Raw genomic sequence first — 72,089 nt, 5'->3', positions numbered from 1 at the left:
CTAAAAATGAATTGATATCTCTTTGTGATTGCTATGCGGGATATAACCAAATTCCCATTGCTGAAGAAGACATTGCAAAAACGGCATTTCGATGCCCAGGGTCAATTGGCACGTTTGAGTGGGTTGCCATGCCATTCGGTTTAAAAAATGCTGGTGCCACATACCAAAGAGCGATGAATGCCATTTTTCATGATTTACCCGGCACTTCCATGGAAGTATATGTAGACGATATCCTTATTAAGTCCAAACGAGAAACCGAACATGTCGACAATTTGAGGAAAAGATTCGAATGAATGCGAAAATATAACCTGAAGCTCAACCCTCTGAAGTGCGCCTTTGGGGTCAAAGCAAGGAACTTCCTCGGATTCTTAGTCCATAAAAGAGGAATCGAGATCGACGATAATAAGGCAAAAGCAATCAAAGAAGCACAACCTCCAAAGAATAAAAAAGAGTTGAAATGATTCTTGGGCCAAGTAAACTATTTGAGACGATTCATATCGAACTTGGCTGGAAAATCCAGAGCATTCTCAAATCTGTTGAAGCTCAAAGATGAAGAAAGCTTCAAGTGGGACGACAAGCATCAAGCGGCGTTCAAGGAGATCAAAACTTACCTGAGTAATCCACCTGTGTTGATGCCACCAAGGGAGGGCACTCCACTCAAGCTCTATATATCAGCAACTGACGAGTCAATCGGGTGCTTACTTGCCCAAGACAATGCAAACCGACATGAACAAGCCATCTACTATCTAAGCCGAACGTTGCTATCAGCAGAGACGAGATACAGCCCAGTTGAGAAGACGTGCTTAGCCCTCTACTTCGCTTGCACGAAGTTGAGACATTACTTGCTCAAAGCGAGAGTTTATGTGATCGCCAGCACAGACTTGATCAAGTACATGCTAAACCAGCCTATCCTCTCGGGAAGAATAGGGAAATGGTCACTAGCATTGGTCGAGTTCACCTTGACGTATCTCCCACAATCCTCAGTAAAAGGGAAAGCAATTGCAGATTTTGTAGCCGATCACCCAACCAGCTTCCAATATCCCGAAGAGGCGGAACTTCCAATCTATCTGACACACAAAGAATCTTGGCAGTTAAAGTTCGATGGTTCAAGCACAGACAGTTCCAACGGAGCAGGAGTGATCATCACAGCCCCATCCGGGACTAAAACGATATTAGCTGTAAACTTGGATTTCGAATGCACGAACAACCAAGCTGAGTATGAAGCTCTGATCATTGGTTTGGAAATCTTAATCGACCTAGGAGCAAAAGAGGTCAAGATTTTTGGTGATTCATAATTGGTCATCCGGCACCTAACAGGAGAATAGAAATGCTCATGTTTATCTTTGTTACCTTATTTCGCATTTGCAATCCAACTTCTAGAAATGTTTGATGAGGTCAGTTTGGAGCATATTCCAAGAAATGACAATTGGGAAGCTGACGAGTTAGCCCAAATCGCTTCTGGAATCAAAATCTCCAAAGAGACAGCATACAAAGTCGTCATCATCAGAAGACAAGGTCATCCTTCCGTGGCGGATAGAGGCATCCAGTTTGAGTCATTTGACATTGACATTAACTTAGCTCAGGATTGGAGGAAACCATTCATCGATTACCTCAATGACCCATCCAAAAAAAGTAAAATATTCACTAAGCATTCAATCTCGAAATTACATGTTGATGGCAGGTGATTTGTACCGTAAGAGCTACGACGGAATGCTACTTAAATGCCTCGGCTTTCCAAAAGCAATGGAGGTTATGAAGCAAGTCCATGAAGGCACGTGCGGAGCTCACCAGTCCGGAAGGAGAATGCGGTGGCTCATAAATCGTCATGGGTACTTCTGGCCAACGATCCTACGAGATTGCATCACATATGCGAAGGGTTGCAAGAAGTGTCAATTATATGGCCAAATCCAACGAGTGCCCTCAGAATAATTACACTTAGTTTTGAAACCATGGTCTTTTAGAGGGTGGGCTATTGATCTAATTGGGAAAATATTTCCAGCGTCGTCAAAAGGCCATTATTTCATCATAGATGCCACAGATTACTTTTCCAAGTGGGTAGAAGCAGCACCAATGAAGCAAGTCGGCCAAACACAAGTAATCCAGTTCATCAAGGAGAACTTAATTCAGAGATTCGGAATTCCAGAATCCATTACCATGGATCAAGGAACCATGTTCACATGCGAAGATATGAATGAGTTCGTGGAAGAGTACGGGATCAAATTGATTCATTCCACTCCATTTTACACACAAGCAAATGGTCAACCTGAGGCGTCCAACAAGATTCTAATCCAAATCTTAGAGAAAATGCTAGAAGACAATCCTAGAGAGTGGCACAAAGTTCTCTCAGAAACACTTTGGGCTATGCGAACGTCTAAGACACGGGCAACTGGAGTAAGTCCATTTTTCCTGACCTTTGGCCATGATGCAGTAATACCATTAGAAGTCATCGTCGTGCCTTCACTACGAGTGATGCGTCAAAACGATTTAGAACCGGATAATTATGTGCAAGCCATGACCATGGAACTAGAAGACTTGGATTACGAAAGGCAGAAGGCGCTCGATTGCATGATGATTCAGAAAAAGAAAGTGGAAGACGTATACAACAAGAAAGTAAAAAGGAAAAACTTTCAAGAAGGCGAGCTAGTATGGAAGCTAATTCTACCAATCAGGACAAAGGATCGTGAGCTTGGGAAATGGTCGCCCAACTGGGAAGGACCGTTTCAAATCCACAAGGTGCTTCCCAGGAACGGGTATTGGTTGAAAAGCTTGGGCGGAGAACCACATAGGAGGTACATTAACGGTAAATATTTAAAGAAATATTTTCAAAATATGTGGGACGTAATTGACGTAGGAACTAATAATCAGTAAACCATCCCATTTTGGAGCTCAGCAGGCACTGGGGGATTGCTCCCCAACGTCTCATCTCGTCGAGACACAGCCTGTCTCGACGAGACGAGGCGGCAGGGATGGTTCCAAAAAGAACCATCGCGCGGTGTCTCGGCGAGACGCCTAGTGTCTCATCGAGACACCTTCGGTCTCGATGAGACGTAGCGGTAATGATGGTTCCAAGAAGAACCATCACGCGGTGTCTCGGCGAGATGCCTAGTGTCTCGCCAAGACACCATGCTGTCTCGTCGAGACACCTTTGGTCTCGATGAGACGAGCTGGGTTTCCAGCTCGGTGAGCTGGAAACCCCCAGCTCCGCGAGCTGGACCCTAGGGACTAGTTCATACAAAAATCTACATGCTCGATTTCTAAGTCTAGGTGCACTAATAAAACACTTTTGGTGGGGGGGCAATCATGTATAAATTTCCTTTATCTCATATGCCCGAACAATTCATGCACTACAAAAATCCAATAAGGCTACTACTTTATTTATTTATTTATTTATGAAGTACGTAGTCACACACCAAAAAAAAGAGGAAAAGTATAGGTGACCCGTGAATGTACCTCACGGAAATAAACTGTCACGACCCATCTCACGGACCGTGACCGGCGCTAGGGAACGGGTAAGTTCAAGCTACCGGAACCCGTAGCAAGCCTTAATATAATATATGATCAACCTTACTAATAGTCTTAACTTCATTTAAGTTTAAATCCTTCAATAAAGACTCAACATAATCCTCATACTGGTACTGCGGTCTAGAACATAAACTTTAACATAATTCTTAAATGTTCGTACATAAAAAGATAGATGTGCTGCCCGGAGAAAGGTTGTGGGCTGCAACAGACTTCTAGTCACCTGAAAAATTAAAGGAGTCAAACCTCCTGTAGTGAATTAATTATATGCAATGCATGAGTAATTTAACATTTATGTCACACATAATAATAATAATAATAATAATAATAAAATACAATATAAGTGAACACACAATATGTTTTTCATAAAATTGTTTTACAAATAAATAAATAGGTGGTTTAATATGTGTGTTGGACCCTAAACCTTAATACCCAGTCTAATAATCCATAAATAATCACAATTTCACTTATATCCAATAACTGGGGGACCGAGAATAACTCAACCGACCACACGCCTAGTAGCTGGAGGACCGAGAATAACTCAATCGATTCCGTTCCCAGCCTCACTTAAATCCAAATTCACATATCATATAGCCCGAGAATACCTCAACCGAGCTTATCCATATATCATAACATTCACAAAATCAAGATCATCAATATCCAATAACCCGATAGTACCCGTGCGCACAAGGTCCTGATGCCGCTGACCAGGAAGCATGTCCATAACACGTATTTATCCACAAATAATTACGTATAAACTATTATAAATAATAATACACTTTTATAAGTGAAAATAATACTTAACTTGAAATACCATGAAATAATTTATTATGAATGCAAATGCTAAATTAAAAAAAATGCATAACATATAATTAACTCACTGTTGACTCCTAGCTGACAATCCTAGCTCTCTGGTGGAGCTCCTCCTCCTATCGGATGTGTATCTAAAAGGTACATAATATATTTAGAATTTATCTATGCTTAGCAAATATAATATTTGAATTAATTAATTGTGTTTTACATAGATTCTATCGAAAATTCGGCAGAATCTCCTCTGTAATACGGACATTCCCCCTAGTAATAACTAGGTCAACCCTGCAATAAAACACACTTCTATATTCAAGAATATCCAAAGTCCAAACCGGGAATCCATAGACTGCAATTTATCAACCCGGTTGGACATCAATCAACCAATAACTTTATAATTAACTATACATTATCAAACTAATTCATCATCGAATAAAATCCCAACCTATAATTCTGAAATTTATGTAATTTAGACTTTAAATATAAATCTCCTATCCTAACAACACAATTTCATTAACTTTTAAATAACAATTTCACTTCTGTAATTTATAGGGACCAAACAATGCATAATTTGATGATGGTCCAAGAATTAAAGTTGCTTTAAAGATTATTTAGAGTATTCTGAAATAAAAAAAGGAACATTTTCTATCAAATTGCGTACCTCACCGGAGCCGTTCACCGGAATCCGCCGGTCGGAAAACTCGAGTTTAACAAATGAAGAAACCGGTTACACCACCTTACTCTTTACACTATCATTGACCTAGAAACACCTTCAAAACTTCTCATTTAACCGGAAAAGTTGAAAATTGGAGAAGATTGTCGGTTTTCCGGTGAGTCTCCGATCAACGGAAAATCACCCTTGCATGCCCCGATTACCGACCTACCCAAAGGATTTCTGACCTTCTGAGTCCGTTTTTGTGGTCAGAATCGCAAAAAGAAGAGCAGAAAATGAAGAAAGATGAGGGGAAGCCAAAGTGACGAATCTTCTTCCCTTGACTGCTCTTGAAACACATAAAATCACTTCCTAAAACTTACCTCAACTTGAACTACATGATGAGAGCTTCGTTTCGGTGTATGGAACACAGAAAACGGTTAAGAATTGAGGGAGTTATGGTGATTTGAAGAAATTGAAGGTTAATGGGTTTGAGTTCAAAGAGGAAGAAGAAGATGTCTGCGATTTGTATAGACAGTTCTTCCTTAATATAAGCAAAAATACTACTTAGTCCCTCCTTGATTAAAATATAAATTTTGTTATCCAAAACTCATTATAACTTGCAATTTAGCCCCAAATTAAATCTTAATTTAATTAAATCATACCCAAACTTAGATTCAACATATTGGGTATTACAATTCTTCCCCCCTTAAAGAAATTCGTCCTCGAATTTAAAATTAAAGGACTAACCTCATACTTGGAATAGATAAGGATAATTGTTCTGCATCTCCAATTCGGATTCCCAAGTGCACTCTTCTATGGAACAATTACTCCATAGCACTTTCACCATTGGGATGACTTTTGACCGAAGTTGACGAACCTGACGATCCATAATTGCCACTGGTTTCTCCTCATAAGATAAATCTTCACTAACTTCTATCGTTTGAGGATGAAGAACATGAGAAGAATCAGGAACATATTTCCCTAGCATTGATATATGGAACACGGGATGAACTTGTGATAAGTTAGGAGGCAATGCTAGTTGATATGCAACTTTGCCTATTCTCTTCAAAATCTCAAATGGTCCGATGTATCTAGGTGTCAACTTTCCTTTCTTTCCAAATCTCATGATTCCTTTCATTGGTGACACTTTGATGAAAACATAGTCTCCTTCCATGAATACCACGTCCTTTCTCCTTGGATCCACATAGCTTTTCTGCCTACTAAAGGCAGTTTGTAATCTTTGACGAATGATGGGAACCTTTTCAGAAGTTATTTGTATTATCTCGGGACCAGTGAGCTTCCTTTCACCAACTTCTTCCCAACACAAAGGAGATCTACACTTCCTACCATATAATGCTTCATAAGGAGCCATTTGAATGCTTGAGTTGTAACTATTATTATATGCAAATTCAATGAGAGGCAAATATGTATCCCAATGACCACCAAAGTCCAACACACACATTCTTAACATGTCTTCCAGCGTTTGGATTGTTCTTTCAGATTGACCATCTGTTTGTGGATGAAAAGCTGTGCTAAAATTTAATCTAGTGCCCAAAGCGCTTTGGAGTTTCTCCCAAAATTTTGAAGTAAACATCGAGCCTCTGTCTGACACAATAGACACTGGTACTCCATGTAGGCAAACAATTTTATCCACGTACAACTGTGCCAATTTTGCCACTGAATATGTTGCCTTTACTGGAAGAAAATGCGCTGACTTGGTTAATCTATCAACAATGACCCAAATAGAATTATATTCGGTTAAAGCACGGGGTAATCCAACTACAAAATCCATGGTTACTCGCTCCCATTTCCATTCTGGAATAGGTAACTGTTGTAATAATCCTGAAGGCTTCTGATGTTCGAGTTTCACTTGTTGACAAATCAAACATCGAGATACAAACTCTGCTACATCTCGTTTCATACCATTCCACCAATACAGCTTCTTAAGGTCTTGATACATCTTTGTAGAGCCTGGATGCACATTATAAGCTGCAAGGTGTGCTTCTTCCATTATATCCTTTCTCAAATTATCTACATTCGGAACACATAATCGTTCTCCATGCCGTAGACATCCACCATCATCAATTCTAAAATCTCGAGCTTCACCATCATTCAATTCATCTGCAATCTTACACAACTGAGGATCTCTTGATTGAGCTGCCTTGATTCTATCAAGTAACACTGATCTAACCTTAAAGTGAGCTAAGAATGTGCCATGATGATTCAACTCTAGTTGCACTCCAGAATCATACAGATCGTGCATATCTTTAATCAAAGGCCTTCTTTCTAAGCTAATATGAGCTAGACTTCCTGAAGATTTCCTGCTTAGAGCATCTGCCACGACATTAGCTTTACCAGGATGATATAAAATGGCGCAATCATAATCTTTCAAAAGTTCCATCCAACGTCTCTGCCTTAAATTCAAATCCCTTTGCTGGAATATGTATTTAAGACTCTTGTGATCAGTATAAATTTCACAAGCTTCTCCATACAGACAGTGTCTCCAGATTTTTAGTGCAAATACTACTGCTGCCATCTCTAAGTCGTGAGTTGGATAATTTTGTTCATGTTTCTTTAATTGTCTCGAAGCATAAGCTATAACCCTGCCATTTTGCATCAAAACACAGCCTAAGCCAACTCTAGAAGCATCACAATATACAGTGAATCCTCATGATCCAGATGGTAAAGTGAGTACCGGTGCTGAAGTCAAACATTCCTTTAGCTTTTGAAAACTGTTCTCACATGCTTCTGACCATACAAAAGGAATATTTTTCTGAGTTAGCCGGGTTAAAGGTGCTGCTATCTTGGAGAAATCTTGAACAAATCTCCTATAATAGCCGACTAAACCCAGAAAACTACGAATTTCTGTCACTGTAGTAGGTCTCTTCCAATTGGTGATTGCTTCTACCTTTTTAGGATCTACTTGAATTCCATCTTTGGACACTACATGTCCTAAGAAAGTCACACTTTCCATCCAAAACTCACATTTAGAGAACTTAGCATAAAGTTGATGTTCTCTCAAAGCATGCAATACCATTCTCAAATGGTTGGCGTGTTCCTCCTCACTCTGTGAATATATCAAGATATCATCAATGAACACAATCACAAAACGGTCTAAGAATGGTTTGAAAACCCTATTCATTAGATCCATAAAGGCCGCTGGTGCATTGGTTAAGCCAAATGACATTACTAAAAATTCATAATGGCCATATCGTGTTTTAAATGTTGTCTTGGGTATATCTTCGCTCCTGATTCTCAACTGATGATACCCAGACCGCAAATCAATTTTAGAGAAGTGACATGCACCTTGCAACTGATCAAATAAATCATCAATTCGAGGAAGAGGGTATTTATTACGGATTGTCACCTTATTCAACTGTCTATAATCAATGCAAAGCCGAAATGATCCATCTTTCTTCTTAACAAACAACACTGGAGCACCCCAAGGAGACACGCTAGGTCGAATGAAGCCTTTATCAATTAAATCTTGCAATTGTTCCTTCAACTCTTTCAATTCAGCTGGTGCCATTCTGTAAGGTGGTATGGATATTGGGGTAGTACCAGGAACTAAGTCAATACAAAACTCAATTTCTCTTTCAGGAGGTAACCCTGGTAATTCCTCGAGAAAAACATCTAGGAATTCATTAACAACAGTAACATTCTCTACTTTACCCCCATCTACCGTTGTGTCCTTGACTAACGCCAAATATCCTTGACACCCTTTATGCAACAACTTTCTAGCTGTTATGGCTGATATCAAAATTGAAGAGGAAGTACCCTTATTGCCTTTGAATTCGAATTCAACATCTCCCGGTATGTTAAATCTCACCACCTTCGCACGACAATCTAAAGTGGAAAAATATTGAGATAACCAATCCATTCCCAAAATGACATCAAAATCAATCACATCTAACAGAATCAAATATGCTAGTAGATTTCTTCCTTCTACCGTAACAGGACAAGAAGAAAATATAAGATCTGTTTCCACTGAGTTGCTCAGTGGAGTAGCAACAGATAAGGAGAATTCTAACCTTTCTGGAGTTCTATTCATTTGTGTAGCAAAGCAAGGAGAAACAAAAGAATGTGTAGCACCAGGATCCAACAAGACTGTAGCATCAATATGGCAGATAGGAATAGTACCTGAAACAACAGCATTTGAAGTATGAGCATTTTGAGGAGTGAGATTGAATGCTCTAGCTTGTCCCTGTCCAGATTGGGGATTCCTTACACCTGTCATGCCTCTACCAGCAAAACGACTCGACTGACCTTGATGTATCCCAGGGGCATTCTGAAACTGAGATGGAGTAGAAAGATTTCCAGCTTGCACAGGAACATTGGGTCTAACAGCATTAGATGAGGATCCCTGAGAAAAAGTAGGCTGAAATCCAAACTGTGGACACTGTCTAGCCATATGCCCATACTGACCACATCTGAAACAACTACTAGGTGCAGTATAACAAGGACCCTGATGATTTCTGCCACATATATTGCAAGAACTATAGCCTGATCCAGAACTGATGTGGCTTGAACCTGAACTCTGTCCACTGCCACTTTGGTTGAAACCTCTGCCATGCCTTTGACCATGTCTCCCTTTCTTGTGAAATCTTGACCTCTGTCTAAAAGGTTGTGTGCTTCCCATCTGAAAACTACCCATATTACCACCAGTAATTGGAGAAGATTGACCACCATCTTTAGGCTTAGGATTTTGAATAGAGTGACGAATTGCCCTTGATTGATTAAAATCAAGCTCCATATGACGGGCTACTGATGGCGTGTCACCTAGTAGTGTTCTTTTTAGCGACGAAATGTATATTACGATGATTGCGCTATGACTATGGATGTGGACTTTCTACGTGCTTTGTATCTACTAGATGTCACTACTTAGGGGCAAGTGTACCCCGTCGTATCAAGTAATAATCCGATTAAGACCGGGTATCGAATCCACGGGATTTATAACTGCAAGTATTAAACGACTCGGTTTTATACGTTATTTAAGCGATGAATACTTTGGGGTTGATGTGGTAACCAACTACAAACTATTCCTAACTACGTGTGAGGCGAATTTATGTAACGAAACTCTATGATGCGAGATGGATGCGATAAGTTATAATTATGATAAATAATGACTTCTAATGTTTATACGGTTAATGGTTTGCTCTTGCAAAGATGACTACGTGTAGAGTAACCGACCCGTGAAGTACTTAGACTACGTGATTCCTAGTCAAGGCGTGTCTAATGCTTGGGACCAGAAATTAGGGCCCGTAAGTTCCGTGGCTTGTCAATTCCTACGATTTCCGGTTTGTCACTTCCGGTAAGGCAACACCTATATGAATCCCTAAAAATAGCCCGAATGGCGTCGGTAGTCGCGTTCTCCTACACAACAATCAATTATAAATATCAAAACAAGTAACAAACATCAACACATATATAGAAAAGAAGATTATGAATCATAAATTATAAATATGGAAAGTTTAAATATGGATTACAAACAAGCCTAGTACATAGGATGAGATCAAGCTAATTAGCAAGTGTAAAGGGAAGAATCCACGTTCGGAACTAGCTAACCGGACTCAAAAGCCGTCTCTAAGGACTTGAATGGTGGAGCTCTCGAGCTTGGTGTGTGGAGATGGAGCGGGACTTTGATGAAATGTCGGGAGCAACGGACAAGCTCTCGAGATGGAAGAGTTTAGTTACACAAAGCCTAAACACAAATCTAAACTACAACACTCAAAACAAGTATAGTTTTTGCTCTCTCTATAATATGGTCTATCAAATGAGTGCTATACACTCTTATTTATAGATCAAGCTAGGGGCAAGATTGTAATTCCATAAGGTGCAAGCATGGAGGAACATTATTTTGTGCAGAAATCCCATGATACGCCCCGCGTATGGTGGTGTACGCCCTGCGTGTATGCCCATTCCGTCAGAAATCTCCTGCATGTGGACCAATTCGGATCTTGTTGTCTCAAACACGCCCCGCGTTGATTGGGATATGCCTCGCGTGTTTGAGTCTCTGAGATTTTATTGCTTTAATTGAGCCTTTTACGCCGCGCGTAGCTTGAGGCACGCCCTGCGTAAATGAGTCTCTGAACTTTTTGTATTGACAAACTCCCTTACACGCCCCGTGTGCAAGGTGGTACGCCTTGCGTATGGATCGTTGACTAAGGAGACAATGCAGTCTGACTTTCAGGATTAGGCAATCATTTCTGACATATGTTTATACGCCTCGCGCAAGTTAGCGTACGCCTCGCGTATGCTGACTCGATACCACGCGGCATCTGTGGATAGGGCAATCATTTCTGACTTTATGTTTCACATCCCGCGTATGGGATGATGCGCCCCGCGTATGGAGTGGATTTTCACTCCTTGCTTGTACCTGAAATACAAATCTAGAGAGCCGAGTTAGCTTGACGTTTTTATTTCTTAAACTACTCAAAAACAAGGAAAATTAACTGAAAGCGCAGAATTTATTTTTATTTTGTTATTTTATTAAAACACTCTATTTTTGTAATTAAACTTATTTGTTTCTTCTAAAATTAACCTGTAAATCATGCTCAAAGATAGGGGTAAAATACCCCTATCAGCTGCATCCACTAACTGCTGGAAAGTGCATCCTGGAGTCACTGACATGATATGCATAGAGGTATAAGGTTCTCCTAACACAGAAATATATGTAGAACATTTTATCCTTTCATTGGCCATAACTTCTGGAACATATCTCCCCAATCTCAGAAACTATCGTGTAAATTCTGCAACTGACATATTGCTATCCTTTCTAAAAGTTGCAAATTTCCTCCTTTGCTCTTCAGTGTAACTAAAAGGAATAAAAGCTTGCTTAAACAGTTCCTTAAATTTAGCCCAAGTCATACCTTGCATTTGAGGAAAAATATTGTCCTTGAACCATACCCCTGCATCACCCTTCAATGAGTATTCTGCCATCTGAATTATTTCATAATCATTGCCTTTCAGAAATCTGGCATTTTTCTCCACTTCATCTAAGTAGTCCACTGCATCTCCTGATACACCATCATACATGGTAGGCATCATTCTAGCAAACCTTTACACTGCACCTAAACCACTAGAACCACTACTGCTTTGTCCCTGTCTTATCAGTATTTGTTGCATCATCTCAACACCCGATAAAAATTGATTGAAGTTAAAATCTGTCAGGAATTGTGGAGGAACTTGTCTCGAAGCTTGCCCTTCTTGTCCACCCACTTGATTGACTTGGGGTTCCACTTGTTAAACCCCTTGGTTTATTTTCTTTCTAGGTCTACCTCGCCTCCTTTGAGGAAGTGGTGGTGGTGGTGGTGGCAGATCACCACTTTCTTGATGAACAGACATTTCATCATCGGGATCCTTAGTTACAGGTTGAATGATTGGTTCTATTTGATTTATTCAAGATCTGGATTGCCTCATTCTGAGAATAAATAATGAAGGATTAGAAAGTAACAGACTCTTACGGTACGCAGAATTTTAATTATAAGAAGACTGTCAAAGACGAATTCGAAACCTATTTTCGCAGTATCCAGATTTTCTATCATCCTAGGTCATACAATCTCTAACCTAGGCTCTGATACCAACTTTGTCACGACCCATCTCACGGACCGTGACCGGCGCTAGGAAACGGGTAAGCTCAACCTACCGGAACCCGTAACAAGCCTTAATATAATATATGATCAACCTTACTAATAGTCTCTACTTCATTTAAGTTTAAATCCTTCAAGAAAGACTCGACATAATCCTCATACTGGTACTGCGGTCTAGAACATAAACTTTAACATAATTCTTAAATGTCCGTACATAAAAAGATAGATGTGCTGCCCGGAGAAAGGTTGTGGGATGCAACAGACTTCTAGTCACCTGAAAAATTAAAGGAGTCAAACCTCCTGTAGTGAATTAATTATATGCAATGCATGAGTAACTTAACATTTATGTCACACATAATAATAATAATAATAATAAAATACAATATAAGTGAACACAAAATATGCTTTTCATAAAATTGTTTTACAAATAAATAGATAGGTGGTTTAATACGTGTGTTGGACCCTAAACCTCAATACCCAGTCTAATAATCCATAAATAATCACAATTTCACTTATATCCAATAACTGGGGGACCGAGAATAACTCAACCGACCACACGCCCAATAGCTGGAGGATCGAGAATAACTCAACCGATTTCATTCCCAGCCTCACTTAAATCCAAATTCACATATCATATAGCCCGAGAATACCTCAACCGAGCTTATCCATATATCATAACATTCAAAAAATCAAGATCATCAATATCTAATAACTCGATAGTGTCCGTGCGCACAAGGTCCTGATGCCGCTCACCAGGAAGCATGTCCATAACACGTATTTATCCACAAATAATTACGTATAAACTATTATAAATAATAATACACTTTTATAAGTGAAAATAATACTTAACTTGAAATACCATGAAATAATTTATTATGAATGTAAATGCTAAATTAAAAAAAATGCATAACATATAATTAACTCACTGTTGACTCCTAGTTGACAATCCTAGCTCTCTGGTGGAGCTCCTCCTCCTATCGGATTTGTATCTAAAAGGTACAGAATATATTTAGAATTTATCTATGCTTAGCAAATATAATATTTGAATTAATTAATTGTGTTTTACATAGATTCTACCGAAAATTCGGCAGAATCTCCTCTGTAATACGGACATTCCCCCTAATAATAACTAGGTCAACCCTGCAATAAAACACACTTCTATATTCAAGAATATCCAAAGTCCAAACCGGGAATCCATAGACTACAATTTATCAACCCGGTTGGACATTAATCAACCAATAACTTTATAATTAACTATACATTATCAAACTAATTCATCATCGAATAAAATCCCAACCTATAATTCTAAAATTTATGTAATTTAGACTCTAAATATAAATCTCCTATCCTAACAACACAATTTCATTAACTTTTAAATAACAATTTCACTTCTGTAATTTATAGGGACCAAACAATGCATAATTTGATGATGGTCCAAGAATTAAAGTTGCTTTAAAGATTATTTAGAGTATTCTGAAATAAAAGGAACATTTTCTGTCAAATTGCGTACCTCACCGGAGCCGTTCACCGGAATCCGCCGGTCGGAAAACTCGAGTTTAACAAATGAAGAAACCGGTTACACCACCTTACTCCTTACACTATCATTGACCTAGAAACACCTTCAAAACTTCTAATTTAATCGGAAAAGTTGAAAATTGGAGAAGATTGTCGGTTTTCCGGCGAGTCTCCGATCAACAGAAAATCACCTTTGCATGCCCCGATTACCGACCTACCCAAAGGTTTTCTGACCTTCTGAGTCCGTTTTTGGGGACAGAATCGCAAAAAGAAGAGCAGAAAATAAAGAAAGATGAGGGGAAGCCAAAGTGACGAATCTTCTTCCCTTGACTGCTCTTGAAACACATAAAATCACTTCCTAAAACTTACCTAAACTTGAACTACATGATGAGAGCTTCGTTTCGGTATATGGAACACAGAAAACGGTTAAGAATTGAAGGAGTTATGGTGATTTGAAGAAATTGAAGGTTAATGGGTTTGAGTTCAAAGAGGAAGAAGAAGATGTCTGCGATTTGTATAGACAGTTCTTCCTTAATATAAGCAAAAATACTACTTAGTCCCTCCTTGATTAAAATATAAATTTTGTTACCCAAAACTCATTATAACTTGCAATTTAGCCCCAAATTAAATCTTAATTTAATTAAATCATACCCAAACTTAGATTCAACATATTGGGTATTACATAAACAGAAATCAGGCTTCGGGTATTTCGCCCAAGATTCACAAAGCTTTAAGGCAGCCTTCTTGTGTTGCTCACTTTGTCGGTGCCATTCCAACATCTCATCATAATGATTGGCCAATCGATCTTTCTCACGGCCCAACTCTTCCTCCATCCGTGGAAAACAAGCTCTAAACCCGGAACTGGCTCTAACCATTTCTTTTTTAGACGCTCGAGCTTCAGCCACTTCCTTCTCTAATGCCACAAGACGCTCCTCTACAGCTGTAATTTTGGATAATCGTTGCCTATCCGCTTCTTCAGAACCATGTTTGATCTAACTCGAGCTGCAAGACCCGCTGCCACGTTTTTCTCAGTAACATAGGACTAATAACAAAATAATACATGGTTCTTGGCGGATTTCAATGGCTCAGTCTTGAAAGGATGAGCACATGCACCCATCATGAGGTCAAAATCAATCATTGCTCTTTCAATGCGGGTGGGAGTCCAAGAGTCAAGAGGAGAAGCGACAAGCTTACTAAGATTGGCATGAGCGTCACTCAATGAGTCATCACTAGGCAAGGATGAATCAGTTGCAGCAGGAGACGGTCCTTTCAAAAATGAAAAATCCAAGCCGGCAAAAGGATTATCAGCCTTAAGACCGACAGGAACCAACAAAGGACGCACAAGAGCTGATTCCTGCCGTATTTTAGCAAATCAATCAATCAATCTGACTAAAGCATCTCAAGCATGGTTCATAAATAACATATTAACAAATTATACAAAACTGAGACAATGGTGCAATAATCATTCGGTTTAGAGAAGATGCAGAAGGAAGATGGGCTTGTACCGGAAGTTGCAATGGAGTCATACCCACCTCAGTCGAGCCATCATCAAGGGACAAGGTTCCAATCGAAGAATTCACGTTCCAACGTGCCCCTAGTTGACCCAGTGTTTCATCCTCAAAACCAAAATATAGGTCTTCGTCAGAGTCCTCTTCCTCTCTTTGTCTCACGGAAGGCCCTGCAGCAGTAGCCACCAGCTCTTCCTCATCCAGTATAACTACCTTTCCTTTGCCCTTTTCGTTTGCATCAAGCACATTAGGGATTAGGAGAGTCAGATTATTGTCCTTTTCTGAGCTACCGCTTGAATCTAAAAAAATAAAAATTGAATAAATAAAATGAATAAAGCAAAAGAGCTTACCAACAGGTGGGATACAATGCTGAAAAATGGTCTCCCACCAAGCATCGAATGAAGGTTGATACGATCCAAGCAAAAGTGGTCGTTGATCATATCCTGCATCTAGAACCGCAGCGGCTATGTCTTCATCACTAGCCCCACATCATTGAGAAGAGGTAGGAAATGGGAGTTGCCCCGGGATAGATTGGAAAAAGCCTAATTGACGTGCCCAAAGACAAGGTGCATATAAGGTCAGACCAGGGTCTGATGATCGAGAGGTTCTGGTTCGATTCACCACGTGGTGTAACCGACGTGTGGCACATACCGTCATCCACCATTCAGCACCTTCATGGGGGGGGCAGCAGCCAAGTAAGAGAGGGCCCAAGAAGGTAGACACGAGCTATCTTTTTCCCAAAAAAGAAACATTTTGTTATGAGTAGATGGCACTAAAGTACGAAGAAACCTCACAACCACACTAACAGCCAGGCTCGAAGAACTATAGCAAAGGTCTATACCAAGATGGCCCGAGGTCCCCATTGATGAAGAAGTGGCCAAATGAGGAAAGTAGATGAAAAGCCACAGCTGCAACAACCACAAACCACCCCGAGGTTTTATGAATGGTCTGTCCTCAACAGTAAGAGCTAGACGGTGGAATGTTGAGGCCAATAACATGGTGCCAAGAGCTAAACGGCGTCTTGAAGCTAAAGCCTTAGCAATAATCAATATTTCTGCAGTAGGCCTGAGTCCCAACGGTTCAAAAATGTAATTGCTAAGCATCATCCACAAGAAATGCACATGATCCTCATCATCCAGCTCTCTCTTGTCTAATTTTTTCTTAATCATTTGGGCATATGTCCCAGCCTCTTTAGATAAAATAGCCTTCACTTCAGGGAATGCATTTGTCTTGACACAACTTGGGACTTCCTCTCCAATAATAGGCAACACCGTCAAGGCAACTACATCACGTAAAGTGATAGACATGGGGCCCAACGGGAGAATCAACGAGTTACAAACCGGCGACCAATAATTCAGCACCCCTTCAAGCACAGTCACACAAGGAGTAATTTCATAACGAGTCAAACGAAAAAAATCCCTAATGCCAACTCGGTCCCAAACACCCGCATATCTCGGCTCTAAACGATCTACAAGGTCATTCCATCCAGTGTAACAACGAGAGAATATCAGCCCTCTCTTATTTGTAGGGAACTGATAAGTTTCCCTATGAAGAGCCAATTCAGTAGCACTACTCATGAGATAAGGAGGCAAGGGGGAGTTATTCACAGCAACAAGGCTAATAGTAAAGACACTATCCTGAAATGGAATTATAGACACAATCAATTGAAGCCTATGGATGCTACCTTCAAATACATGATCAGAAAATTGCAAAATTCAGTGAAAATTACCTCTTGCAAGCCAAGAGTTATGCCTAGGCGAGAATCAGCACGGATGGTGTCAGAATATGAACAGGTAGCTGTGACAGACATATACAAAATTTCAGCAACAAAATTTCACCCACATGTGGTAGTTCTAAAACTCTTACATTTGAATTCCAATTCAATTTGTCAGTTTTTTAATAAACATAATTCTGCATGCGGTAAAATTAACACAAAAGCAAAAGAAAAATCAACAAAGCAAGAAAATAGAGAAGAAAAGATAGTTTGCATACACATAATTGAAAGATTGAGAGCTTGATTCTGAATACTTGTTGAGCTTTGAGAAAAGAAAATGGCAGAAACAAAAAAAAAAAAAAGAGGAAGAAGAATTGCAGATTGATCAAGATAGAGAGTTGTAAGGGATTCAAATTCTAAAATCCTGCAGGATTCTTTCTCTATTATTTTGATGAAAAAAAAAGGAAAATAGATATTTAATAAAAACTTCTTTTATGCATAAATTTTATTTTTGCTAATTCATTTATGCACAAAAGAGGGGGGCAATTGTTGGCCCAAAAATAAAACAAATTTTATTTTTATGTATATAGAAAGCTTAGGTTTATTTTTAGGGTATAGTTTCTATTTTTTCTAGAAAAATAATAATGATAAAAATAAATATATATGTAAACTGACCTTCAGCTCGGCGAGCTGAAAGTCAGCACGACAAACGAGAGACCAGTCCTTGCCCGGAGCCCGTTTCGGTCCATCCGACTTCTCCAAACTTACCCGAACACAACCACGAGCTAATCTACGAAGCCTAGCCCATCCCCACACCTAGGCCCAAGCCTTAGAATTCTCTCTAATCACAAGGTAGTGGGGTGATGTGGCATGGAAGTTGGTAGTGGTTGGTGGAGGTTGAGGAAGTTAGTGGGCAAAGTTAGAGAGAAAAATAAGGGTTAGTTGATAATTAACTACCCAAAATTCCCTTCTAAAAAAACTATAAATAGATCATCCCACACTCAACAAAATAACACTCATTCAATACACAAACCCCCTCTCAAAGCTCCAATGCTTAATTCCTAGTTTTTGTTCTTTGTTCTTCAAGTTCTTAGTTCTCTTTTCCTTTTTCTAGCTCTTTTAGTGTGCTTTAGCTTTAATTCAAGCCTCTTTTCAAGTTTTTCAATTCAATTTAGTATTCCTAAGCCTTTAGTTCACTCAATTCCTTAGCTATAATTATTTTGCAAGTTAATTTTTCCAGATTCGTCCAAGTATTTTCAAACCCCGATTTCGTCCATTCAATTTTATTTTTGCTTTCGATCCCTTCAACAAAGTTGTTCCTGACGTCTTGAGTTTCAATCTAGTATATTTATTTTCCCAATTTCGTGCTCAAAAACTATAGTTACAAGCCAATCTTTATAGCCCAAATTCTTTTAGCTAGTCTGTTCCCAGAATTTTCCAGATTCCTCCAGTTGTTTTCAAAACTCGATTTCATCTATTTAGAGTCTGTTTTAGCCTTCGATCCTTTATAGAAGTTTGTTCCTGACGTCCCGAAGTTAAATTTAGCCTATTTACTTGTCCAATTCCGTGTTCTTAAGCACTCAAACAAGCCCACCAAAGTCAAAGGTTAAATCTGCCCCATTTGCCTACCACACGTTTTTTATATTGCCAAGATCGTATTCCATACGGGCCCAACTGAACGTAGTGCATTAGAGAATTTTCAAGCCGACATCAAAGTTCAACGTCCAGCCGAGATAGCTATTGTGGCTCCGAGTTTGTCGTTTAATTTTAATTTTATTTTAATTGCATTTCAATTCCTTGTATTGATTTGTTTTTTCCAATTCAGTTGATTGTCTATATGTTTAGTATATAAATTTTTCAATTGTAATTCATTTTCAATTTCATGCTTTTTGAACATATGTATTCAAACCTTGGTCAAATCAATAAAATACCAATTTTTTCACCAAATCTCGTGTCAATTTTGCACTTTTAATTTCTTTATTTTACCCGTCTTCAATTTATACGCTTAGCTTGAATAAAAATAATTAATATAGCAAAGTTTTTATAACGGTGCTAGAGACCCAAGAGGGACTTTTTCAATCCTTGCGTCCTTCGCCAATCGTTTCGATTAGAATTCATGTTTTTGGCGCACAATTTCATAAACTTAACCGTCTTTCATAATTGAGAAATAATTTCTCTAGTACGCCCGCACCCTAACCACACGTGACAAGGTTGAAATTAGCATATTCCGAAAATATCGCTAACAACAACAAAGATATAAACCATATCCTTTTCGTAATCCAAATCACGTTGAAAAACCGTTGTAATCCATCATTTATCATTTAGGCTCTTTCAAATAAAAAAGTATAGCTAACAAGTGTATGGATTGGTATTTGCTCTCATCTTATTCCTTATTCGCAGAAATCCTAATATGAAAGAAGCATTACGCTTTGGTTTTAAAATGGAACTAAATTTTATATTAAATAATTAAATAAAAAAATTCTCTTAAAATCAAACTAAGTTTTATATTAAATAATATTTTGTTAAATTTCTATTTCTGTATTAATTATTTTTTATTAATATTAAAATATTAAATTAATATTAATATTTATTGTTTCTCTTATTTTGTATTAATTCTTCTCTTATTAATTAATTTTTATATTTTATTAATTTTTATATTAATTATTAATAATAGTCAGCTTAATAGTAATTATTCGAAAGATAAATTAAAATCATTAAGATTTCTATATAATATTTTTATGAATTATTATATTCTACTCATATTATATATATTTTTATTAATTTATAATCATATTCTAATCATATATATATATATGAACATTATCTTTAATATTCTCTATTACTATTTAATATTTTTTATTATAAAAATTCAAAATATATATATAATATCTATAGAATATTTATATAAAATAAATAGAGAAATAATTATTCTAATTACTCTAGAAAATATAAAAGAAATTCTAAAATAAATAAAGTAATAGAAAACGTAGGGGGCGATGTCGACATCAATTATTCAAGAAAACGTAGAGATAAGGAGTAGCCTCGCTCTCTTATTGTGTTTTGATGTGACTTATTTTATTCGATAAATAAGATATATATTTTCAATATAAAGACTTGCTTCGTTACATACCTAAATACAACTTTTTCCGTACTTACTCTACTTATTTTAACACTTTTTATCCTTATATATTTTTTTATAATTACGATTATTACGTACATCATTTTAATTCCACTTTATTATAAGGTTTTATGTTATATTTTTTTAATCAACAACTGATGTGAACCTACGAGGAACGAAGCCTCGAAAACCTGATAACTAGATTTGATCCTCAAAAAAGCTAACAAATCAGTTTGGTATCAAAGTCGAGCTCTAACTTTTCAGATTTAATCTATCCGTCGTTTTCTTTGATTATTTTTATTTTCTTGATTTTTGTCAAATTGGAAATTAGGTTCCGATCAACCGAAAGTTTCATGAATTCACATAGTTAGTATTAATGTTCTATTTGTTTTCTATTATTTCCTAAAAAAAAAAAAAAAAAATTGAAATTACGTTAAAAAGAAGGAAAAAAAGCATGGTTTAAAAAACCGGACCGGACCGGCCGGTTGAACCAGTTCAACCGCGAATCGGCCAGATATCCGGTCCGGTTACTGTGTTTTGGGGTCACTACTAGTGACCCCATGTGAACCGGGTGAAACCGGCGAACCGGGATCAACCCGGTGAACCGATTTCACCCTGGTTTTTGTAAAAAAATTATAAAAAAATTCTTAAATTGAAATAGTACACCGAACCTATTTATAGCATACTGCTTTTGTGCTTTGTTTCTCACAAGTGATGTGGGATTTGATAAAATTTACAAATTTTTTTATATTTGTGCGTCTACCAATTCTGTTCTTTTTTTAATATTTAATTACATGGTCTACCATCTATATCTTTTCAAATTTCTTTTTTTTCTTTTTTTTAGATTAAAATTTAAAAAACAAACAAAATTTATAATTTCTCTTTATTTTTTTATCACTATAATTTCTCTTTATTTTTATTTTTTTGGTAGGAAAGAAAAAGAAAAACAAACAAAAGGCCGCTCAACCCGGGATCAGCCTAGGAAAACTGACCCCCACCACATCCTCCAAGATCAAAGAAGAGATGAAGACTAGAGAAGAAGCAAAAACAGAAAGCTCCAACATTCTTGAATGACCTTCCACCGCAAGACGGTCCGCAACATGATTTTGCTCCCTATAAATATGAGCAAAACTAATAGACTCAAAGGAGTCTCCAAGCCTTCTAATGCCTTTGATTAAGTTCTGGCTATTTAGGCAAATAGCATTGTTATTAGAGATCATATTAACCGCCTCAAGGTTATCTGACTCAACAAGAAGCTTCTTGATCCCCAGATTTTTAGCAAGCTTCAGAGCAGAAAATAACCCCCAAAGCTCTGCGGAAAAGGATGAACCAATACCCAAATTCTGAGAGAAACCAGAAACCCACCTGCCATCATCATCTCTCAGAACCCCTCCAGCAGCAATTCTCCCGTCCCTCAGACAAGAACCATCAGTGTTAAGCTTAAACACACCTTCTCTCGGCCTACTCTAGCCTAAAAGATGGATCTCCTTTCTCTGACCAACCCTAGCCAAGGGGTCCTCAACAAAGCTATCAACCAGGGTGCTATTTTTTTGGAAAAGAACTCTAAGACATTCGGCAAAATCACCTTCTCTCCTCCAAAAACCTCCTCATTTCTCCACCTCCAAATCTGATGGCAAACCACCGCGAATAAAAGAACACCCTAATTTAACTCAGCCATAAGCTTACCATTAACCCCATCCACAAACCAATCATTCTCAGAGTGGGCTAAAAAAGAAGGAAGAACATTCATAGGGAGAACTCTCTTCCAAACCTCTTTACTTCTCTCACAGTCCCTGAGAGCATGGCACAAAGTCTCTTCATTGCCTCTGCATCTGCCACAAGCACCAGACTCCACCAGATGCCTCCTTTTCCTATCTGAATTAGTAAGTAACCTATTTTTAACCCCTAGCCACAAAAAACTTCTAATACGGTACGACACTTTTAAAGCCCAAATCGTCTTCCACACCCCAGGGGACGAGGAATCCAAATCCTGATAGCGCTTCTGATAAGCTGATTTACAAGAATAAGCCCCATTATTCGTCAGAGACCAATAGTAACTATCCTTGTCATCAATTTTACTACTAATCTGAACCCCTCTAATTCTAAGGAGCAAATCCATACTGAGGTAGGACTCAAATTTTGACCAAATCCACTCACCCTCAGAATCCACCACATCTGCAATCCTCCAGTTCTGAATATCCAAAGGAGGCAACGAAACACAAACTTCCAATAAAGGCTTATTCCCAATCCATATATCATTCCAGAAGGTGATGGATCTACCATTTCCCACATTCCACCCAATCCCTGTACAAAACTCAGCAAAAACCGCACTGATGCCTTTCCAAAGAAAATAACAATTAACCACTTTATCCTTAGGACCCCCAAACACCTTATCCTTCCAATACTTCCCGCATAAAAGTTGAACCCAAAGAGCTGAAGGAAGCTGCCACATTCGCCATAGAAGCTTCATTAATAAGACTTTATTATTATCACTAGCTTTCCTAATGCCTAGACCTCCCATGTCCTTAGGTTGACAAACCTCATTCCAAGGAACGAGGTGGACCTTCCTCCCCTCCTCAGCTTCTCCCCACAAGAATCTACGATTAATTTTATCAAGATCCTTTAGAACTGGCTCAGGAAGATGACAAGCCTGCATAATGTGATTGGGAGTCGCACAATTAACAGATTGGATTAACGTAAGCCGACCAGCGAGGGAGAGAGTCCTAGCTTTCCAAGTGGCACACTTCATATTAGCTTTATCCAAAGTATCTTTAAAGGACACTTTCGACACTCTCTCACTATGGAGGGGAATACCTAGATACTTACCAAGAGAGCAAGTAAGAGGAATTCCGGACAGATCACTCAACCTTTTGCAGGCTCTCTGATTCATATTCTTATAGCACATCATCCTGGACTTCTGGACATTGAGCTTTTGACCAGAGGCCGAGCAGAAACACTCAATAATATCCATAATGATACTTAACTGCTCCTCATTACCTTCTAGAAAGATTAGCACATTGTCTGCAAAGAACAAGTGAGTAACCTGGGGACAGAACTTATTGATGGCCATCGGGTGGAATTTCCCATTATCAACAGTATCTTGGATCAGGTGAGACAACCTTTCTATAACAATAACAAAAAGGAAAGGGCTCATAGGATCCCCTTGACGGATACCCCGGCCAGGAGAGAAATCCTCCGACATATCCTCATTAATCAAAACTTGAAAAACCGGAGAAGAGATACAAACCTTTATTAAACTTCTCCAATTGTCCAGGATTCTTGCTCTCTCCAGACTCTCCATCAGGAAACTCCAGTTAATGCGATCGTAGGCTTTCTCTAGATCTAACTTAAGAGCCACAATACTTCTCTTCCCCTTTTTACTCTTCATAGAGTGGACCATCTATTGGGCAATCACCACATTATCCATCATTTGTCTACCAGGCACAAAGCTTCCCTGATTCTTGTTGGTCCCTTATAACGTGACAAGGTTAGTTCCAAGGGGGGGGATAGGAACTATTTAAAATTTTGTCCGTTAAGGCTGACTTCTTTTCTTAAGAAAAGGTTTACACAGCGACGCTAAGTAGTTTTAAGACACAAGCTTAGTCAACTTGTGACTAAGTCTGTTTCTTTTCTTGAGTCAAGAGATAGCACTTACAGTCTATTCCTGAACTCAGCTTCTTAGTGCACTCAACTCAGCGTGAGTTCGTTACTTAGTCAGTTTTATAGCAAGCAATGTATAAAGGAGTTTAAAGGTTAGAAAGATGTTACTCAGCAGACATATCCTGGTTCAGCCTCTCCGTCTACGTCCAGTCCCCGAAATGCGTTCCGAGCTTTTTGAATTCTCTACTGAGCTCTTTAAAGGTAGAGCACGAAACCTTTTACAATAGAAGCTGAGTATATAAGAGTACCTTCCTCTATACCTCTACTCACTCCTATAACTACCGCTGAGTACTATAACCAAGTACTCAGCCTCTCCTTTCTATTCTTCTAAAAATGATTAAGTGTTTGTCCTAAACAACAATTGCTAAGACACTTTAGATGAATTGAAATCACTCTAGACTTTTACACAATGATTGGAAATTAGTGTAAGATTTTTGTTTTGCTTTTCTCACAGAACTTCAAGTATGAATTTGGTCAGCGTTTCGACTAATTGAAGATCTGCATCGAATGAAGCAATTAAGAGGCCTTTATATAGTGACACTTCAAGCACCGGTAATTTCGAATTTCGAAATAACTGTTGGAGGCAAACGACTTACTGTCATTGTCACTCTGGACGTGCTCAGTGTCGTTGGCCAATGAGATTCTTGCATCTTCTGTCTTCGGCAGTGCTCGGCAGCTTTTCGTCCGATAAACAGAATGTTTCGACATTTGTGGCAAAGTCTTCCAAACAGCTTCCTGCGCCTTCTGAACTTTACCCAAAGTAGAAATACTTTGTCTAGAAGTTGGTTTTTGTCTGCCGCTGACTTGTACTTCTTGTCATTCGACTCAACATCTTCGTCTTGAAGCAATTGATAGAAGGCTTCTCGATCCTTCTTCACGCTGAGGCCTTTTGGCTTTTTATCATATGTCTTATAAACCAATAAACTCAACATTGAACAAACATATTAGTATGAATAAATCAAAGCATTTAAATTTAATGTGTTAGAATATTTTTTATCATTTACTTAAATAATTTTGTCAAATCAAAATCATGTGGAAAGGTGTTTCAACAAACTCCCCCATTTTGATGTTGGCAAAAATATTCAGTAAAGAACTCAATGTTGAGCTCCCCATGATAGTTGACCTTATATTACTCAAGATACTCCCCCGTAAGGGTTGAGCTACTGACTTAGTTTTACTTTAAACATTTCAAGGTTTAATCAAGTAAGTCTAAGGTCAGTTTTCAGATATAGGTCAGCTCATAAAACATATTCTATTTAACTCAGTTTATGCGGAAGATTTAGATATTAGAGAGCGCTGAGTATATCTTTGTTTAATGTGTTTTAGTTAAGAGGACATATAAGAAGAGGTCAACATATTGATCAACACAGCAAACAATCATAACGCAATGTAGACAATTAGCACAGTTGATTTAATGAAGATGCGTTTAAGTTTATCACAAAACATAAGTAAGCATCACATAAGATTGGTCAATTATGAAAAGGTAGATGCATGCATAGTTTTGTATAGATGGTCAGCACAACAAAAATACATAAGGAGAAGACTACAAGTTTAAAGTCACAAATCTATCAATCCTAGTCAAGCTATTTTTTCCTGTAGTTGATCTGGACAGGATGCTGTTTGGCTTGTCCCTTTCCCTCGTCCTTGTGCTGACTTTCGGATGCTTCCCCTGTATGCTGAGTTCGTCCAACTTGGTCTTTCTCACCCTTTTTACCATCATCGGGAGGAGGAGGAATGAAGGTACTGTCGAGGGCAGCACGAGTTAATCGGACAGAAAATGCCTTAAGCTTGCGCGTGCTTTCATTGATACCATCAAAGACAGGAATACCATCATCCAAGACTTCACGAGAAACCCTGATAGCCGAGGCACTGAGCATACTCAATATGTATTCTTGAGACTTCCCAACCCAAGTGATACTGTCAGTCAGCATGGCAAAGGCTTGATGAAACATTTTAAGCAGTGCCGAGTCATAATACTGATGTTGAGTATTTGAATGGCACACATGTTTGAAGATGGAGTTGGAGTATTGCAGCAGCTCATTCGTTTTGAGTTGGTTAGTTTCCATCTCTTCCTTACTTAAGTTGAGTAGACGGACAACCTCGCTAATTTGCTCAATGGAGCATTGGGAGGAGGAAGAGAGTTGATGGTTGGTTTTGGCTTGCTCAGTGTGAAGATGGTGGAAGAGTTGATGAACTTCAGCAGAAGTTGCATATATAGTGTTCGCAGCTGATAGAGAATGAAATTGACCCTGAAGAGAGTTCAAGTGATTGACCATAGTCAGCTGGAGTTCGGCCAGCTTGGTTATTGATTCCTACCTGGGCTGTTGAGACTGAAGTGAAGTCATGACACTCAGAAGATCCTTAAGACCTTTGATTTCTGTGAGAAGCTGAGTGACAGACGAAAGCTGAGTTGGCTCAACAGGAACTGACCCAAGCGGCATCAGCATTTGTTTGATGGAGGTCCTGGAGTAAAGCTTGAGCTGAATCAATAATTCTTCGACCAGACTCAGAGGCATTCAGATACGAGAAGGATCCATCATTATTGGGCCCAGTTGCCGGAGTATGAGTAGAACCGGATGGAGGAGGTGTTTGGTTCGGCTCAATTTTAGAAGTGCCAGCATGATCAGCGACTGGTCTTGAGTTTAGATTTCCAGTAGAAGCTGACTGGATAATATTCTGCACTTGTATTTGTGGAAGAGGATGATCCGTAGAATTTGTTACTTGCTCAGAGTCAGGCTGAAGCTGACTGGATTTAGGAGGTTGAGGTGTTTTAGCACTGACCTGAGCAGGTATTTCCTTAGCTAGCTCACCATGTTGAGGAGCAGGAACTTCGAGGACTTCCTCGGAATTAACTTGATTTTGAGGAGCAGTTGAGTCGGCATGTTCCTTAGGATTAGAAACAGAGGCTTGCTTTTCCTGTTGCTCTGGTGGAGACTCAGTGGGATTAGAGAAGAACTTAAACTGCATAGCTGAGAGGTCAGTGATCGGATCCCTCAGAGGTGAGTCATCCATAAGATCAATGACCGGGGATTTATTTGCCTTCTTCTTAAGTCTCCTTAATCTCCTAGTCTTTTGAGGAGAGGGGTCAGCAGGAATGGACTCAATTGAGTCAGTGGGTGAAGGTGCCCCTTGATCAGTGGGATCATTTGCTGTTTTCTTAGCTTCTTCTTCTTCAACCTGCTCAGGCTCATGTTGCTCATCATCCACTGTTTCCTCATTATCAAACTGACCACCCAGTTCATCTTCATCTTGGTCAGTGGGGTTGTTCTCATGAACAATTCCCCGACTTCTCGTAAAATGAGAGTCTTCAGAGATAACAACTCCAAGAGGGGCTACATCAATAAGACTTAACCTAGAAGAGATCTTTTTCTTCTTTTGCAGTGGTTGCTCAGGGGTGTCTTCTTTCTCTTCTTCAGGCTCAACTTGCCTTGGTCTTTCCTTAGCTGACTTAGGTCCAACCTGACCTTGTTGAACTTGAGGTTTAGTTCCTCTAGACACAAACTTAATCTTCTTCGGTGGAGACTCAGCTTCTTTGGAAGGGCTTTGAACAGCTTTCCTCTTTCTGTCCTTCTTTCCTTTTCGAGTCACCATCCCCTCAGTGTCCTGAATAGCGGCCCATTTCCCTTTCTTAGGCACAATCGGTTGGTCGTAGACCAAGCCGAACAACGCGGCTGCAGTGATTTCTGTACCCCAGGTGTGGATTTCCTCAACCAAACTTACCTTGTGATCTTTGAGGATTCTGGTAATAATGGAGCCTAACCTAAGGGTTCCAGTGCTCCATTGAAAACCACCGATAATAAAGACTGGCATATTGATCGGCTGGTAGTTCAGCATGTGATAAATGAAACATTGTTCAAAGTTCGTTGCTGAGCTGGTGCAGTTGATTTTGGGGAAGAGGAAGTTGGTCAGGATGTAGTGGGCCATCTTCTGATGCTGACCCATGGAAGTGTTGGATATCTCTCCTACGTGATCAGCGGGTTTGCAGAACTAAATGGGATAATCAATTTTATCCTGATCACCCGATTTCATGAGTCTAGCTCCTTCGTTTTTCAGTTTGAGCAGTGAGGCAAGGTAGGAAGGGTTGATGAAGATATCCTTTCCTTGTACTTTGGTGACCATGTAGTCCCGATCATCATCGGCGACTTTCAAGTTAGCATAGAACTCTTTTACTAGCTCGGGGTAGGTGGCTTCTCGAGTTGAGAACAGCTCGGTCCATCCTTTCTTTGAGATCCACTCACAAAAAGGCTTCTCAGCTTTCACGAATCCTTGTGAGAACCAGTGGGAGTGGTCAACCTTATATCCCCTAACACTCTCGTATACCAGTGAGTAGGTTCTCTCTATGGGTTTCTTACCCTTGTCCTTCTGTTGTTTCCCTCTCGAAGAGGCAGCTTGGTCAGCCTGGGTTTTCTTCCTTGGGGTAGTGACCTTAGAATGGTCACGCTGACCAGGTTCTTGAGAATTTGTGGGAGTCTCTCTATGTTCCTGCTGAGCAGGAGGTGGAGGGTTTTCATCGGAGCGATTATCGGCGTAATCGCCACCACAGACATTCTGAGAATCTTTTGTCATGATTCTTAGAAAAGTTTGAGAAGTTTGGGAAATTTTTTTTTTTTGGAGAAGAGTAGTTGAATACCAGAGATTTCTAAGCGTAAAGAGGTAAAAGTGGGAATTCATCCACTATTTATAGAGGTATCGAGTTGATCTGTAGCGTTGAGGTGACCGTTTGACCTCGAGATACTCAATCGACAAAGATTCTGGCATTTATTACACATTCGGCGCATGTGTTTTCTAATTATCGCGCTTACGTCATCCTAGGTGGCTATTTAATTCGCGTGTTTTGCATTAAATTTTGCAACGGATCTTTACTCAATGTTAAGAATTCCAAACGTTTAATGTTCCGAGTAGTCAGTTCTAAGCAAGGAATAAGTCGTGTGCTTAATCACTCAGTTTCAGACAACCACTCAGTGTGTATATCTACTCAGCATGTAATTGACTTAGCATAAATCACTCAGCATGGTAATCAACTCAGCATGCATATATCACATATTATACTTGGAATTTACTAAAGAGGATTAAACATACCAATGACTTCTCTAAGTACATTGAATTTCTCACGAACCAGTGGCTTTGTGAAGATATCAGCAAGCTGCTCATCCATTGGGACATGGGTCAGCTTGATCTCACCCTTGAGTACATGATCTCTGATGAAGTGATGTCTTATGCTGACGTGCTTCATCCTGCTGTGCTGGATTGAGTTCTTTGATAGGTCAATGACACTTTTGTTGTCACATTTGACTTCAATTGTTTTAGTCTGAACACCATAATCTTCTAGCTGTTGCTTAATCCAGAAGACTTGAGCAACACAGCTTCCAACAGCAATGTACTCAGCTTCAGTGGTTGACAAGGCTACTGACGACTGCTTCTTACTGAACCAAGACACAAGACAACTCCCAAGAAAATGACATCCTCTTGAGGTGCTTTTTCGTTCAAGTTTGTCTCATCCGTAGTCAGCGTCAGTGTATCCAATAAGTGTGAAATCATAAGTATTAGGATACCATAAACCTGCATTCACTGAGCCTCGCAAATATCTAAGGATTCTTTTTACAGCTATGTAATGAGATTCCTTAAGGTTAGATTGATATCTAGCATAATAATATACTGAGAACTGAATATCTGGCCTACTAGCAGTTAAGTAGAGTAGAGAACCAATCATACCTCGGTACAATTTGCTGTCTACTGACTTACCATTCTCGTCAGCACAGAGGACAGTGTCAGTGCCCATAGGGGTAGATATTGGCTTGCAATTATCAAGTTCATACTTCTTCAATATCTCCTTAGCATATTTAGTTTGACTTATGAAGATGCCATTTTTCCCTTGTTTGATTTGAAGTCCAAGGAAGAAGTTGAGTTCTCCTATCATTGACATTTCAAACTCAGTCTGCATCTGCTTACTAAATTCCTTGCACATTGACTCGTTAGTGGCACCAAAAATAATGTCATCCACATATATTTGAGCCAGTAGGGTATCTTTACCCTTCCTCTTAATGAATAAGGTTGTATTAGCTTTTCCTCTGACATAGTTTCTAGTCAGCAGAAAACTGGTCAGCCTCTCATACCAAGCACGTGGTGCTTGCTTGAGACCATACAGAGCCTTTTTTTAGTTTGTAAACGTGGTTTGGGAACTTGGGGTCCTCAAACCCTAGAGGTTGATTAACATAAACTTCCTCGTTTATAACTCCATTAAGGAATGCACTCTTAACATCCATTTGGAATAATTTAAAATTCATATAAGATGCATATGCACATAAAATTCTTATAGCCTCTAGCCTTGCCACTAGGTCGAAGGTCTCACCGTAGTCAATACCTTCTTGCTAACTGTAGCCCTGAGCTACGAGTCTTGCTTTGTTCCTGGCCACGTTTCCTTGTTCATCCAGCTTGTTGCGGAAGACCCATCTTGTTCCTATGGTCTTCTGACTTCTTGGATTTGACACTAAGTCTCATACTTCATTTCTTCTAAATTGATCAAGTTCTTCTTGCATTGCACTCATCCAGAACTCATCGTGCTCAGCTTCAGCGAAGTTCTTTGGTTCCTGAACTGAGACGAATGCTACGTTGCTGAGATATCTCCTGAGTTGATTTCTTGTCATCAGGGTGTTCTCAGCGGCATCAAGAATGACACTCTCTGAGTGTCCTCTTGGTATTCTGATCTATTTTGGTAGATTGATGTCTTGTGCTGGTTGTGTTTCAACAATCTCTGCAGGTGTAGATTGGTCAGTGAAAACAATTTGAATTTCGCTTTTACCTTTGGCCAGCCCTTGAGGTAAGGACTCAGCGGCTGTTTCTTGGTCAGCGGGAGCTGAGTGTGGATCATCCTCAGTCAGCTGCATGTCTCTTCCTGCAGGGTTAGTTTCATCGAACTCAACGTGTACTGACTCTTCTAAGACCTGTGTAGATGCTCTTAAAGCTGAAAATGATGAACTTGCCCGATTCTTTTCTATTTTAACATGAGTTATGCTGATGAGACATATGTTGGCTTGTTTATGTTCTATTTATGAAGTAACTGATTCAAGAATAGACATATGTTTCATATCAATTTAGCATGTTATGTGTTAGGAAGTAGAATTGATTCAGTTTAATAGACATAAACGAATAAGTTGACTACTTTGTTATAGCATGTTATAATCTACTTGAATATACATATATATGTCTACTTGAATAAGTTGTCTACTTTGTATTGCCTATCAAAAAAGGATAGCGTGCAAGGGGGGCATTATGATGTGACGTGCGAATAGCGTACAATGAGGGGGGCATGATGCGTGATTAGAAAGGAGATTTTGATGCTAAAGAAACACTGGAGCTGGATGGATGGAGTGGAGTACCGGAGGGGCATGGAGCCAACATTGAAGATCAGATTGATTACCAAGTACATTTGTAATCAGTAATCATTCTGTTCTTCAAGATTGGCTCTATGCCCATGCAGTAGTCCACACCATCCAGCTCAGTGCTTCTTTGGCATCCAAATCTCCTTTCTTCAAGAATGTGCAGATGGTAACCAATGATATCTGGATGATGGGAAACCATTAGAGTTAAATGGCGTCGAATACTGGCGGGGCATGGAGCCAACATTGAAGATCAGATTGATTACCAAGTACATTTGTAATCAGTAATCATTCTGTTCTTCAAGATTGGCTCTATGCCTATCCAGTAGTCGACACCATCTAACTCAATGGTTGCCCAACATCCAAATTTCCTTGCTATTCGCACATCACGCCCCCCTTGTACGCTATTCGCACGTCACATCATAATGCCCCATTTGCTTGCTATTTGCACATCATATATCCACTGCATGCTCTTCAGTCCATCTCCTGGCAGTTGCTACATAACTTGCCCTGTTGCTGATGTATCGTTTAGCAATTCGCTCTCGGCCAAGAAATGGCCCCTTAATGAAGGGCTCTACCAGCAGTCCATAAATATTCCACAGCAGCTATAAAATGCATAGATAAATTAAATTAGACCCCAAACATGAGTAGATAAACTAGAACCCAAACATGAATAGATAAATTTACGGGTAAAAAATACATAGATTTACATCTTACCGTGGCAATACTATGGGCAGGGCGATCAAGTAGCTGGGGCATAGAAACATGCCCCAAGGGACCGATATTAGGATGGTAAATTTTGGTCCTGAATATGACCTACGAACAATAGTAATATCATGAGTGTATTTACAAAGATATGAACTGATTTATGTCTGTTAACAAGTTTATGCATGTTCTTACAACTGGAGGTGTGGAGGGGAAATCGACAGGGAAGTCCATTTGGACTATGAATACACCTCCTTCATAAGGGGTGTTTGGAGGGCCATTCATCACGGCAGTCCATTGCTGCCGGTCAGGACCATGTATATTGACAAGCCACCTAGGTGCCTCATATCAGAGTTGGTCAATCTGAAACTCAACATTACAATAGAGGTTCCTTCTATTCATGCTCGAAATAACAAATTGTAAGTGTAGTGTTAAGTTGCCCTGGGTGACTATTGAGAATTGGTAAACCCTTCCTATTTATAATGTGGGTGGGTAAGTGAAGGGTCTCAGAATGGAGAAAGGGTAAAAGGAGATTAATTAGGTCTATCTGTATACGGTGTGTAATTAATGAGCATCATCAATTGGTTTTGCAGATACCAAGACTTTGGGGATTCTAGGAGATGATGACTTAGATATGCTTCAGTTCAAGTTGGATTTGGCTTTCCAATCAACACCACCACGCCTCTGACTATATATACAGATTTGGAGATGTACATTAATTGTTTATATTTTTTTTACCCTACATCCATTCAGTTATTTGTGTAGTTCAAATGTAAACAGATTATGAGCATTATTCTCCAATAAAATTAAAATATTTGTGATAACTTGGAGAAAAAATCCTTGATCGGAGCACTTCCCTGTGAGGCGCCGTTGGGATCGGCTGGGGACACTCTGATTCCAAAGTCAGTAATATTTCTGAGAATAAACTGTAAGCACAAAAGTAGGAAATCAGTAAGTGTACCTTAATAGCTTGGGATGCAAGCTATTTATAGTCATGTAGTTGTAACTCTTGGTAACTAGAAAGTTTCCATTAATGCCTCATTAATGGCGGTTACTGATCTTATTCAAGTATGACTGTTAGCTCATTAATGGGTTATTAGCTGCCTTTATTAGGAATCGGCTTGGCTGTTCCTTGGGCGTATCGATGTTTGACGGTGGGTCTCCCAAGGCGTTTGACCCTTTGAGGCGTGTTGAGGAATCCATAGATCTGCCACCTATGAGTCTTGCTTCATACGCCATCTGGAGATTCGTCAATGGATCCTTATCCATAAGAGTATTGATGGCGGATCCTTCATTCTTTGTCTAATTATCCTTTTTCCCCATGTATGATATTTGGATGTTATGGAGATGTAGATGAACAGTCATGTCATTACTCATCTTTAATTGCTGTCAATTCTCCATTAATCCCAGCATTTATCCTTGAAACCCTCAGAGTTGGGTATTCAAACAGTCAAGTCTTTATTCCTATTTAATGGCTATTAATTGCCATTTAATTGTATTTATTCTCATTCATGGATGGTAATAAAGGCGCCTTTTGGTATTCTTAGATCCGTCAAGGCGTATGTACGCTCACCTTGAGAGCTATGGCGGGTCTCCACTACTCGCTCTCATCGGGCGTATCTCGTTATGGCGTATCTTGCCATGGTCCACGTGGTGTGGCATAATGCTAGAAACTCCTTCCTTTTCTCCATTATTTGCATATTCACCCCTGCATTAATCCTGCAATAATTGTCATTAATTCCATATTAATCATGCATAAATATATCTTTTAGAAGGAATAATGGTTTGCCATTATTTCTATTAATTTTCCCTTATTCCTTATTCAAGAATAATTTGGGTTGTTATCACATTGATATACAGAAATTCTTGTTCATTTGATAATTATTGTTCATTTCCAGAATCATTCGAAGAAGAAGGCAAGGAGTGACATTTACGTTTAAAAAAATATCATCTAAACAACAATAAAAAGACATTAAATTAAAAGAATCTGTCATCTAAAACAAATCTCTTGACATGATTGATTAAGACCTATGCCATCTGATACAAGTTACTACGACAGAAATTATTACCGCGAATACCAATATGCTAATTTCCCATATAGCGACTTGACATTTTTAATTATTAGTATGTCATGTGATGACATTAAAAGTGACGTTAATAAATAAAAAGATGCATCATAACAATGTTCATATGACAGTACGAAACTAGGATGATGTCATGTATAGTATCTTCAAATGATAGAACCTAACCGTCGTCTGAAGGTGTAATAGACGGCAGCAAGCCCTGTGACAGATTTATAACTCGCGGGACGACGGTTTTTAACCGTCGTCTGAAGGGGGGTTTTGGCGTAGTGAAGAAACGACACCAAAAAATGAAAAACCACCCTAAATCTTAAATCAAAATCAAAAAACGAAAAACAAGCAAGCAAAACACTAAATCCTAGAACAAAATCACAATATTAGATACGGTTTACACCAAAATCATAAATAGATCATACATTATATACTTTATACACATAAGTCACAAAAAGAGCAAACAAAGATGGAAGGAACTCGTACAAAGAATTCGCACAAAACAGCGTTAAAGACTTGCTTTCTTTCTGAATTTTGCCATTAAAATCGCCAAAGAAACACTAAAAAATCGCAAACTAAATTCGCACAGGTAAGAAATCGTTAAAAAATTCTTTAACATGTATACTAAGCCCTTGTTTGGGAGGAGGTTAATGGGAGTAAATGAGAGTAATGGAAGGTTAAGTATTGAGTTAACCTTGTTTGGGAGTTATTTTTTGAGAGTAAATGGAGGTTAATGAGGTTAAATGTTTACTTCCTCTAACCTCCAAATTGGGGGTTAATGGGAGTAACGTAAACTTTTTTAAAATTTTTTGTCTCTGCAGAGTAAATTTAACCTTACTTCCCCTCCATATTTAAACTCCCAAACAAGGTTAAACATTTAACCTCATTTTGTTGTAGCTCGAACTCAGAAAATAGGAACAGACCGAATAAAATTAAATGGGCAGAGTCGCGGACAATGTCGCTTTCTTTAAGACGTTCGCGGAACTGCCGGAATTTAGCAAACAGTATGAACTCCGGTCGCCTCCAGGATAAAACAGCCCTCTTAAATACGATTTTCGTATTGCACCGTACGAAAATCGTTCTGTATACACTCTCTGTTTAGAATATTAAAATTATTATTAATAAAAAATTATACATTTTACACCACACCAACCCAACCCAACCCGGTCCGGTTCGGTCGGACGGACGGCGCGCGCGCGCGTGTGTGGTGGTCAACCAAAGAGATAGGTCCTCACCCTTTCACAAAAGTGGGTACCCCTTGGGGCACACCCCAAGCATGTGAGGACCTTTATAAACATCTCCACCAAGTGCTTTGAAAGCAATGTGGGATGTTTTTCACTTGAAAAAAACATAAAGACACTTGAAATGGCTTTATTTCATAAATTTTACTTGGGCTAAGCCCAACAATCCCCCACTAAAATTTTTGAAAACGTTTTACTGAGCAGTTACATAAGGTCAGACATAAACAAAGGTATCTTTCGATTTGAACCTTTGCGTAGTGAGTATAGTTCAGATTTTACTAGAGTGACTCGTAGTCTTGAACTCTATCTCTGACGTATATCACGCCATAACCTTTTCAGAGTGTAGTTCTAGTAGCACGTACGTTTATGGCCTTGCACGTCTATCCCGGTTTAATGAATGCTCTAGAGTTTTGCCCTAAACTCATAGGAAGCGGCCTCACTTCCACATTCATATAGGTGAGTCTATCAAAAGTACTCTTGTAGCTATGTACTTCACTCCAAATGGAGTATAGACTTCATTAAGAGTTTCTATTATCTCAACCTCAAATCGCTTCAGGATATTCATGCTTCTAATTGCATGATCTGACTCATATTACAACACAACTTGTTATTACCCTTTGAACCTATTTCTTGGGATCTCTAGTCTATAGGTTGGGTTACCATTGTGTGTAACTCATCACTGTAGGGGCATAAGTCTCATACTCTTTGCCGTATTATGGACTTTCTCTCTAGCTAATCCTTTCGTCAAAGGATCGGCTAAATTCTCTTCTGAGCGTATGTGATCCACTCTAACAGCTCCTTTAGTGAGTAGCTCTCTCACAGTGTTGTGCTTACGACGTATCTGTCGTTTCTTATCGTTGTAATAACGATTCTGAATCTTAGCAATAGCCACGGTACTATCGCAGTGGATCAATACAGCTGGAATCGGTTTTTCCCATAGGGGAATCTCAGCTAACAGACTTCTCAACCAACCTGCTTCTTCACTAGCCACAGTTAGTGCAATCAGTTCTGATTTCATGGTTGATTGAGCTAGAATAGTCTGTTTCTTAGACTTCCATGAAACAGCACCACCAGCTATATTGAAAATATAGCCACTAGTAGCCTTGGAATCATCTGATAAGGTATTCCAGTCAGCATCACTATATCCTTCAAGGACTGCTGGAAACCTTTGATAATGTAATCCAAGTTTCATGGTTCTTTTAAGGTATCTCATGACCCTTTCTATAGCATTCCAATGCTCCACACTAGGTCTACTAGTAAATCTGCATAGCAGTCCTACGACATACGCGATGTCGGGTCTAGTACAATCAGTGGCGTAACAAAGACTGTCAATTATGCTAGCATACTCTGATTGTCTTACACTATCTCCAGTGTTCTTAAAAAGTTTTATACTAGGGTCATAAGGTGTACATGCAGGTTTACAATCAAAGTAGTTATATTTCTTTAGAATCTTCTCAACGTAGTGAGATTGATCTAGAGAAATTCCAGTTTCAGACCTAGTTATCTTTATGCCAAGAATGACGTTCGTTTCTCCTAGATCTTTCATGTCAAAGTTTTCACACAACATTGACTTAACAGCATTTACAACATGAATATTAGATCCAAAAATAAGCAAGTCATCAACATATAGGCATATAATGGTGCAAAGACCATTTTCATATTTATAGTAGATACACTTATCACTTTCATTCACCTTATAGCCATTTGAAATAATCAAGTTGTCAAATTTTGCATGTCATTGCTTAGGTGCTTGTTTTAGCCCATATAAAGACTTATCTAACTTACATACCTTATGAGCTTGACCAAAGACTACAAAGCCCTCAGGTTGATCCATATAAACCTCTTCTTCTAGTTCACCATTCAAAAATGCAGTTTTAACATCCATTTGGTGCACTACTAGATTGTGCACAGAAGCAATAGCAATCAAAACACGTATAGACGTAATCCTAGTGACAGGTGAATAAGTATCAAAGAAATCAACATTTTGTCTTTGTCTAAAGCCTTTAGCTACAAGGCGAGCCTTAAACTTGTCTACTGAGCCATCAGGTTTCAGTTACTTCTTAAGGATCCATTTACAACCTATTGGTTTACAACCTGGTGGTAAGTCTACTAAGTGCCAAGTTTGGTTTGACTCAAGTGAGTCCATTTCATCATTAATGGCTTCTTGACATTAGTCAGCATCTAATGATGTTAAGGCTTCTTGTATGGTAAGTGGACCCTCTTCTACTGTGAAAGCATAAAAGTCAGAACCAAAGTCTTTAGATACTCTAGGTCTCTTACTTCTCCTAGGTTCAGATTCCTCAATCTCTTTTTGCACTATAGGTCTAGTAGCAGGTATGCTACTAGATGATGCACCCCCACTATTTCTCAATTTAAAGGGAAATCTATCTTCATAAAAGTCAGCATCATTTGACTCCAAGATGACTTTTGCATTCAAATCATAGAACCTATATGTTTTGCTATTCACAGCATATCCAATAAACACACATTCATAAGCCCTACTGGCAAGTTTGACTCTCTTTGGGTCAGGAATCCTAACATAAGCCAAACAACCTCAAGTTCTAAAATATGATAGGCTAGGTGTTTTATTTTTCAAGATCTCATAAGGGGAGATTTTGCTATTTACATCCTATAAACTCCCAAACAATGTTAATTGTTAACTTTCCGTTCCATCACTTCCCTTCCCTTTCCATTACCTCCTTTAACTCTCCCCTCCATTAACCTCCAAACTCCTAAACAAAGGCTAAACGTTTTCGGAGAAGAAATAAAGAAAAGAAGATGAATAAATTGTTACATATATCAAGGTATTTTAGAAAAGTCAATTTTAAATAGTCTAGTTTTATATAAGGTGATGTAATTGATCTAGATAATGCAAATTAACCTTTCAATTGGATGAGTTTTGTAATTTAACCCAAAACAAAGGTCCTAAATTTTTATATTAGAAAAAGAAAACATAGTTAAATTGGTTCCGATTGATGTTTCGGTTCCATTCCGGCGTTAGGGGCTTCATCTACATTACGAGGTAAATTACAGATTCCTTTTCGGTTTCCGCATCTCGTCTAATTTACACGAGCTTTAGCCTAAAGCTCACTGTAGAGATAAAAATGGGCATAGAAGAAAAAGTTAGTGGTTCATCATCTTTATCAGGTTCTGCTTCTTCCTGTAACTATATTTATTTTTTTATTTTAATTATTGCAAAAATGACCGTGTCTCTGGCAGATCGATGTCGGAGATTGCTTTTGATTGGACATTTGCCATACGAAATGTTAGAAGAATGCGTAAACGGATTTAGTGAAGAAAATTTTCTTGGGAAATTCCAATTTGGAAAAGTTTATCGCGGAAATCATAATGGCAAAGATGTTGTTGTGAAGTTTTGGGAAGAACAGCCAACATATGTTGCTCAATGGGAAAACCAAGGCAGATTGCAAGTGAGATTCTTCGATTAGGTTCTACTTTTATTTCTTGTAGTAAACGTCTAAGTAAAATCCTGCTTCAATTTATTAATAGGATGAAATCATCTTACACAACTATTTCAGACGGTATGAGTTCCATCCGAATCTGGCCAAGATGCAGTTTTACTCTGATCGCGGCAAACATCTGGCTGCCCTTTATTATCTGAATCCAAGGCTAATCGACACACTACATAATCTCATTGAAAAAGGTATAGCTTATTGCTGATTTATGTCATTGTTTACTGGGCTATTCATCTCATCGTTTTGAGAACTCATTTTAAATTACTTGTTAGAATGGACTTATCTTTTAGTTTACACGAATTTGCTGAAATCAATTAATTGTAGCTTAATTTATAATTGTATCATCAGGATTCATGATTTCTGAATCTCGTCTACCTTTATAAGCTTTACCCTTCATGGAGGTAAAAGAGAATTGCAAGGTTGACATCATTGTTTTGTCTTTAGAGTGTTACTTCTTCTTTTTTTTCTTTGTTTGCTAGGTCAATCCTTTTTCTCGTGGGACTAGTTTTATGTTAATTTCCCATTTATCTCACTTTGTAATTGCTCAAAATTCCCTAATGTTTCGTTGTCATTTTGTACATTACCACTTCGCTAGTGGCGCAATTTGCACACAAATTGCTTTAGTACAGACTCACTGAGAATATATTCGTAATTAAAGCTTTGAATAAACTCTTCTTGATTTTTTTAGATACTTTTACATGGGCCCAAAGGATCAAGGTTGCTTTCGGGTTTGCTTCTTTGCTCCAGTATATGCATACCCCACATCCTAACTGTCCAAGTGATGTGCCATATTTGATTCGCAATATTGATGCTGCTCATATTATGGTTGATCAGGTTGGTCTTTTTCTTTGATGTGGATTAACTTAATTGCTTTGGCAATTTACTTCTCTATGTATATAGATGCTGCTCATATTTATTCTATTTCATTTGTTAGGATCACGAGGCTCTGCTGTTTGACTTAAGTATGACATCTGGTGGCATTCTTACGGATAGAAGAGAGCTTGTGAATGAACACATACGCGGTTGTGATGGATACACTGATCCAATATGTGCTCGACCAGGTAGTTTACTATCATATCTACCCTTTTCTATTTGAAGGGTCTTATCCACCTTCTTATTGTGAAAATATCAACTTTATTGATTTTTAGCGTAAGTTATGTTATGTTGAATAGCTTAAATGCAAAATAGAAAATGTACTTATCAAACAATACCTTTTCACTAAATTAATAGCTATAATATGAGGAAAATAACTACATATAATGGAAACTCACCAAAAAAAAAAAAAAAATCTAAAAGTGCAAAATTAAAAAATGACATTTGGTGGTGTCCATGATTTGGGATAACCCACAACATATTTAAAATACCAAAGTGGATTCATTCTGCAACACATGCTCTAACATGTTTTCTTCATCTTGCAAAAATTGTATTCTTTATGCCCTCCTTTGTTAGTATCTGCTGCATTCTTATGCCCTTCAGTTATTAATTTACATTGTTGCAAACCGCTTTCTTCATTCTTCTAGTGTTATTATTTCCTTCTATGTGGTTTTCTTTGTTTCAAGATGACAAATTAAATGGGTTCTTCTGCTTGTCTATTCTCTTGTAGTAATTTGCATTATAGGTTCAAGTTCCTTTTATTTATCAAGAGGTTTTTCATCTAATCTAGATATCATCATACTTTTATAATCTTTATGAACTATGTTTGTTTAAATCTAATTTCAAGTTTTGGAACCTCTCATTGAACAAGTTAATTTGGAAATGTGCAGGTAAATGGTCGGATAGATGTGATGTTTTTTCTTATGGTGTTGTGCTATTGTCTTTAATAAGCAAAAGAGTCTACAAAGTTGACGGCAACACGCCATCTGTCTATGTATGGGCCAAGAATGAGCACCAACAACACGACTCAGCAGCTAGTGGTAAATTTAAGTCGTTTCTGGTGCACGGAAGCCTAATGTCAGATACAGATTTTAATGTCGATGATGCAAATGCAATTGCCGACTTAGCAATGAAGTGTGTTAAAGACAACCCTAAGAAACGACCACCAATGAAAAAAGTTGTTAAAGACATGCAGAAATTGCATATTGTTCAACAAAATGCGAATACTTGGGAGTGCTGCCGGATGCTTGATGGGGTTAACGAGATCCACCAATCAACGTACAATCTGAGGGAAAAGCGAGGTACTTCCAATATTTCCCTAAAAAAAGTTTTAGGATAATGGAGACATAAGACAACTCTACAGTTTTTTCAATGTTTCTGAATTTTGATTATGCATTGTTTACAGTCAGCACATTTTTTCTTGTCAATAATGTTGTAGTTTGTGGCTTTATTGGACAGTGAAATATTGGCAAACATCGAAATGGCATCGGACCCGCGCAATGGAAGCCTTAAGACAAAGCCAAGCAAGTGAGCATATACTGTTAATGCAAAATCTCGTAGTTTCTTTATAATAATCTTTTTACTGTGTGATAATATTTTTGTCATGATCTTAATTCCAGCTATAGGTTTCAAATCTTCAATTGGTGAAGATAATGTGATTATAGTTTTACCTTATCTACAATTGAATATGGCTACTAGCAATTTTGGAGAAAAGAATCTCATTGGAAAGTTTCAATTTGGAAGAGTGTTTCGTGGAGTGAGAGCTGGAAAAAAGGTGACTGTGAAGATATGGGAAACCATTAAAGGTGAGAATGTCTATGATGAGGCTAATGAATTGCGGTTAAGGGTATGTCGCAGAATTATATTAGAAAGTCTTGTGGTTTTTGACCTTTACCTTTAATACACATTGCTTGGCTCACATGAATTTATGTTTCAGGATGAAATTTCTTTACTTCAACACCCCGATCTGTTAAGTCATCCTAATGTGGTGAAGATGATTGGATATTCCTTAGATGAAGGAAAAATTGGTGCTGTTTATGATTTGGATCCACAGGATAGTCTATATAATCTTGCACCCAAAGGTACTGCTTATTATTGTTATGTTTTTTGTCATGATGCTATCCCTCTATTTATTTGGGAATTATGAAATGGAATCAGTTGTAATCCTAATGTGTTTAAACATGTTAAACAGGCTTTTACATGATAGATTTCAGGTGCTCATAGTTCATAATGCAAAAGCTGTGATTACAATTTTCATTTCCCTTGCTTCCAATGAGATTACTTGGACTTCAAATTGGGCTAGCAATTTGAGTCAATAGCAGAATTACTGATTACGTTCAATATTTCTGCATGAGTTACTGGTAGAACATTTATTCTTGATATTGCTTCCATAGTTTCTTAATGATTTCTCTTTCCTACCTATAGACGAGTTCAGTTGGCTTCAGAGAATGAAGGTTATTTATGAATTTGCCAACCTGCTTGTGTATCTTCATGCTGCAACTCCGCCGCATTTGCCCTATAGAGTTGGCAACATTGATGCTGCGCATATAATACTCGACAAGGTCTGTATATATTTGTTGAGTGTTGTTGCTTCTTTGATTATACATCTGTTTATTTTTGCTTCTGTATTGAACAACTTTGATATATGTAGGAGTACAGCCCAAAATTCGTTGATTTTGGGATGACTGTTGGTGGAATCATTCTTAGCACCCGAGCATCAAGAATGAAGCGTCTCTGGGCACGCATGGGTTACATTGATATGGATGAAGGTATGCCATCCGAACAGTATCATGGTACTCTCATCCTTTTTTTGGTTGCTTTGAGCTTGAACACGTTAAAAATCCAAGAAAACTGCCTAAAAAGTGTTTGATAGTCAAGTGTTGAATTTTGTTTTTCGGTTTATAAATGGAAGGTATACTTGATAGATGAGGAATGTTGAAAAAGTTTGCTTAATGCATGCACAGGAAATCACTTTGAAGCACGAGATATTTTTGGATTTGGTTGCATAATCCTGTGTTTGATACACAAAAGGGTTCCGTCAGTAGATTTTATTCCCCGGATTGAAGTGGAAGAAGATCATGAAGAGCACTTGAGAAGTGGAAATTCAAATGGATTTTCATATGTGCACAAAAGCCTAAAAGGGGAGCAGGGTTTCAATGAGAATGATGGAGTTGAAATTACAAAGTTGGGGAGGGAGTGCGTAGATATTTGTGCTTGGCAGCGTCCATCAATGGAGGATGTTGTCAAGAGATTGAAGAAGTTACATGTTATTAAAAAAATGGGCATCAAGAAATTACATTAGGTGCAATGCTGAGCTCTATTTCCTCAAATTAAGTAAGTTGGTGTCAACTTATTTGTTTGAGTGCATTTTGTTAACTTGTAGTAGCTAGGATAATGTTTTGTTTGAACTTGCTGTTTTGTAAAACGGATTAAGACTTACCTCAAGAAATTAAGGAGAGATGGAGAATAAGGTGTATTTGATTTTTATTTTTAATTTTGGAGTTTGTTTGTGATAATTAGATAATAATGGGGCTTAATCTATAAAATTAATAAATATAAGAACCAAATTAACTCTTTTCCCTTTGACTTTTAACACCGTTAGTCAATTTGGTATGTGTTTGCTAACGGAATGAACCTCAATGTACCATTTTGTAAATTTTTAAACCACAATGTTGCAATCGAAAACAAGTGTAATCACAAGGTTTATTTTTGTACTTTTCCCTAAAAATTTCTAGAACACAATATTTTTCTCCAAACAAACATGACTTAAAGACATATCATTTCTAAATGCTTACGTGTCTTTTTTGTAATTTTTTTCAAAGAATATATTAATTTTTACTTCACCTATTTACATCTACACGTTTCATTCAATTATTACTATCTAATTTATTCAACTGCTCCTCTTCAGTTTTTGAATCTCTGCCTGTTGATGAGCTTCCACTCTCTCAAACTGAACTACGTGTACGGAAAACTAACTTTCACTCTCATTATTATCTTCAATTTTCTCCATGGCTTCCGTTTTCGTTGTGACCGTGATTTCTTGAATGAAGGTATCAGTCTTTTGCCTCTATTTCTTCTTGAATTTGTTTGTTATCTTCACTGTTTGATTGAGGTTCCCATTGCTTTTACATGGAGGTATGTTTCTCTTTTAATTCCAATTGAGGGTTTTATTTTGGCTTTTGTGAATGCTCTTTCTTTCTCTTGCTTTTCCACCGATTCCGATTGCATTTTACTCACGAATTGAACGATTGTTTGGGCAGGTAATGATTGGTGTGTTTTGTAAATTTTATTATCTCGACCAGTTATCTTTTCTGTTCACTATTATTCATTGGCCTATACCATTTCAAAGGCTTAAACCAGTTTTAGTTTTTCATATATCTATTTTTTGGAAAAATGTCTTTTGGTGGCACTGTGTTTATTAAATAGGCATTACATTTGCTTAGATTTTTTCCTCTTTTCCCCTCTTACATTACTTCTTTCTGCTGAAACGATTTAATTCAAGATTCTGAAAATAGTGCTAACAATATATGATGGTGGGAAGCAATGGAAACATCATTTTCTTTTACTGAGTATGAAAGAATCACGCCTCTTATTATTAGAGAGGTCATAAGCCAAGTCACTGTAAATTTCTTCTCTAATTTTTAACTTCTGATATCAAGTATCTGTTTTTCTAATAATTGCAACTCCAATTACCTTATGTTATCAATCCTTCTTTGTACATGTTGATGTTTATGTTTGATTATTTAACTTTATATTTAATGATTTATCTTTCAAATCATAATTGATTCTTTCAGGCTTAATGTAGAGACAACGGTTAAGTTTATAGTATCTCACCAATTGCATTTTCAATGTGCGTAAGTATCTCACCTTATTTTTTTTTCACACCCTAATCTCTTCTCATCCTCTATATTCAATTCTGCTGTATAGATTTTACCGGTTTGATTTACTTTCCTTTCCTTTTCAGTCGAATATGGGATTTGATTTTTCTAATTTTCTGCTGCTTTCTGATTTTCCTCCTACGATGGGCAACTCCTGAAGAGGTAAAGTTTCTAATTTTGATTTCCACTCAATTCTTTTACTGTTTGATTTACTTTCCTTTTGATTTTTCTAATTTTCTGCAGCTTTCCGATCTTCCTGTTAGGATGGGCAACTCATGAAGAGGTAAAGTTCCTAATTTTGATTTCAGCTCAATTTTGTTATCGTTTGATTTACTTTCCTTTTCTTTTCAGTCGAATATGAGATTTGATTCTGCATTTTTCTTTGGGGTTACTCTGATGTTGTCCAATTTTAAATAGATTTTACCCATGAAAATTCTTCTCATCTTATATTTTTATGGTTTTTAGGCTTCTAAGCTATTATCAGCATTGCGATGTGATAGGCTTAGCAGCACAAAATTGTAAAATAATTTAATCCATTAATAGTAGAATAAGTAATGGTGAGTGGAGTTGGAACAAAATAACAACATATTTTCAAACTTAAAAACAAGAAATTTTGTTTATGATTCTGTTCTGTTCTGGTGTAAGAAAATCACATCTCTATAACTAATTTGATCATAGTTTCTACTTCTTTCTGTTGGCTGAAAGTATCCGAAATCGCTGCTCCGACCCAGTATTAGATTAGGCCTTTCTGATTGATTCTGAGCAGTTCTTGGTCGGATCAAAGGAGAACTATCAGGCTTCTTGGAAAGTTTTTGAATTTCTGTGATTATTTGAAACAATATTTCTTTTTTTCGATAGAATTGCAGCATTTTGGTGTAAACCAATTGAATTTGTCAAAGGCTAGGATTAGTTTTGCGCACCACTTTATGGCTTCAAACTATTTTATGTAAACTAAATAAGATGGAAACCTAATTATTAGAATTGTTTTGCATCTTTGAAATTGAAACTAGGATTAAAGAAGTTCATGTAGGATTAAATTACATCTGTTTTGTGTATGGAGCTCTGGTTTTATTTTCCAATAAATATTTAAGTTGGTGACTAATTTGATGGATTAGTTTTTGTGGATCAATTTTATTGATTTCCGTTTCCTAGTATTTTTGTTTACATTTAGATTTTATGTTTTCCACAGTGGGTCAGTGACGAATCCAGGATTTGAGGGAGGGGGGCAAAACTCTATGTAAAATTTTTTTCGACAAAATAACACTAATTGAAAGGCATATACATAAACTTCAAAACACAAACTCATCCATCAAACCAATTAAAAGAATCAAATTAATTCTTTTTATGATTTTTTTTGGCTTAAGGCCCAATTTGCACCCTATACTTTATCTTAAAACTCAATTGAATCCCTAATCTCCCAAAATCATCAAATAAGTCCCTGACTTATACCATTTTCATCAATTGAAACCTGTCCAAATGGTAACAGTAACATTGGAAACAGTTTGGGCAATTCTTCTTCCCTAATATAAATAGAGCAAAGGCCATTGACCTCCATTAACAGGCTTAGTTCAGAGGGCTAAATAAAAATAAAAATGAGTGTTATGCTTTTGGCTTAAAGCTCAAAATTGCACCCTAACCGTTGTCCTAGAAATTAATTGGATCATCAACTTCTCAAAATCATCAAAATAAGTCCCTAGTACAGTACAGCAAATGTTAGAGTTTAGGATATATATATTCACAAATGTTCCTAGTACAGCAAATGTTCCTAGGATATATATATTCACAAATGTTCCTAATACAGCAAATGCTCCTAATACAGCAAATGTTCCTAGCATATATATATTCACAAATATTCAAAATAAGTCCCTAGTACAGCAAATGTTCATCTTCAGCTCTGTATTTTCTTCTTCTCTCTCCACTCCACTCCACATACATACATATATACCAATTTCACATATATACATACATATAAGCTATCATCATCATAAAATTACCCATCTATCATCATCATCAAATCATCAAATCAACCTAATTTATACCAATTTCACATATGATTCATGAATTAAAATTAAAGGGTAAAAGTTAACTAACCTAACCCTAAAGCTGAAATTGAGGTAGTGTTGGAGATGGTGGCCGGACGGCGGCAACACTACTCGGTCGGTCGGAGAAGAAAGACGTTGGCCGGACGGAGAGAGAGGAGGAGTTCAAACAGTGGTGGAGGAGGGAGCTCGGCTGGCTGCGATTCGTAAAGAATCGATCTGTCTGCCTGTGCCTCTATATACTGCTGCTGCTTCTTTTTAAATTAAAAGATCACAATGCAAAACGACGTCGTTTTGGGGGGGGGAAACCAAAACGACGTCGTTTTGGAGCAAAAAAAAAAATATTTTTTTTTTCCGGGCTGAAGGGGGGGGGGGCAAATGCCCCCTTTGACCCCCTAAATCCGCCCTGCAGTGGGTTGATTGTTCATGAGGAAATAATTTAAATTGTGGATTTCTTTAGTTGTTTTGGTTACCATAAATGAATGATGTATTGTTATCATGTTTTAAGTAACTGAACTCTCACCGTCTCCCTTTCAATTTTGTTTTCTATGTTTATTTGCTTGATTTTCACTCTAAATTCTCTCTTCAATGATGGATTTCTTTCTATTGTTTGTTGATCATTACATATTGTATGTGTTCAAGGATGGGTCTTCTCCAGTTTCCGGTGATGTTTCTCCAGTTTTCGGCTCCAAAAACGTCGCCGTTCGAGCCCCACAAGGATGAGCCAAACCTTTTATATGTTGATTTTATTGAAAGACAGCACTCTATCTTCTCCAGTTTTCGGCTCCAAAAACGTCGCCGTTCGAGCTGATGATGACTCTGTCTCCGACAAGGATGAGCCAAACCCTTTAGATTTTGATTTTTCTTTCGTTATTTGACTGAGTACTCGAATAAAGTTAATGGTTTCATTTGCTGCTATGTTTTTGAATGATTTATTTTAGCATCGAACTGTAATTTTTACTGAGCGGCTTTTGTATTTTCTGAGTTGATTGCTGGATTGAATTTTGAACTTCTGATGAACAGGAAGTTTCTGTTTTTTGTCGCATATTGGGTCGAGGCTGTAATGGCTATTTTTCCTGGCTTCCATTTTTACCCAAATCTTCTGTTCACAATATGTTTATCAGTGTGGAACACACTGACTAGGCCATTATTTTGCATCAGAATCTCAGAAAGATGTTTAACATGGTTTTTCAAAACTAGCAGGAAGTTTAATTTAGGGAAGTTTATAGGTATTTATAACATTAAGAAGGTGTTTGTTTTCCATATTTCTTCCTCCTGTTTGTTGTTTCTATGTTAACAGCAAATATATACATGTTTGGTTAAAATAAAAAACCCTATGGTTTGCTGATTCTAAACAGCAGCAAAATACTGCTTTTTGCTAATTTCTGCTGCCACTAGCTTTTCATTTGCCGTAAATATCCTTGAAAATTAAGGGTAAAAAATTTATTTCTCATAAATGGCTACCGGTGTTACACTTTCATCTTTTACATGCTCTTTTAAGATCTAGGTGGACCTGTAATTGTTTTTATTTTTTTTTATGGTTCATTATTTGGATTAATTTATGAATGAATGAATTAGGAGGGCCTTAAATTGGATTTTTGCCTATTAGGAACTCTTTAAATCCAAATTTCTAATTTTTTTTTTTTTTGTGTTAGGCCTCTATTATGCATTATGGTTCTCATAGTGAATTTTGTTCTTCTATGTTTTTTGTTGCCCGATTCTCTACTGAGTTGATTCTCCTTTTCTTCTTCGTTGCCTGTCAGAGTGCTCTTGACCTAGGATTTCCTATTATGGAGAAGTTAACAACGTTTAAGAGTTTTGTTGGCTTTGGTTATTGTTCTATGTATTACTTCACCATGGTTTTGAGTACATTTTACATTTTCGATTTTGTATTGTTGGTCGCATGTTTATTGTTAGTTTTGTTTGCATAAATTGAAGAACCAATTTGTTCTTGAAGATCTCTGTTACATTCCTCTACTCATTTTTTTTACGGTTCTCTATTTTCTCACTGAACCATGTTGTTTGTTTCTCACTTGCGGCACTCTCTCTGAATTATCCTCAATTCACTCTGTTTCAGGTTTACATTGTGGCCGGATTTTTATGAACGGGTTGTCGCAGTTGTCGTAAAAATTCCCACCCAAACATATTAATTGAGTTTTATGTCAGATTTTACTTCTATAGTTATATATCTACTGATTATGTTTCATCATCACTGTTATTATCATTTCATTTCGTAGTATTTCGACAACGTATCTCATCTATTAAGTTGCATTTTTCCTGTATTCACCGTTGATTGGTTTGGTTTTATATGGACATCAATTTCTCTTTGTATTCTAATCCATTTCAATTTGAAATGCTGAGGTTGGGTTATGTTCTTGATGGGTTTTTTGGTTCATCTCTGTTTATGGGTTTATGGTTTACAGTGTTCCTTTAATTTTGCTTCTCAATGTAGAGATAACGTGTGTTTAGTTGCTTGCTTTCTATTCCCAAATATCCAATATTTTTATAAAAACGATATGGCTATTGATAATCGAATAATTGATGATTTCAGTTTTAATGTGAAACTATTTTTAATCGGTTCCATGGCATGGTATTGGAGCCAGTGTAACCAAGTTCAATCGGTTCCTGGCGGTTCTATTTGTTGTATTTGCATGACATGGTAATTTAGGCCTGTGTTGTGCAGGTTTCAAAGCCAATGGACATTCGCGTGCGGGGATGTGTCAGATATTAATATGAAATCGACTTTTAAATCACCTTGAGCTCTTAGATTTTTTTGTCATATGCTTGAGTTATCACTCTATTATAGTATTAATAATAGATTAACATTTGTTTATTTTCATATATCTCTTTAATTTTTATTAATTTAATTAAGTTTATGAACTCATTTTTCTCAAATAGCTAAATTAAAATTAATTAAAGACTTCTAATAGTGTATTTGAACACTTTAATTATAATTTTTTTAATACTTTTTAATCTGTTTCAAAAAAAAAGTGTTTTATTATTTCTTTTAAGTGATTAACAAAAAAAATTAATATATCTCGTGCAATGCACGGGGTTTCATGCTAGTTATAATTAGCAAGTATTGTTATATTTACCAATAGCTCCTATTGATTTGATGAATCACTAAGACACTGTTAGAGTTGGTTTTTAATTCTATCTCTTCAAATTTTAATTTTAAGAGGCAGTTGGAGATAGACATGTCACGAGGAAGTTACATCACAAAACAGTAAGTTACAATAATTTGACAATTAAATGTAGAGTCATCATTTTTTTTTATCACTAATATAATTTTATTTAATATTATTATCATAAACCTATATATTATCTTACTTTTACTTTTGTTATATAGAATGGTTATGGCCATTTCTTTTATTTTCTTACTTTTCCCTGTCGTTTTTCAATTTTTTTTATGTTTTTTAAAATCTTGTTTTCTATTTTCTGATTTTGGGTTTATACTTTTATGTTTATTTTTATTGTAATTTTTTCTTATTTATATAATCATTAATTTTTAATATTCTTCACTGTTAATGGAGTATAAAATGTAACCAATAAATGACATCATGAAAAATTTAGAAAAAAAAATTGTATTTCATATAACATACAAAGAATTAAATTTATTACTTAATGTGACATTCACATAACTACTTTTTTTTTTTTGAAGGTCCAAATGTTTTCAAACTAGACAACATATAATATATATATATATACACATAATCTTTTCCCTATTTTGAATTAAACAAAATTTTTTATCAGTTGAATTAAACAAATTTAAACAACAAATACTAAAGACAAACACTTAGGCCGCTTAACTGGGGTGGCTTCTGTGTGACTTGATTAAATATACTATTGAGTACAATAGTCAGAAGCGCAAGTTATATAATTTTAAGCACAGAAGCAAGCAATACAATTATATCAGAAGGAAAGGGTTAGAAAAATTGTTACCTAGTGATTTATATTGGTTCGACCTCTTGCCTACACCCAATTCCCAGAATAAATTCCTTTGAGTTTTAATCCACTAGTGAACTCTTTCCAACAGGTAGCGCACAAACCCTTATAATAGATATAGAGGCTCTGTAGTACATTCCTTTACACTCAACACGGCTATCTATCTTCCCCTCTTGTTGTCTACTTATACCCGAAGCAAACAGAAGAACTTCTGAACTTTTCTAAGCTATTGATAGTTTTTGTTCTAACTCAGAACACAATAAATGAACTTAGAACTATTACACAAATGAATACAATGAGTGTGTATAGATTTTTACTTTGCTTTTGGAACTTCAAAAATGATTCTCTCTTGAATTCAGCGTTGATAATCAAGTCCAAATGAAGTAATTGACGAGGCTTTTATAGTCACATTTTGAGGCTTGATTATTTCGAATTTCAAAATAATCGTTGGAGGGAAACGACTCTTCTGTCCCTTTCATCCTCAATAGCCAGTGTCCTTAGTCAATGGTTGTTCTTCTTTTTTTCCGTTGTGTTCTTCGAAATTCCACGCTTCTGATCTTCGATAAAGGCCGACTATTGTCTAACCAAATAAGGTAAAGATTCCAGGTTGATCAGGGGACAAGCCGTCTGGAGCATCTACTTCTTTCCTTATTTGGTGATGCATTGTCAGTTGCATAGAGTCAACGTTTGATCTTGTCTCTTGTGCCTTGATCTTCTACCTTCAGAATCAGTCTTCTCTTTAGGCATTGCTTTGAGCTTCTAGATCCTTCTTGTTATTGGGCTGAAGTTGATCGATGGGCCTTCGATCCATCCTTAAGGCCTTTGATTATTTCTTTTATTCTTATACTTAATTAATCAAATACATTAGTCTAAATAAATCAACATTTAATTTTAATGTATTATTAATATTGCGAATATTAACTTCTTTAAATATTTTGGTCATAATCAAAATTAGTGTGGAAATTATGTTTCAACAAACTCCCTCATTTTGATGTTGGCAAAAACTCAAAGGTTAGGAACAAAATATTAAACTCCCCCATAATAGTTGAACTTACTTTGTTTTTGGATTCTCCCCCGTAAGGGTTGAGCTACTGAAAAATAATTTTGATTAAAATTTAGAATTAGAAGCATGTTGATCAGAGTGAAATATATCAAGGGAATTAAATGTCATAATGATACTGAGATATGATCTTTGTGAATAAAAATTAAGGAAACAATGTTACATGGATAGGATTCAGAGTTAAGCTGTAACGTCCTTAGTATTGTTCATGTATCAGAGCATTAACCAATTAAGTCTTAGAGCATCTTATATTTTCGGAGTAACATCCTTAGTATAATTTATGTATCAGAGCATTTTAAGACTTAGAGGATCTTATATATCAGAGCATTGAAGTTTATATATTCAAAGCATTTGTACTTGATTTATTTTCGTTTAAGTGTTGGTTGATTAGAGCCGATAAATTATAAGTGTGAAAGTCAGTAAGTCAGAATGAAAGACATATGTCAGAAGCAATTGATCAAATAAGCAGTATGAAAAAGATAAGGATATATATACACATCTCAGCATACAACAGGTTAAGACTTAACAATCTATAAGCACAAAAGAAAGCTAAGCAATACAAGTCCCTATCTACTTAGGTGGTTTAAGGTTGATTTGAACTACGTTAGACTTCCTAGATTTAGATGGATGTTGTTGATGAATTGTCAATGTGAAGCATGTAAGGTTTTTAGGCGTTATAGTGAGAGGTTTTTAGGCGTGATGGTGAGAGCTTTTAGGCGTAAGAAACAAGATGGTATGGTGAGAGTTTTAGAGTGAAATTCTGATTGATTAAACAATTTTTATATCCAACTCTTCTCTGTTTAATAGGCGTGAATTAAACCTCTTTTTGGTAAGTGTAAAGTGAGTCAAACGAGTATTAAATAGTTAATAGATTTATATTCATATATTTTGCTGTGTTTAAAAGTCCAATACAAAATATTTGAAACATAAAGGAATATCCCTTTATATTTAATGCTTATATGCAGCCCTAAGGGTTGCATATATCAAAACCCTAATTTTAAATCTAGACCATTAGATCTTTGATCAAATGGTTATTATTGTAGTACCAATAGATAGTGATAAATTACAATACCTATTAAGAGTGCATCTACATATATACCTGTTAGCGATATTTTGCGAATATGCTAATTTCAACCTTGTCACGTTTGGTTAAGATGCGGGCGTGCCAGAGAAGATTATTTCTCAATTAAAAATGGTTAAGTTTATGGAATTTGCGCGCCAAAACTTGAAATCTAATCGAAGCGATTGGCGAGGGACGCAAGGATTGAAAAAGTCCCTCTTGAGTCTCTAGCGCCGTTATAGAAACTTTGCTAGATGAATCAATTTTATTTAAGCTAATGCGGGTAAATTGAAGTTGTGTAAGATAAAGAAATTAAAGTGCGAAATTGACACGAGATTTGGGGAAATTGGTATTTATTGATATGAATAAGTGTTTGAATACATGTGTTCAAAGTAAGCATTAAAAATGAAATGAATTACAATTGAAAAATCTCTATATTAAACATATAGATAATCAATTAAATTATAATAAACAAATCAATACAAAGAATTGAAATGCGATAAAAATAAATTAAAATTCAACAACAAACTCGGAGCCACAATAGCTATCTCGGATTGACGTTGAATTTTGGTGTCGGTGCAAGGTTCTCGGAGAGCTGCAGCCGGTCGGGCCCGTACGGTATGTGCTATTGGCAATGACTAAACATGTGGTAGGCAAATGGGGCAGATTTAACCCTTGAATTTGGTGGGCTCGTTTGAGTGCTTAAGAACACGGAATTGGACGAGTAAATAGGCTAAATTTAACTTCGGGAGGTCAGGAACAAACTTCTATAAGGGATCGAAGGCTAAAACGGACTCTAAATGGACAAAATTGAGTTTTGAAAACAACTGGACGAATCTGGAAAAATCTGGAAACATACTAGCTAAAAGAATTTGGGCTGTAAAGATTGGCTTGTAACTATAGTTTCTGAGCACGGAATTGGGAAAATAAATATACTAGATTGAAATTCAAGACGTCAGGAACAACTTTGTTGAAGGGATCGAAAGAAAAAAATGAATTTAAATGGACGAAATCGGGCTTTGAAAATACTTGGACGAATCTGGAAAATTAATTTGAAAACAGAATTCTAGCTATGAATTGAGCAAATTAAAAGCTTGGAAATGCTAAATTGAATTGAAAAAACTTGAAAAGATGCTATTGGAACTTGGATTAAAGCTTAAGGAAGCTAAAAGAAGGAATTAAAGTTAAGAACTTGAAGAACAAAAAGAAGAACTTGAAGAACTAAGAACAAAAGGAACTAGAGATTAAGCATTGGAGTTTTGAGAGGGGGTTTTTGTTGTGTTGAGTGTGTGTTTTTATGAAGAATGGAGGGTCTATTTATAGTTTTTTGGAGTGGCGTTTTGGTAATTATTTAGTGGTATTTTGGTAATTATTTATCAACTAACCCTTATTTTTCTCTCTAACCTTGCCCACTACCTTGCCACATCATCAACTTCCTCAACTTCCTCCAACTACCACTAACCTCCACTAACTTCCATGCCACATCATCCCACTACCTTGTGGTTAGAGAAAATCTTAAGGCTTGGGCCTAGATGTGGGGATGGGGCTAAGCTTGTAGGCTAGCCCGTGGCTGTGTCCGGATGCGTTCTGAGAAATCGGCGATAGACAACGGGCTCCGGGCGAGAACTGACCTCTAGTTCGCCGAGAGAAAGAACACGCCCCGCGTAAGTCTGGCTACGCCCTGCGTAGTGCAGCTTCTGAACCTGATGCGTCTTGTTGATGCGTTTTACGCGTGGCGTAAAGTAAGGTACGCCCCGCGTAGTGGAGCCTTTGAAGTGGAACGTATTCGGATGGCTGGTATACGCTCGGCGTATAGGAAGGCACGCCCCGCGTGTTTGTGCTTCTGATCCTGGAGCGCCTTGTCGATGCATTTTTACGCGTGGCGTATAGGAAGGCACGCCCCGCGTAATGGAGTCTCTGAAGTGGAACGTCTTCGGATGTGTGGTATACGCCCCGCGTATAGACATGCATGCCTCGCGTACTTGAGGTGAGTTTACGAATGCATTTTTATTTTTATTTTACCATTATTATTTTTCTAGAAGAATATAAACTATACCCTAAAATTAAACCCAAGCTTTCTATATACATAAAATAAAATTTATTTTATTTTGGGCCAACAATTGCCCCCTCTTTTGTGTATAAATTGACTAGAATTGAAAATTTGTACACAAAAGAATGTATTTAGGATTTTGAACCAAATTTTTTTTTTTGTGAAAATGTGAGAAATAAAGCAGGAAAATTACAAAGCAATATGTACGACGAGATTAATGGAGAATATTGTGCAAAAATAAATAAATAATAACAAACTTGACCTCGTGACCGATGAATGGTTTGAGATCAAAATAGTTGTTTGATGGGATTAAATTTGATTCAGATCAAATAAATACCAAAAGCTTGGTTCTGAGATAATTGATACTTTAGAATCAGAGATTGCGTCTGAAAATGATATGGAAATGGATTGAAGGATTCCAGATTAATGAAAAAATAAATTGAAGCTATGATGATGATGGAAATTAATTTGGACACGATTGCCTTGAATTGAGGAGTGTATAATGTTTATCTAAGCTAAATGGACTTCTAGAATAATCAGATTGAAATTTGTTGAATTTGACGTAGAAATTGGATGTGTCAAAATCATTTTAAAATTCGAATACATGAGTTATCCGATGTAAGAAAAATCAAATGGCAATGGGGTGATTTCAAGTGAGAAAATTGAGGTTATAGGAAATCGTTTTGAACAAAATGAAAGTTGAGAGTTATAATTTGGATATCAACGAAGAAATTGAGATTGGTTTTGAAGGAAAAGGTGGTTTATGGCGGATGAAATCAATTTTGGGAAAAAAAAGGGCCAACCAGAACAGTTGTTTGATGGAAATTATGATTTTGAGATCAATAATTACCAAAAGCTTGGTTCTGGGTATTTTAATTAACCGGAATCAACTAATAGATAACAAGTACGATTTAGAAATGGTAATGATTGAGTGTTCTGGTTTGTGAGTTAGAGTTTGAAGCATATGAAGAAGATGCGAAAACAAAAGTAGAAAATATGAACCAAATGGAAACATGAACATAAATAATTTATTTTGAAAACTGAATTTTTTTTTTTTTTGGTGCTGGCGAAAACGTCAACTTATTTTGGCCATGAATGGTCTTATGGGCTATGTTGTAAGTACAAAATCATGTTATAGCCTCATACAATAAAATGCTCAGTAACATCTCTACAAGAGGGATATGAGTTTCCATGTCTAGACTCTTATTTTCATGACTCTCTTTCCGCATAATAAAAAGTATTTGTAAACTAGAGTCTAAATGAATAAACACGGTTAAGAAGTAAAAACCTCGTGACTTGTCTGGATGGTAGGACAACTGAAGTAGACTGATGACAAGTAGAATCATGGATTGCAAACTTGATCTTCTACTCGAGTTAACAAACTTCATAGTGATCATAGGCTCTGGAAAAACATGAGTTGTTGGAAGAATCATTAGAGGTATTTCTGGGGTGGATTCTCGATTAATCTCTTGATCTTGACTGCCCCCCAAACCACGATCATAGAAGTTTTCTTCATCATGACTGAGTTGCGACTTACAATCGTAGAAAATATCTTCTTTATTTTCCTGTGTTTCTGAAGCCGCTTCTTCTTCAATATCACAACTTTTCACAAAATCTTCTGATTTTAAAGACTTCACAAGAATGAGAGATTCTTCTAGAATAAATTCTTGTTGAACCTCTTCCGGTTGGATGTCCCTCGGGTTGGATACCTCATCGTCTTGACTGGATTCTGAATCATAGCTCCAAGAAACATCTTCCTCATCTTCTTGAATTTCTACAGGTGCTTCATGGATGCCCCCCGAGGTTATGAGATATATTTTCCTCCTCTTCCTGGGCTTGTACCACTGTCTTCTTGTTCACGTCAGGACTCCATGGAAATTCCATTGACTTTGGAGGATTTGCATCTATGGGCAATACTTCTAGAGTGGGTTCTTGCTGAATTGCTTCCTCTTCGATGCCCCCCAAATCAAGATCACTAGACACAACATCGTCCTCTTCGTTGGATTCTAAAATGTAGCTCCTAAAAACACCTTCTTCTTCTTTTTGAATTTCTATAGTAGTTTCGTGGATGCCCCCCCGAGTTCGGAGTATCTGATAGGTCATCATCTGAATTGAGGTCATGAGATACATCTTCATCCTCGTCTTGGGTTTGTACAACTTCCTTCTCGTTCATGTCGAGGCTCCATAAAAATCCCATTGACCTTTGGGGATTTGCATATATGGGCAATACTTCTAGAGTGGGTTCTTGTTTAGTTGCTTCCTCTATGTTGCCCCCCGAATCAAGATCACTAGACACGACATCATCCACTTCGTTGGATTTTGAGTCATAGTTCCTAAGAACATCTCCTTCTTCTTCTTGAATTTCTATAGGAGTTTCGTGGATGCCCCCCGAATCAAGATCATTGGAAGCAGCGTCATCCTCTTGCATGGACCTAGAATCATAGTCATAGGGATCTTCTCCATCCTCTTGACTTTCTATCGCCGTCTCACTGTTAGGAATATTCGTTTCTGGAAGAGTCGGGCGTGTGGAAAATGCTTCTAACTTTGTATTGTGATGAAGTACTCCATCTTGGATGGCCCCGATACAGCCTTCAATGCAGACTCTGAGAGAAGCTGCTATATTAGCCCTCTGTTTCTCGAGTTGATCCAAAAATTGTTGATATGCATCGTCTATTGATTGCTTCTCCTTCATAAGTAATGATTCGATTTCTCCATCATCCTCAACAACTTGGACTGCCTCCATATTTACAACATGACTAGAATCCTCGAAAGAATTTTGGTCGAGGCTCATAGCGGAGCACTCAAACTTTTCATAGGTCTTATGCTCGACTGGTGCAATGATCGTACTTCTTTCGAAGCAAGATTGCCGACACGGACGATGAAAATGGAGGTTTTCATCCCTATAATTGCAAATATAATTATTTCGGCAATGAGGATTACTCATCCGTAGATGCTCCCATACTTCAATATAATCAGGACCATGTGGATTTTTATGGGACTCCTGGACTTGCTCCACGTAGCAACCATATTGATCATCATAGAATGACGCGGTTTGAACGTAAGCACAACACTTGCAGTCGATATTATGTTCGTCGCTATGAATAAACTGAACATAGCCATCGTCGTAGCATCTAAAGACGGTGTACCAATGGACCCACAATCCGGTTGTACTTATTGTAAAATGTCGATCTCGATTGAAACCACCAAAATACACCGGTATCGTAGCATCCCTTGCATCTTCGTATGCTGTCCTCGTCATGGTTTGATTGCTTTGCACCTATTGATATTCAGAAGCATTCTCCTTGAATAATAGAAAAAATGATTAAACCGAATTTATTATGAAAATAAAGCGAATAAAATTGCATAAAGTAAGAACATGGAATAATAATAAACTAAATTGAAAAGCTGAGTGTGAGAGAGAAAAAAAAACGTGTGTGATGGGTTTTGCAATTTTTGGTAGCCTAAAAAAACAAAAAGGTCCCACTGGGCGTGCCAAAAATTGTTAGCGTTAGCTAATAAATTTTTGTAAGGTAAAGTGGGGCGAGAAAAATAAATGTGATATGGAAAAAGTTACGAAAGAAAATAGGCACAAAAAACAAGTTTTAAATTTTTTTGGCAAAGCTTAAAAAAAGGTTCCACTGGGCGTGCCAAAAATTGTTAGCGTTAGCTAATAAATTTTGGTGAAGTGGAAGTGGCATAATGAGTGTGAAAAAAATTAAGGACATAAAAAATGGGTATAAACACAATTTTTCGTAGCTAAAAAAAAGGGTCCCACTGGGCGTGCCAAAAATTGTTAGCGATATTTTGCGAATATGCTAATTTCAATCTTGTCACATGTGGTTAAGATGCGGGCGTGCCAGAGAAGATTATTTCTCAATTAAAAATGGTTAAGTTTATGGAATTTGCGCGCCAAAACTTGAAATCTAATCGAAGCGATTGGCGAGGGACGCAAGGATTGAAAAAGTCCCTCTTGGGTCTCTAGCGCCGTTATAGAAACTTTGCTAGATGAATCAATTTTATTTAAGCTAATGCGGGTAAATTGAAGTTGTGTAAGATAAAGAAATTAAAGTGCGAAATTGACACGAGATTTGGAAAAATTGGTATTTATTGATATGAATAAGTGTTTGAATACATGTGTTCAAAGTAAGCATTAAAAATGAAATGAATTACAATTGAAAAATCTCTATATTAAACATATAGATAATCAATTGAATTATAATAAACAAATCAATACAAAGAATTGAAATGCGATAAAATAAATTAAAATTCAACAACAAACTCGGAGCCAGAATAGCTATCTCGGATTGACGTTGAATTTTGGTGTCGGTGCGAGGTTCTCGGAGAGCTGCAGCCGGTCGGGCCCGTACGGTATGTGCTCTTGGCAATGACTAAACGTGTGGTAGGCAAATGGGGCAGATTTAACCATTGACTTTGATGGGCTCGTTTGAGTGCTTAAGAACACGGAATTGGACAAGTAAATAGGCTAAATTTAACTTTGGGAGGTCAGGAACAAACTTCTATAAGGGATAGAAGGCTAAAACAGACTCTAAATGGACGAAATTGAGTTTTGAAAACAACTGGACGAATCTGGAAAAATCTGAAAACAGACTAGCTAAAAGAATTTGGGCTGTAAAGATTGGCTTGTAACTATAGTTTCTGAGCACGGAATTGGGAAAATAAATATACTAGATTGAAATTCAAGACGTCAGGAACAACTTTGTTGAAGGGATCGAAAGCAAAAAATGAATTTAAATGGACGAAATCGGGCTTTGAAAATACTTGGACGAATCTGAAAAATTAATTTGAAAACAGAATTCTAGCTATGAATTGAGCAAATTAAAGGCTTGGGAATGCTAAATTGAATTGAAAAAACTTGAAAAGAGGCTATTGGAACTTGGATTAAAGCTAAAGGAAGCTAAAAGAAGGAATTAAAGCTAAGAACTTGAAGAACAAAAAGAAGAACTTGAAGAACTAAGAACAAAAGGAACTAGAGATTAAGCATTGGAGCTTTGAGAGGGGGTTTTTGTTGTGTTGAGTGTGTGTTTTTATGAAGAATGGAGGGTCTATTTATAGTTTTTTGGAGTGGCGTTTTGGTAATTATTTAGTGGTATTTTGGTAATTATTTATCAACTAACCCTTATTTTTCTCTCTAACCTTGCCCACTACCTTGCCACATCATCAACTTCCTCAACTTCCTCCAACTACCACTAACCTCCACTAACTTCCATGCCACATCATCCCACTACCTTGTGGTTAGAGAAAATCTCAAGACTTGGGCCTAGATGTGTGGATGGGGCTAAGCTTGTAGGCTAGCCCGTGGCTGTGTCCGGATGCGTTCTGAGAAATCGGTGATCGACAACGGGCTCCGGGCGAGAACTGACCTCTAGTTCGCCGAGAGAAAGAACACGCCTCGCGTAAGTCTGGCTACGCCCTGCGTAGTGCAGCTTTTGAACCTGATGCGTCTTGTTGATGCGTTTTACGCGTGGCGTAAAGTAAGGTATGCCCCGCGTAGTGGAGCCTTTGAAGTGGAACGTCTTCGGATGGCTGGTATACGCTCCGCGTATAGGAAGGCACGTCCCGCGTGTTTGTGCTTCTGATCCTGGAGCGCCTTGTCGATGCGTTTTTACGCGTGGCGTATAGGAAGGCACGCCCCGCGTAATGGAGTCTCTGAAGTGGAACGTCTTCGGATGTGTGGTATACGCCTCGCGTACTTGAGGTGAGTTTACGAATGCATTTTTATTTTTATTTTACCATTATTATTTTTCTAGAAGAATATAAACTATACCTAAAATTAAACCCAAGCTTTCTATATACATAAAATAAAATTTATTTTATTTTGGGCCAACAATACCTATCAAAGGTTCGTTCAACATGATCATTTAGTTCATGAACTATAACTAGTAAGTTTTTCTATCTGATGCTTATATTGCTTGTATTAAAATTATGAAAATTAATGCATTTTGGTAGTGTTGCTTCTGATTAGGAACTTAACTCATTGATTTTTTTTTTCTTTGCAGTTACAGTTAATGGAATGATTCATAGGTCTATAAATTTGAAGGTTATAGTTGAAGGATTCTTTTGGTTATTAACTTGTTAGGAAATTCTTTGAACAATTTTGGTTCTTTATTATGTTAAAAAATAATAAACTAGTTTAGTGATTTTCTTTAAGTGAAACATGATTATAAATTGTTTTTTTTTTTTTTTTGTATTGTGTCTTTTCTATTGGGGTGCTTTTTTAGTAATTGTATCCTAGTTATAACCATTTGGGTTATAATTTTTTTTATTAATTGTCAATCATCTATAACCAAGTTTCAAATCCATAGTATATCAATATGAAATATCAAACCATCAAATAAAGCCTAATTACCTATAAGAACTTCAGAGTATATTTAAATTACCTATAAGAACATGTAATTTAACAAAAATTAAAGTAATTAGATAGTTGGTATTTGCTCATATGCTTTCTAAACCACAAAGTAGACCTGGCAATTTTATGTTCGGGTCGTGTTCATGTCATGTCATTTTCGGGTTCGTGTTAAAAAGAGTAAACTCAAATTCAACCCAAAAATTTTCGTGTCACAATCATGTTAACCTGTTTGGGTTAGTGTCAATTTTGTATCGTGTTTTGGGGTTACATGTAATTTTTATGCATATATATTAATGATAACTTTTAGAAAATATAAGAAATATGATACTATTTTTAAAAACTTTATGTCATTTTTAGATTAGTAGGTTAACATTAACCATCGAAAAATCTGTTATTATCATGTTAGAGGGTCATAAAATGTGTTTATAACAATTTAGGAGGTTCAAATCATATTTGCAATTAACAATTATAATTTTATTAATAATATGAGAGAATATAATAATAATCGTAGATATTTATATCATTTCGTGTAGTTTTCAAGTTAGCACGTCAACTCTAACCCAACCTGACTTTTATTGAACAAAAGCATTCAACTCATAATCCATCCTTCCATAACAAAGCTGACTTATCCATTCTACTAAAAATCCATCCTTTCATTTCAAAAGATTCAACTTATAAAGCAGTCATTTGACCAAATAATTAAGTAAAATAATGAACTGAGAATATTTTTTTATCAATCATACCAAAACTCACGAACACAAATTGGAACTAGCAGTGGTTCTTTCTCCGGTTAACAAGAATTTGTTGGGGTCTTCATTTATTTTTTCTCTTAAAAAAATAAAAAATTCAAAAGAAGTTAGAGGCCACTTTCTTATTCCAATTATTGTAAATGATACGAAATTGAGATTAAATACAACGAACCCATTAAAAGAAGAATAACAAAAGAGGAATCAAGTCTATGTTTCATAGACGGAGGAGTGAACTGGACAGACAAATAGGAACCCCCGATATTTTTGTTTCTCCGGTGAACAAGAACTGATGGTGTTTTCTCTCTCTCAATTAGATCTGGGCATGGGCCAGCGAGTCCGGCCGGCCCGCCCAGGCCCATTTAACCAGATGAAAATGTTGACAGGCCCGGTCCGATCCAAGCCCGTATAAGTCCGTCAAAAACTGAACGGATTTGAACTTTACGCATTTTATATCGGCCCGGCCCGATATATATATATATATAGGGGAGGGATCAAGTGAGAACCTCCTCTTAGTCGAGGACACTTCCTTATAGTGAGAACACTCAAAACTACGTCGTTTTGAGTATAGAAATCAATAAAAATCAATAAAAACCACTAAATGCTACTAGTGGGGGTCGAACTTAGCACATCTCATCTACAATTCACCATACTTACCACTGGGATAATTACTTCTCTTGTGTATTATATCACGCGCTGCTTAACATACCATTGTAATAGTAGTTTCTATTGTTTAATATGTGACACATTCACCTATTAATATCGATTAAATATGTATAATTGCCTTAAACAAAAATATGCATAATAATGAATTATTAATAGAAAAAAAGAAATGTGCATAATAATGAATTATTAATAGAAAAAAATCCAAGAACATGCTCCAATTTCTTATTTATTTAATTCCTTTATATTTTTATAATTTATGTTATATAAGAAAATATATTTTTTAAACATATGTTAGAACATATATTTTAACTTTTAAAACACGAACTATGAAGTTTAGAACGTACGACATATTTTTTAGAACATACGTTATGTTTTTTCGAACATGTGTTATGTTTTTTCGAACATGAGTTATAAATTATATTATAGAACAAATGAAAAAACGATCCAAATATCTACTGATTTTTTTTAGAACATTATACTTAATTTTTGGAACACAAACTATATATTTTTTAAAACATACGTTAGAACATATATTTTAACTTTTAAAACACGAAATATGAAGTTTAGAACATACGACATATTTTTTAGAACATACTTTATATTTTTTAGAACATGTGTTATGCTTTTTCGAACATGAGTTACAAATTATATTATAGAACAAATTAAAAAACGATCCAGATATCTACTGATTTTTTAAAAAAATTATACTTAATTTTTGTAACACAAGCTATAAACTTTAGAACATACGTTATGTTTTTTAGAACATATATTATGTTATTTAGAATATGAGTTTTTTTTTTTTTTGTGAACAAGAGAAGAGGAAGGAGACAGAACTTGGGCGGAGTGAGCACCCGTAGCCCAAGAACTGACAAACCCGCAATATATTAATAAACGAAAAATGAGTGTTTGAACAAGAGAAGAGGAAGGAGAAAAAATTATAAAGTTTAGAACATATGTAACAATATTTAGAACATCGTCCTTAACATTTTAAAACATAAATTATAAAAATATAGAGAAATTAAATAAATAAGAAATTAGAGCATGTTCTTGGATTTTTTTCTATTAATAATTCATTATTATGTAAATTTAATCGATATTAATAAGTGTATGCATCAAATATTAAACAATAGAAGATAAAAGGACAGTGGTATATTAAGCAGCGCGCGACATAATACTCAAGGAAAGTAATTGACTTAGTGGTAAGTAATGTGAAGTGTAAATAAAGAGGCCATGGTTCGAACTCTCCTTTTAGCAGTGTTTTTTTTTAAATTTTTCTACTCAAAATGACGTAGTTTTGAGTGTTCTCACCATAAAGAAGTGTAAGGGTTCTCACAAGAGCCCTCTCCTATATATATATATATATATCCACACGCTTGATTCTCGAGATTCATGGGCCTAGAACTTCTTCGATCCGCTTGATTCTCGAGATTCATGGGCCTAGAACTTCGATCCGAACCAACGAGTCCTCTAAACTTTTCTTTGGCAGCTGCTCTCGCTTCGTGGCTTGCAGCGTCTGAATTAAAATCTTTGTATTACTTATTATTATATTATTAATATAATTATATATATATACTTTTTATTTATTTATATAAATATAAGTTATAATATATTTTTATAAATTTATATGTTTCCTTTATAATATCATAATAAGTAATAACTATATCTATGCAATTATTTTACTTAAACCGTATATATTATTTTACATGACCAACGTTCTTTGCTACATTAAAAAATAAACTCTCTCCTCATCAAAATAATAAAAAAAAAAACTCTCTGAAGTAGCAGTTTCTAACTAGGAGAGAAAGAAATGGTTTCGCTGAAGCTCCAAAATCATTAAAAAATAAACTCAATATGTAGGCAACAATTAATGTATGTATATTATGATTAATGTACTAGTTCATTCAAAAACAAAATTTACATATTGGTTCATTAAAAAAAAATTAACGTACTGGTCCCATTCCTAATTTTTTATATATATATATATATTATGATTGTTTTAATTGAACTATAAGCTAATTGTTTATTTTAAATTTAATTGTATTTTTTTTAATATATAGATGGGTTTGGACAAGCGGGCTTGGGATTCATATCATAGGCCCGAGCCGAGCCCGACTAAATTTTTTACGAGCCGGGCTTGGACTCATCTGGCTTTATTAAAAGTCCAACAGGTGCGGCACAGTCGGCCCATGCCCAGGTCTACTCTCAATTAAGAAGTCAAGAAATATCAGCACATTAGTTAAATTTGGTCCAGTTTTCACTAATTATTAATGGTTTAAAAAAAAGATATTTTTAAATTTAAATAACACAATAAAATTCTCAACCTTTTGATTTATTGATTCTATATCCAAGTGTGGTTAAGGTTGCTAAATTCATGCATATGCACATGTGGTGTCTATGAAGGGCAAGATATTTTTGGATTTGGTTGCATATTCTTATGTTTGATACCAAAAAAAGTTCCAAAAGTAGATGGTGATGAGGATAATAGATTCATTCCTAATTGAGGCCTGGAATGCAATGCATATGAAGAATATTATGAAAAAACTGGAATTTCAATTGTGCCAAGAACACAAACATGGTTTCGTTGAGAAATATGGATTGAAGCTTACAGAGTTGAGGACGGAGCTAACCCCATTGATCCGAAATATTATAGTATGATTTTAGATGGAATTCTAAATCAATGCACACAATACAAGGCTCCCCAATTTTATTTGAAGGTTATTGTGAATGAATTCATATTTTTGTTTTTTTAACGTAATCCATATCCATATGCTTTATAGCTTTTGAATGCATATTGCATTTTTCTGATAGTAAGGCATAATCCATAGTTTGACTTTAGAAAGTAACGAATTTTTTTTTAAATCAACTTTAGTTACATAAAAGTCAAGAACCATTTAAATATTTATAATATTAATTTATCATGGAACTACGTTTAATTTTTTTTTAATTAATAATTGAATTTGACAAAAGTAAGAATAAGAAAAACACCAAAGCTATTGGCCCTGTTTGGGAATTAGCTGTTAGCGGATTACATTAGCTGTTAGTTATTAGCTGATTACATTAGCTGATTTGATTAACTGTTTGTGTATACCTATTTGGTAAAAATTAGTTGATTGATAATAGCGGTTTGTGCAAAAACACGAATAAGGACATTAATTTTGGCGCAGGAGAATAGGGAGTCTATCTATTAGGGTTAAAGAAGTCCATTAATTTTAATATTGCAAAACGCTAATTGAAAAAGCTCATTTTAAGAGATTTTTCTAAATTAGCGTTTTCATCCCAAAATTCTCTCCACCAAACACTCAAATTAGCGGTTTCAGTGGTCAAACCTCTAAAGTTGGTCAAAACCGCTCTTTTTATCCCAAAACGCTCTTTACCAAACAAGACCATTATTTAAGAAGGCCGAAGCTTCAAGCAAAGGCTCTCCTGTACCTATTGTCCATCCTTTCTCCAGCTTCTTTAGTTTCCTCAATAGCTGATGCTGCTCCTTCACTGTCTGCCTCAACTACTCCACTCAGGTTATGTTTTAACCAAAAAAATTCATTACAAGTATAACAGTATCAATTGCAACAATCTCAGTCATGGCAAATGCATAAGAATAAAGAATTCACAACTTTAGCAGCCAATAAACTTAATTCTATAAATAGTTGCATATGCAAACAAAAACAAGCCATCAAATAACCAAAATTTAATATGTGAAATAATTAATTCTTGTTGATGGAAGAACAAATGAAGAGTTCAAGTTATAAATCATAAAATTGAAACATAATCTCTAGCAGAGTTTTCAACTGATATAAGGGGAGAAGTTAATTTCTTTCAAGAAAATAGTTTCATTAATATACCTACTTCAAGAAAATAGATTTACAGATAGTAAGGGTTTTGAAAAGTATACACCTATTTCAAGGAAACAGTTTCATGAATATTGATTTTAAGACATTAATTATAGTTTCGATACACAAAACTGTTTCAGTTTGTCAATAAATTTGTGTGAAAATTTTGATGTAACAATCAACTTCTAAATAGAAGTAAAACTGATATTGCTTTGATAACATTAGAGATAAATTTGTATCATTTCATACATTAAGGGTTCAATCTACATGACTATTAGCAGAATTAACTCTATCAAGTGTATGGACAGGTTTCGGAACACTTAATTGAATGTCATTTTCCTATATGACTATTAGCAGTTTGGTTCTTACTTCCACAGTAAAACAGGGTCATAGTGCAAACAAAAAATAAGTCATCAAATAACAACCAAAGTTTAACATGTCAAATAATTAATTCTTGTTGATTGGGTTGTTGGAAGGACAAGAGAAGAGATTAGGTCATAAATCATAGAATTGAAACATAATTTCTAAGACTCAACTGAAATTAGGGAAGAAATTCATGTCGTTCAATTAATTCCAATTTTTGAACCGATGTTATACTAATGGAAATTAATAACCTGGTTGGCTGCGACGATGAAGGCTGGCTGGCAGTGGCAGAATTCTTCATTGTAATATAGCAAAAATGGGTGGGGATTCTCAATGAAGTCAGATTGAGAATCCCCACCAATTTCTACCGTATTCATCTTACAATGAAGAATTCTACCACTGCCAGCCAGCCTTCATCGTCGCAGCCAACCAGGTTATTAATTTCCATTAGTATAACATCGGTTCAAAAATTGGAATTAATTGAACGACATTGAGAATCCCCACCAATTTCTATCGTATTCATCTTACAATGAAGAATTCTGCCACTGCCAGCCAGCCTTCATCGTCGCAGCCAGCCAAGTTAGTAATTTCCATTCAAGTTTAACATAGGTTCAAAAAATGGAATTAATTGAAAGACATGAACATCTCTAATTTCAGTTGAAAATTCTGGAAGAGATTATGCTTTAATTCTATGATTTATAACTCGAACTCTTCATTTGTCCTTCCAACAACCCCATCAACAAGATTTAATTATTTCACATGCTAAACTTAGGTTGTTATTTGATGGTTTGTTTTTTGTTTGCATTGTACACTATGACTGTTTTACTGTGGAAGTAAGAACCAAAATGTTAATAGTCATATAGGAAAATGACATTAAATTAAGTGTTCGAAAACATGTTAAACTTGCTCATACACTTGATTGGGTTAATCCTGCTAATAATCATATTGATTTAACCTTTCATAGGACGAAATGATACAAATTTACCCCTAATGTTGTCAAGGAAGCTCAGCTTTACTTCAACCTAATTTATGGCTACATCTGAATTTCCACACAAATTTACAAATTTGTTGACAAACTGAATAGAGTTAATATCTTAAAACCAAATCAATATTCATGAAACTGTTTCCTTGAAGTAGGTGTATACTTTTCAAAACTCTTACTAGAGTTAACCTTCATAAATTAATAACCTCTTTAAAATAATAATTTCTTCTCGGCACATCCTCCCTCACATTCTTTTGAGATTTTGTGTACCGCGTCTCCTCTCTGAGCCTTCAAATCCTCAATTATAAGCACAATATTTATGTTCTTATCTTCTTGGCTATATTTTTTCCTTTATTTCTCCGAACTGTGGTGGCGTTTCAGTGTGTTACCCAACTCGCATTTATTTACTCGCATTGTCGTTTGTGTACCGCTAATTCCAATCGCAAAGTTTCATCTTGTCATCCTCATCCATCAACACATTCACCGGTTTCAGATCATAATAGATTAGGTCGCTCATGTTATACTCATGAATGCGTTTAAGTACTAAAGCTACCCGCTTTAGTACTTTAACCAACATTTTCCAATCAAGATCTATTAAACTCAATTATATAGTCCATATTACTTGCGGTTAATTTTAAATTCAAACTTATTTCTTTACGTACTTATGAGTACATTCTCGAGACATATGGGGACGTATTCGGTAACTAGACATCATCATTCATTACCGATTCCATATCCAATTAACTGAACAACGTTCGGATGCTCAAGATCTTCGAGGTATTTCTTTTCAATCTACAAGAAAATAAATTAGCCCTTTTATCCAAATTATCAACGTTACAGTTTAAATTGTAATACTAACCTCGTATTCCTTTCTTATTTCTGTACTTATTTTGAACTCTTTGATAACTATTGGGAGGTCTTCCATTTTTCCTTTGAAAATTCTGTTTGCTACTATGGTGTCTGTTAGGATTTTAAACCCCTCAATTTCTTCCATACTGAATTGTATATAACTACTTCAATCAAGAAAATAGTTCCATGAATATTGATTTGGTTTTAAGAAATTAATTCTAGTTACTATATACGAAAGTGCTTCAGTCTGTCAACAAATTTGTATGAAAATTCAGATGAAATTAGGTTGTGACAACATTGAAGTTAAATTTGCCACTTTTCTAATTATGTCAAGTTTAATATTTATAAGCTTAATTTATCATGCAACTTCCACTTTCAAAGTTTAACATGTGAAAGAATCAATTCTTGTTAATAGAATTGTTGGAAGGACGAGGAAAAAATTTAGGTTATAAATCATAGAATTGAAGCATAATCTCTTCAACTGAAATTAGAGGAGAGATTCGTATTTTTAACTATTTCCTTGAAGGAGCAGCAATTGAGAAAACTCAAAAAAGCTGGAGACCAACATTTGAGGTAGTCAGTGAAGGAGCAGCGGCAGCAGCGATTGAGAAAACTAAAAAAAGCTAGAGACCAACATTTGAGGCAAACAATGAAGGAACAGCAGCAGCGATTGAGGAAACTTGAAGAAGCTAGAGAAAGAGACCTTGCTTGAAGTTTTGGGTTTTTGGAAGTGGCAGTTGACAAATTAAGATTATAAATATTTAAACTTGACATAGTTAGAAAAGTGACAAATTTACCCGTAATGTTGTCACCGCCTAATTGATTGTTACATCTGAACTTTCACACAAATTTGTTGACAAACTGAAACAGTTTCATGTATGGAAACTAGAATTAATTTCTTAAAACAAAATCAACATTCATGAAACTATTTTCTTGAATTAGGTATATACAATTTAGTATGGAAGAAATTGGGAGGTTTAAAATCCTAACTGACCCCATAGTAGCAAACAGAATTTTCAAAGGAAAAATGGAAGACCTCCCAATAGTCATCACAGAGTTCAAAATAAGTACAGAAATAAGAAAGGAATACGAGGTTAGTATTACAATTTAAACTGTAACGTTGGTAATTTAGATAAGAGGGCTAATTTATTTTGTTGCAGAATAAAAAAAAACTTCGGAGATCTTGAGCATCCGAACATTGTTCGGTTAATTGGATATGGAACCGATAAGAAACGATGTTGTCTAATTCCAAAATACGTCCCAAGATGCCTCAAAAATGTACTCACAAGTACGTAAAGAAATAAGTTTGAATTTAAAATTAACAGCAAGTAATATTGACTATATAATTGAATTTAATAGATCTTGATTGGAAAATGTTGGTTAAAGTACTAAAGCAGATAGCTTCAGTACTTAAACACATCAATGAGTATGACATGAAAGACCTAATCTATTATGATTTAAAACCGGTGAATGTGTTGATGAATGAGGATGATAAAGTGAAACTATACGATTGGAATTAGCTGTATACAAATGATAATGCGAACAAATCAAGGTGAGTTGGGTAACACACTGAAACGTCACCGCAGTGCAGAGAAAAAAGGAAAAAATATAGCCAAAAAGATAGGAACACAAACATGGTGCTGATGGCTGAGGATTTGAAGGTTCGGAGAGGGGACGCAGTACACAAAAACTTAAAAGGTAAGGGAAGATGTACTGAGGAGAAAGCAAGGAAAATAACCGAATTAACATTGGACAGGTCACGAAGGGTCGGACAACCCTCTGGCCCGCAAGGACCACCTTTAAGAGAGGTGGTTAAAGGTGGTTCTGGTAGTAACCCCCCAAGCTACCATGGCTGGAAGCCCCTCCAGCCATGTAGGTTCTTGGAAGAAGAAGAAGATAGGACTACTGAGCCCCATCTGCGTTTATTTTTTTAAATGTCCTAAAAGTAAAACTACGTCATTTTACTTCAGGAATTTCACATAATCCCTTTAAAGTACATCATATACATAAAGTACTCAATTCATTCTCTTTACTCATCTAAGCTCACCTACTTTCTCGTAATCCTTCTCATTACTGACTTAGGCAACGGAGCAGGGTTATTGGTCCCCCGGTCCCTTTTTGACTATTTTCCATCTTATTTCAAGCATTTGAAGGATTCCCAAAGCTCAATTCAAATTATATCACATCAATTGGTGCAAATGACAACCCCTTCGATCCTTTTATGGCTACCACGGAGATGGATCATCAAACGGAGTCTTCCTTTGGTTCATTGGATTCACATCAACAAATGTTCATGGACATAATCACAAAAACAACTCCACTACAACATGGGATCTCTACATGAGTCCATGAACATTCTCAGAGCCGAACATGCCACAAAGATAGAAGTCGTCGAGGTACAATTGTAAGAGGCTAGAGAAGCTAACTAGCGTCTAAGTAGGCTAGAAAAACTAATTGGAATCTAATTGGCTTCATACCTCAAATGTTTCATCTTTCGCTTCCTTTGTTTCGAGAAATAGATGCATCACCACCATCACTTCGACGAATCTAGATCCCCAAAATGTAAGAAAGTTATCCGACAAAACTCTATTGATCTTATCATAGAAATCAAAACGAAAGATGACACTCACACTACGGGTCCAAGATCTAACGATGACGAAGGTGGGAGATGATTAACCTCATTTGGTCATGGAAGAAATGTATAACCTCATCTGTAGGGAGCTCTAAAGTGTTATGGTGGACGACATGATTGATTCCAAGATCCCTGGGCTAGCAGACACCAAGACACCACTTTGTGTAGATATTACATCTCAACTTATACCCAGAGGGTTCAAGTATCCCATCACGAGCACGGATTTATCTGGTCTTATACCTAGAGGGTTCAAGTATCTCCTATACGCTAGAAATGTCACAATTAAGGGCTCATGACTGTCAAGGTTAGTGGGTATTTTTGCACCTTATCCCATTTTTAAATTAAAACTTAGCTCTTTATTTATCTGCATGTGCATTTTCGAGGTTTTTAGGTACGTACTCTGTAACTAGACAACACAAATTCTTGTCTGTTCCATATCCAATTAAACGAATGAAGTTTGGATGTTTAAGCAATTGTTTTTCATTCTACACAAATGAAACAGACTAAATTAGACTTCTTATCCAAATTATCAACTGATCATAGTAAATTGTAAACTGTACCTCGTATTCTGTTATTTTGCATGTTTTTATTCTGCTGGACTGTTTGATTACTACTGGGGTACCTTCCCATTTTCCTTTATAAATTCTGTCTGGTACTAACACCTCAGTTCTAAACCCATCGATTTCTTGCATACGGAATTCTATATACCTACTACTTCAAAAAAAAAAAGTTTCATCAATACTAACAAGATGTATGTTTGTGGATGTGTTCTTTAAATCCAAGAATTCCCAACTATCTTAT

General features: G+C 36.5%; 2 protein-coding genes, 2 long non-coding RNA genes and 1 pseudogene across 15 annotated transcripts; 2 read left to right on the top strand and 3 right to left on the bottom strand.

Moving 5' to 3' along the window:
- Positions 1–3,636: 3,636 nt before the first annotated feature.
- LOC136202418 (uncharacterized) lies at positions 3,637–5,336 on the bottom strand. Its single transcript, XR_010674433.1, has 3 exons — positions 4,988–5,336; positions 4,401–4,463; positions 3,637–3,742 (listed from the first exon to the last, which is right to left on the bottom strand). It is a non-coding gene; the product is annotated as an uncharacterized lncRNA (long non-coding RNA).
- Positions 5,337–12,805: 7,469 nt separating this feature from the next.
- Positions 12,806–14,561, bottom strand: LOC136202178 (uncharacterized). The gene is made up of 3 exons (XR_010674342.1): positions 14,081–14,561; positions 13,497–13,559; positions 12,806–12,844 (listed from the first exon to the last, which is right to left on the bottom strand). It is a non-coding gene; the product is annotated as an uncharacterized lncRNA (long non-coding RNA).
- Positions 14,562–24,338: 9,777 nt separating this feature from the next.
- On the bottom strand, positions 24,339–46,959 carry LOC136202719 (ubiquitin-conjugating enzyme E2 11-like). 9 transcript variants are annotated; one of them, XM_065993509.1, is made up of 4 exons: positions 46,794–46,959; positions 32,362–33,885; positions 32,179–32,277; positions 24,339–32,066 (listed from the first exon to the last, which is right to left on the bottom strand). In XM_065993509.1, the coding sequence occupies exon 4, from the start codon at positions 28,025–28,027 to the stop codon at positions 26,501–26,503; it is 1,527 nt and encodes a 508-aa protein (XP_065849581.1). In that variant the 5' UTR covers positions 28,028–32,066; positions 32,179–32,277; positions 32,362–33,885; positions 46,794–46,959; the 3' UTR covers positions 24,339–26,500. The 9 variants fall into 9 exon arrangements, with proteins under 9 accessions (XP_065849581.1, XP_065849583.1, XP_065849582.1 ...); XM_065993511.1 differs by having other exon boundaries at positions 33,128–33,885; XM_065993510.1 differs by having other exon boundaries at positions 32,179–33,092; positions 33,740–33,885.
- On the top strand, positions 40,971–47,731 carry LOC136202720 (probable serine/threonine-protein kinase PBL7). Of its 4 annotated transcripts, XR_010674538.1 has the most exons (11): positions 40,971–41,126; positions 41,284–41,352; positions 41,445–41,671; positions 41,762–41,906; positions 42,250–42,386; positions 42,476–42,593; positions 42,789–43,158; positions 43,733–44,678; positions 44,789–44,864; positions 44,946–44,985; positions 47,384–47,731. XR_010674538.1 is itself a non-coding variant. In XM_065993518.1 (8 exons), exons 1-7 carry the CDS (start codon positions 40,994–40,996, stop codon positions 43,124–43,126), a joined length of 1,167 nt encoding a protein of 388 aa, XP_065849590.1. In that variant the 5' UTR covers positions 40,971–40,993; the 3' UTR covers positions 43,127–43,158; positions 43,733–44,714. The 4 variants fall into 4 exon arrangements, 1 of the variants encoding a protein (XP_065849590.1); XR_010674539.1 differs by lacking the exon at positions 47,384–47,731 and having other exon boundaries at positions 43,733–43,874; positions 44,619–44,678; positions 44,789–45,634; XR_010674537.1 differs by lacking the exon at positions 47,384–47,731 and having other exon boundaries at positions 44,789–45,634.
- A 23,658-nt stretch (positions 47,732–71,389) lies between these two features.
- The window catches only part of LOC136203884 (protein BIG GRAIN 1-like A), a 7,746-nt pseudogene continuing 7,046 nt past the window's right edge, over positions 71,390–72,089 (top strand).

The sequence above is a fragment of the Euphorbia lathyris genome, chromosome 8 (genome assembly GCF_963576675.1).
Source record: "Euphorbia lathyris chromosome 8, ddEupLath1.1, whole genome shotgun sequence".
In the NCBI taxonomy this organism is placed as follows: Eukaryota; Viridiplantae; Streptophyta; class Magnoliopsida; order Malpighiales; family Euphorbiaceae; genus Euphorbia; species Euphorbia lathyris.
The sequence above is the reverse complement of the archived record's forward strand: the minus strand, read 5'-3'. Positions and strand labels throughout refer to the sequence as shown.

What these genes read in the sequence shown, in the direction of transcription:
- LOC136202719 (XM_065993507.1), bottom strand. Translation starts at nt 28,027, where the DNA reads ATGGGTCAGCATCAGAAGATGGCCCACTACATCCTGACCAACTTCCTC.
- LOC136202720 (XM_065993518.1), top strand. Translation starts at nt 40,994, where the DNA reads ATGAAAAAAGTTGTTAAAGACATGCAGAAATTGCATATTGTTCAACAA. An exon ending in CAATCTGAGGGAAAAGCGAG is followed by an intron (nt 41,127 to 41,283) that starts GTACTTCCAATA and finishes TTTATTGGACAG; the next exon opens with TGAAATATTGGCAAACATCG. An exon ending in ATATAATCTTGCACCCAAAG is followed by an intron (nt 41,907 to 42,249) that starts GTACTGCTTATT and finishes TCCTACCTATAG; the next exon opens with ACGAGTTCAGTTGGCTTCAG.